This window comes from Neomonachus schauinslandi, chromosome X, assembly GCF_002201575.2.
Source record: "Neomonachus schauinslandi chromosome X, ASM220157v2, whole genome shotgun sequence".
NCBI lineage: Eukaryota > Metazoa > Chordata > Mammalia > Carnivora > Phocidae > Neomonachus > Neomonachus schauinslandi.
The window spans coordinates 29,827,265-29,892,308 of record NC_058419.1 but is presented as its reverse complement, the minus strand read 5'-3'; the positions used below and the strand labels follow the sequence as shown (position 1 = coordinate 29,892,308).

At 44.8% G+C, this 65,044-nt stretch overlaps 2 protein-coding genes and 1 pseudogene across 2 annotated transcripts; 1 reads left to right on the top strand and 2 right to left on the bottom strand.

Moving 5' to 3' along the window:
• The first annotated feature begins 9,545 nt into the window (after nt 1–9,545).
• AKAP14 (A-kinase anchoring protein 14) lies at nt 9,546–26,053 on the top strand. The gene is made up of 6 exons (XM_021685346.1): nt 9,546–9,556; nt 9,713–9,879; nt 9,976–10,067; nt 22,843–23,022; nt 25,284–25,336; nt 25,969–26,053. Exons 1-6 carry the CDS (start codon nt 9,546–9,548, stop codon nt 26,051–26,053), a joined length of 588 nt encoding a protein of 195 aa, XP_021541021.1.
• An 81-nt stretch (nt 26,054–26,134) lies between these two features.
• LOC110576904 (NFKB activating protein) lies at nt 26,135–49,366 on the bottom strand. The gene is made up of 9 exons (XM_044911574.1): nt 48,854–49,366; nt 46,319–46,399; nt 38,957–39,027; nt 38,624–38,767; nt 36,314–36,377; nt 34,382–34,491; nt 34,214–34,289; nt 33,084–33,233; nt 26,135–29,139 (listed from the first exon to the last, which is right to left on the bottom strand). The coding sequence occupies exons 1-9, from the start codon at nt 49,237–49,239 to the stop codon at nt 28,965–28,967; spliced, it is 1,257 nt and encodes a 418-aa protein (XP_044767509.1). The 5' UTR covers nt 49,240–49,366; the 3' UTR covers nt 26,135–28,964.
• A 13,675-nt stretch (nt 49,367–63,041) lies between these two features.
• The window catches only part of LOC110579941, a 22,584-nt pseudogene continuing 20,581 nt past the window's right edge, over nt 63,042–65,044 (bottom strand).

Below are 65,044 nucleotides of genomic sequence, written 5' to 3'. Positions count from 1 at the left end.
CGCGAAGGTTGGGTAGGGTTTAGGAGCTCAACCCCCGAGGGGGGGACCCCGCACGCAGAGAAAACGGCCCGGCTGGGGCCACAGCCTAGCAGGGCTGTGCAGGAGAGCCCTACGAGCAGGGGTGCAGAACTAGAGCAAGGGGGGAGGCGGGAAGGAGCGGGGAAGCGTGACTGGAGAGGCCGGCGGGGCCCAGAACCCGAAGGGCCTGGGCCATCTCCGTCGGGGCGCTGGACTCCCTCCTGGGGCCGCTGCGAGCCTCCGCAGGGCAGGAAGCGGGAGTTCGACGGCGACGGGCATACCCCTGCCCGGCGGCTCTGCGGAGGACCGACCCAAGCGGGGTCTCCCAGCCAGGGCGACGCTCGCAAAGTTTAGCAGGTTTTCATGCGGTGCTACTGCCACCTAGTGGGTAGAGGCCCGCAATGCTTCTCAACGTCCTCTGATGCCCAGGACCGTTTGTTTCGCCAAGAGCTGAGGTGTGATGCGGAGACTCAAGAGTGCCGGGAGGAGCAGCGCCTCAGGCGGCCCCGCCACCTGTCGGCGGTGCGACCTTAGGCAAGTCGCTGCACTGCTCTGAGCCCCAGGTCCCCCGTCTCTCCAGTGAGGCTAGTGTGCGCCCTGCACGCGGCCCTGGGTAGCGGAGGAAGCCATGTGCGGGAGTCGGCTTGTAACTACAGCCCTGTGCATGTGGGAGGGATCGTTGCTGGCACCGTAAGCACCCCCTGAGTAGCCGTCCAGTCCGCTCCTCGGGCCCCAAAGGGCACTTGGCCAAGTGCGATGTCGGGGGGCCGTCAGGCCCAGCGCCTGACCGAGTGCAGCGGCCGGGGGTTCCCTCTTGGGGAACCTCTTGGTCACAACGGAGGTATTCCCAGAGCACCGCCATCCAAGACGACAGAAAAGACGCAGCTCAGTGGTGGCTCTGAAGGCATTTTCCGAGAGCGGAGAGCAGAATTCGGCTTAATGCCACTGTGAGAGCCCGGGCCCGCCCTGCCCCGCCCGGCAGCTTCAACTCGCTCCCCTCTACGGCACTGAAGCCGGCCGTCCTCAACAGGAAGCTTCTGGATGAGGGCAGGGGTGCGGCCTGAGAGCTGGGCATCACTTGCTTTGCTTTGCTTTTTTTAAGATTTTTTATTTATTTGACAGAGAGAGAGAGCACAAGCAGGGGGAGCGGGAGAGGGAGAAGCAGGCTTCCCGCGGAGCAGGGAGCCCGATGCGGGGCTCGATCCCAGGACCCTGGGATCATGACCTGAGCCGAAGGCAGACGCTTAACGACTGAGCCACCCAGGCGCCCCCATCACTTGCTTTTCAAGATTTCCTCTCACCCTGATACTTTCGTGACCTGAGAACACAAATTATCCTACTGTACTTCTGTGAGACATGAGACACATGGAAGAGGTACAGAGTTTTTTCCTCCAGGTATGTCCATGCGGACTTTAGATACCCAGAGCCTGGCATTGTGTGCTTGTGCGTGTGTGTGCTTGTGTAACGCTCCTCTCCTCCCCCCTAACTCAGCCACCCACCCTGCCCAAAGAGTGCATCTCTGAGGTTTGCATACACTGGAGCATTCTTTCAGGGCATGCTCTTCCCTTGCCTTTTTTTTTTTTTTTTTAATTTTATTTCTTTATTTGAGAGAGAGGGAGAATGGGAGAGAGCATGAGCAGGGCAGAGGGAGAAGCAGACTCCCCGCTGAGCAGGGAGCCCGATGTGGGGCTCGATCCCAGGACCCCGGGATCATGACCTGAGTGAAGGCAGATGCTTCACCGACTCAGCCACCCAGGCGCCCCTTCCTTTGCTTTTGAGACAAAGCTGAAACACGCCCTACAGCATACTGAGCCGGGGTTCACAATGTTCTTACAGCCTTTACATTTTGGTGCATTGTCGATAAAAGACAGGACAAGGAAATTCCTGTAAAGGATAAATCCAATGCCATGTTTGCGTACTCTTTCACTGTTGAGGGTTTCTCCGGCGGATTTGTGTGCCCTCTGTGTCTGATGCTGTTGCTGTAATATGCATCGCCACCCCGGAAGGCTCTTGTGCAATGAAGAGCCAAATCACTGCTTGTGGGATTCCCACAAATCTTGACTCAGGATTAGCGACCTAATTGTTCTTTTCAGGGCATCACATGAGAAAATGGCCTAGCAGGTCTTGTGTAAGCCCACAGAACTGTCGCTTTATTAGTTGGAACACATTTTTAAAAAGACTTTATCATTTATGTGTCAGAGAGAGAGAGAGCACAAGCAGGGGGAGCGGCAGGCAGAGGGAGAAGCAGGCTTCCCGCGGAGCAGAGAGCCCGATGCGGGGCTCGATTCCAGGACCCTGGGACCATGACCTGAGCCGAAGGCAGACACTTAACGACTGAGCCACCCAGGCGCCCCATTGGAACACATTTTGTGTCCTCTGTTGTCTTGTTTCTTGGCAGATGTTCCTCAGTTCCAGAAACCGTGAAGAAACCAATTATTACCTGTGGGCCAGAGAGTGGTCAGGTAATAAAGTTTACAAACAAATATGCAATTTCAGTGAAGACCCCCAAAGAATTGTAATTCCAAAGACAAGAGAAAAAGGGGAAGACAGTGGAAACACTGAGCATTAGGGCCCCAAGAAAACAAAAATCTCTCCCGTGTATCTTAGAGTTTCTTTGGTACACTTTGCCCGCCCCCTGCCTGTGTACCACCTCCGCGTGGCTCCGGAATGTCTCTTTCACTGCACAGAGATTTTTCCTTCTGGGCCTAATACCCTTGGTTTCTGGAGACCAGAAAACAGGGTGGCCCCCAGAAGCCCCCTCTCCTCTCTTACCTGTAAGAGACCCGACTTGGGGGTGGGGTGGCTCAGGTCTCCGCGAGCAACCCTGGCGTTTGGGCCCGGGGCCTGGAAGAGCGGCCCACCCTGCTTATGCCTGGCGCCCAGAAGCAGGGCCGCCCTGGCAGAAGTGCGGCTTCCCGGGAGCAGCTCCGCCCCAGGGCTTTGGTTCCGAGCGAGGCACTGTTCGACCAGGCACTCGTGCCGGACCTGGGTGCTCAGGGACGGCTGGAACGTTCTCAGAGGTCTTCGGGACAGCACGACTCTCGGGGACCCGCCCACCTGGGGTGGACCAGCATAGCACTCGCGGTCCCTGGCCTTTAGTGCTGGAGGCTGGGCCGCAGCCTGGGAAAGGCCCGGGCTCCCACCTCCTCGTGCCCCTTCCTGGGACAGTCTGGCGGCCTCGTAGACCGGGCCTACAGCCCTCCTGGCTTAGATCCTGCCCAAACCCAACACGCCTTGCTGGTTCTCTTTCCATGTGGGCGTGCCGTAGCTTGCCAACTAGACTCAGCGCACCGAGCGAGGCTGGGGGCCAGGTCCTGCCTCCACCCTCACTCGCCCACAGTGCCCGCCACCCGTGCCTGTCGCGGGGCCGTAAAAGCCCCGTGCCGGCGGCCTGGTTCACCTGAGCGGACGCTGTGGGCCCGTGGCCTGGGCTCCGTGGCGGAGTGCTGACCGCCTTGCCAGGCACGGGTAGGGAGGGGGGCGGGGTAAGAAGAGAAACCAGGTGGGCAGGAGCGCGGGAGGGCGCAGAGATTGGGAGGCAGTGAAATTGCCTGTCCCGCCCGCCCTGCGCGCCGGTCTCGGCGGAAGTGGACGCAAAGCACGTTGCGGGCGGCGAAGGCCCCTCGGCATGGTCTGGAAGGGCCCGGGGCCCGCTGCGGCCGCACGTCTTTGCGCCCGGGCTCCCCGTGCTCTCAGGTGAACAGAGGCGCATCACTGGACCACAGGCCGGTGTCCGAGCCGGGACCGCGGGCCCGGGGGGCTCCGAGGAGGCCGGACGCCCTGTGTGAGGAGAGGCTCACGGTGGGGGGGGGGGGACCAAGGGGGGGACTTGAGCTTGGGGCTTCCTGGCCTGCTGCATCTACTTCTTCCTGGGGAACGAGGGGCTGCGCTGGGCTCCTCCTCCACCCTCCCACCTGCGCCTCTCTTCTCCCCTCCGCCCCCGGGCCGCACTCCCCTGCTTCGGGGAGAGCAAAAGCATCCGAGTAGGGCGCAGTTTGGAAGAATCCGTCCTCAGCACTGCCTGTGTTCAAAGGGCGCTCAATCGGGAGAGCCCAGGGCCAGAATCTGTGGCTTGGGGAAGAGGCTTGGCTGGGGGCTGGGGGCTGGGGGCTGGGAGGTACGGATGGGAGGGGGTCAAGTTCTGGCCGCGGAGTTTAAGCTCCTGATTCAAAGAGGCGCCTTCTCGCCTGGCTTCCCCCATGAACGCATCTTGCCTACAAGGAGTTTCTTGTCACTTGCCTGCACGTCCTTCTCCTCTGGGCCATTAAGAATCCCAGTGCTCGCCTGTGAAACCCTTTGTCTGGGGTCAGAGGCTGAGTAAGCCACACTGCTCCCGTCCAGCCCCAGCCCCAGCCCCCATGTCACGGCGCCAGCAGGCTCGGTGCGCAGGCCGTGGGTGGCGCCTTCCCAGCAGCGAGCTCAGCATTTCGTCCTGGATCAGGAGGACGCTTAGCAAATCACTCTCCTTTCTTCACTGGGATCGGGAGACTGATTGTCGTAGGATGAGAAGCCAAGCACTTTGTACACAAAGCACGGTGGTCAAAAGCAGGGGTTGTGAGACGGAGGGATTTCACAGATTAATCAAGTTAATAAAATAAAACTGGGTCTTAACCCAGGGCCAACAACTTTTTAAAAAAGATTTTATTTACTTATTTGACAGAGAAAGAGAGAGCACAAGCTGGGGGAGCTGCAGAGGCAGAGGGAGAGCAGGGAGCCTGACAACGACCACGCAGGGCTCGATCCCAGGGCCCCAGGATTATACCCTGAGCCCGAGGCAGACGCTTAACCGACTGAACCACCCAGGCGCCCCAGGGCCCACAACTTTTGATTTCACCATTTAGAAGAACACTTTATACTACTACTACTACTAGAAAAATGATCTGACCATTGTAAAGACAGCTGTGATGCTGTTCTCAGTCTTCACACGAATCGTCTGATCCGATCCTCCTACGAACCCCTATTCCACAGGCACTGTGATCCCCACTGTGTAGACAAGGAAACTAAGAAATGTGAAGTACACTGTTCCTAGGCCTAGGCTGATAACCATTACGTTGGAAGCTCATCCTTGATTCACAAAAGACATCTCTGAAAACAGTCAAGCCACAAGGGAGGTCCGAACCTCACAATGTGGGCCTGGAGAAGTAAGACGTTCCATCGTGAGGCCAGTGGCCTTGGGTTTAACACCCTTGGTGCCTCAGTGGGTTCCCCTGTACCGCAAGTACTGCGGGCCTCCAGGCTGCCGGGAGGAGGGGAGCTCACACACGCAGCCCTGCACACAGTGGCCAGCACGGAGAAGGGATTCCTGTGGCCTGCCATGCGTGCTCCTCCTGGCACAGCCCTGCGGCGCCCCCCTTCCCCCCGCCCCCCGGCTGGGAAGAAGCCACCAACACCACAGGGTGGAGGTCACACCGTTGCTGGAACTGACTGACAGAAGCCGGCGGACACTCAGGGCTTTGCTTCCCATTGGTGGGAATGGGTGTTGCCCTGGAAGCACGTGTAAACATTCTGTCTGGCGGCATGGGGCGGGGCGGCCGCGAGTCTGAGGCCTCCCTGGTTCCCTAGCCCATACTGTTCCAAACAAGGATCCGCTCACTCAGGTGCCCGGGGTGGGGGTGCGGGTGGGGGTGGGGGGGTGTTTGTGAAGGGGGGGCGCCGCAAAGAGGCCTCGCGCAGTCGTCCCCCCCCCCCTCTTGACCACACCCCCGGCCCTTCCCACCCGCGCCGCGCATCTGGCCTCTCTCTTTAGGAAGGGGAGCCAAAGCACTAGGACAGGCCAGTCGGAGGGACGCTTACGAAGGATTTGTGCCCATGCACGAGCGAGGGCGCAATGTGAGCTGCTTGCCGAGCCCCGCTCCCCTTTCCTTCTCCTGCCGGAATACAGGGCTCCCAGGGAAGGTCTTAAGGAGGTCCTTCCACGGATGAGACCCCTGCCTCTTCTGCCTGGTTTTTTGTTTTGTTTTTATTTATTTATTCATTTGAGATACAGAGAGAGAGAGAGCATGAGCAGGAGGGGAGACAGAGGGAGAGGGAGAAGCAGGTTCCCCACCGAGCCAGGAGCCCGAGGTGGGGCTCGATCCCAGGACCCTGGGATCATGACCTGAGCCGAAGGCAGATGCCCAACCATCTGAGCCACCCAGGCGCCCCTGTCTTGTTTTTTTAAAGATTTTATTTATTCATTTGACAGAGAGAGACACAGCGAGAGAGGGAACACAAGCAGGGGGAGTGGGAGAGGGAGAAGCAGGCTCCCTGTGGAGCAGAGAGCCTGATGTGGGACTCGATTCCAGGACCCTGGAATCATGACCTGAGCCGAAGGCAGTTGCTTAACCGACTGAGCCACCCAGGCGCCCTTCTGCCTGGTTTTGGAGGTCGCAGATTTGGCTTCTATTCAATTCATCAAGAGCTAATTTGCTGAAACCCAAGTCACTGAGTGACCAAGTCACCACGTGGGCCATTCTTTAAAGAATCAAGTTGCGGTATGGTTAACTCACCAAAGCCTACTAAATTTACCGATTTCCCAAAAAACTCTGTTGTTGTCTTTAACTACAGAGTTGATAGCAAATCGTTGTGGCCAAATTGGCCCGATTCTTAGGCTGGGGACAGCCAGTTCTCTAGGGTTAAGGGCCTTCGGATTCCCTCATGGGCTACCCCTCAGGTTCTCCTCACTCTCTGGGACGGGCAGCCTGGGAAGATTCTGTCCTCCCCCCCCCCCCCCGGTAGATGGCCTCGTCCACCCCCGGGAAGCAGCAACAGGGAACTGAAGCAGATGCAAACCGAGCCTAAAATGCTAATATGAAGACCCAAATGAACACGAGTCAGCATTACCGAATGCTTAAAAGGCTGTTCAGTCCATCCGTGGGCAGCCTCCAGCACACCCTGGAACCAACAATGACAAAGGGAACCAAAGGGTGACTCTTCTTTTTTTTTTAAGATTTTATTTATTTATTTGACAGAGGGAGACACAGCGAGAGCAGGAACACAAGCAGGGGGAGTGGGAGAGGGAGAAGCAGGCTTCCCGCCGAGCAGGGAGCCCGATGTGGGGCTCGATCCCAGGACCCTGGGATCATGACCTGAGCCAATGGCAGACACTTAACGACTGAGCCACCCAGGCGCCCAGGGTGACTCTTCTTGAAGGAGGCTCACAGAAAGCAAGTGAGCACATTCTGGACTTCAGATGGGAATGTGAGAACAGGGCCCCACAACCCTTTGTGAGTTCTGGAGGGAGGAGAGTGGGGTAGTTGAGTGCACCCGCTGTGGAGCCAGTCTGGCCATGAACTTGGCTTCCTCCTTTCACATGGTAACAAGAGTCTCTCTGAGGGGCGCCTGGGTGGCTCAGTCATTGAGTGTCTGCCTTCCGCTGGGGTCGTGATCCCAGGGTCCTGGGATGGAGCCCCGCATGGGGCTCCCTGCTTGGCAGGAAGCCTGCTTCTCCCTCTCCCACTCCCCCTGCTTGGGTTCCTTCTCTCGCTGTGTCTCTCTCTGCCAAATAAATAAATAAAATCTTTTAAAAAAACAAAAACAAGAGTCTCTCTGTGACCCAGGGTCTCAGCAGTAAACCTGGCATACTAAGAGCAGGGTAGGTAGAGAAGGGTTAAGCAAAGGGAGTGTTTACGGAGGTGTGGGCAGACAGGAGGGCAACAAGGGCAAGTGTGGCTCCCCCGGGGCTAGAACAGTGGGGCCACAGGGCTAAGGGGAGAGCATAACTGCCTTTACGGGGCTGAGAAGTGAGACCCTTGCCCTGGGACAAGCGGGGCCGCTCCAGCCACAGGGGACCCTGCAGGGGGACCACTCCCCAGGGAACATATCACTTGCCCTCATTCTCCTTCCTCAGCCTTGTCTCCGCATTGTGTGGAACCTCCTGGAAGCCAGAGGGCATGGGAGAGCCCACTGATGCAGTCCAGTCAGGTCAGCCTTCCAAAGGAGAGAGCAGGGGAGACGGGGAGGAGTGGATCTGAAAGGGCAAACGGAAGGTGTCTGGTGCACGATCTCATGGGGCAGGGGTGAGTTAAAGGAAACAAGGCACATTAAACACCCCAAAATTGGGAGTTGCTATTTATAGAAAAACAACAAGCTCCCTTTGGAGAGAGATACCCACTTTGATACAGCACCCCCCACGTAAGGATTGCCCGCAGGGATGCGTAACTGTGCCAGAAGTAAGTGATTTCTCATAAGTGAAGAGACTTAAGTAGTAGCCGGGAAAGAGAATCCAAGACTCAAGAGGAAAAGACGGAAAATGTGCAGAGTCCTAGCGCTGGGATGAATCCCGTTCACAGCCTGAATAACTATTAAGTTTCACAGTCTCAATAGATGTTAAAAACATTTGGAAAATTTCAGCGATCATTTATGATAAACCTCTTACTAAAACAGGAGCAAACAGTTTCCTGATGTGATAAATCTCTCACCATAAACCAGCATCACACTTTACGATGGAACAGCAGAAAGCACACCCACTGAAGTCAGACACAAAAGGATGCACATTATCTTCACTTTCACTGAACATTTCTCCAGAAGTGTTAACCAAAGCGGATACTATGGAACTATATATTTTAGGAAAAAAGATGGTAAGAAAATGATAGTTTCTGGCAGATGATATAATTTGTACACCTGGAGAATCCAAGAGAAAAACTGAAAATCCACCCCCTTCTATGCTGTATTGCCTCTGATGATTTTTAATTCACTTTATCTTTTTTTAAGATTTATTTATTTATTTTAGAGAGAGCACGAGCAGGGAGAGGGACAGAGGAAGAAGGAGAGAATCTCAAGCAGACTCCCCACTGAGCACAGAGCTCAACACAGGGCTTGATCCCACAACCCTGAGATCATGACCTGAGCCAAAATCAAGAGTCCGATGTTTAACTGACTGAGCTACAGGCGCCCCAGGGCACATAGTTCTTTAAAGTGAATTAAAATTGGGGTGCCTGGGTGGCTCAGTCAGTTAAGCATCCGACTCTTGCTTTTGGCTCAGATCGTGATCTAGGGTCGTGGGATGGAGCCCTGCGTCGGGCTCCATGCTCAGTGGGGAGTCTGCTCTTTCTCTCTTCCTCTGCCACTCCCCCTGCTCCTGCGTGCGTTCTCTCTTTGTCTCTCAAATAAAATAAATAAAATCTTTTTTTTTAAAGATTTTATTTATTTATTTGAGAGAGAGAGAATGAGAGATAGAGAGCATGAGAAGGAGGAAGGTCAGAGGGAGAAGCAGACTCCCTGCTGAGCAGGGAGCCCGATGCGGGACTCGATGCGGGACTCGATCCCAGGACTCCAGGATCATGACCTGAGCCGAAGGCAGTCGCTTAACCAACTGAGCCACCCAGGCGCCCAATAAATAAAATCTTTAAAAAAAAAAGAGAGCCATGTGCCTTCAGTTGCCTAAGCAGGGATTGAGGTCCTATTCAAGACTCAACTAGAAATCAATATTGTTAGAACTCCAAAGAAGTTAGGACTCATTCTACTACATCTTGATTAAACTGTTCATGGTTATAAGAATCTGAAAATCCTTGGTTTTCAGGAAAAATAGATCTCTGAAGCTAGGCACAATGGATAAAGCGTAACGCCTCACTCCTATCCCCACCCTTAAGCCCCTGTTGCCCCCTGGAGGCAACAACCATTTCCTATGTCTTGTTATCCTTCAAGCGGTGGTCTGAACTTAGATGAGTGTGTAGCCACATGCGCAAGAGATAACTTCTTGAGTTTCTTTTTCCAGGCAAAAGAAAATGGATGGGACCGAAGATTTCAAAATCCAGAAGCTGGATGTGGATCCAAGTCCTACAAGGCAGGAGACAGACACAGAAGAAGACAATGGCGATCTGAATGAACTAGCATTAGCGGTAGTGAAGAGTGCCGTCAGTGCTGCTGTTAAGACTGTGGCAGGTAGTAATCCTGCTTGCAGGTGTGAAGGACTAGCCCATTAAACAATGCCACACTACCAGGCAACTAACAAATTCTCACCTTTTTTTTTTTTTGCAGAAGAAGAAAAGCCCATCAAAAATATCAAATGGGTCACACACGGTGAATTCACCGCAGAAAGGGGCCATAAGCAAATTGAGGAGTTCATTCTGGTAAGTTAGTTGACCACTCCAGATTGGTGTACAAGGGCGAGGAACAATGAAAAGTTTAAAACCCGGAAACCCTAGGTGATTTCAAAGGTGACTAAGTAAACATTGTCCCCATCTGGGTTCCAAATTCACCATGGTATGGTTCGACGGTGAAAGGCACAATCGTATTTCCCGGTTTGTATCATCCTAACCTTACATCTCCCTCGGAAAATCTGATACTCCCAGTTAAGCCATTTTCCCATGCTGGTGCTCTAAGTGGGGGCCTAGTGGCCAAAGGAGGGAGCTACTGTTCCAAAACGGGAATTCTCCATCACCAACTTTAGAAATCTCATATGAACAGAGGGGATGCCGATGGATCTTTCTGATTTGGTTTTGGAACATAATGTCCACACATTATGATGTGCATGCCTGTGAATTCCTCTCCCTTTTCTGCCTGTGCCTGGCTCTGACCCATTTGTGTGACTTATCCTGGCAGCTTTGGAGAGAAGGTCCTGGGTTGCTTTGCATAACTGGCGAGGTGGATTAAGAAATGGCCTGAAATCCCCACTCACTGTATTTCCTCAGAAGAGAGATGAGTTGAAAAAAAAGGGGGGGGGGGCGCCTGGGTGGCTCAGTCGATTGAGCGTCTGCCTTCGGCTCAGGTCATGATCCTGGAGTCCTGGGATGATTGAGCGTCTGCCTTCGGCTCAGGTCATGATCCTGGAGTCCTGGGATCGAGCCCTGCATCGGGCTCCCTGCTCAGCGGGGAGCCTGCTTCTTCCTCTCCCTCTGCTGCTCCCCCTGCTTGTACTCTCTCTCTCTTTCTCAAATAAAGACAATCTTTAAAAAAAAAAAAAAGAAGAAGAGAGATGAGTTGAAACAGGTGGAGGCAAACTCCCCACCCCTCGGAGAAGCTTCCTGCTGTCTCTGTTTCTCTGGCCAGCCCATCACAGTCTACAGCCCCAAGGGCAGTTTCCTAGGCCCTAGGAAGGCCCCATCGGGTGGCAGTGAGGTGGCTCCACACCCTCTCATACCCCAGCAGGCACATTTCAATTACAAGGGGTCTCTAGAGCACAATGATGATGAATGGCACAAAGTACTACTTACTCTTGGACCTTCTTGCTCTGGAGAACGTCTCCTTTGGAGTTGGGCAAAAGCCTCTGCCTACTGCACCCAGGGTCTGTGAATCAGACTGGAATGGGACACAGAACAAGCAGAAAAATTTCCCCCAACAATGCCACCAGTTATTCTGAATAAAAGGCAAGAGTCAGTCCTGACAAGGGGCTGCAGAGCTTGAAGTGATCTGAGTCCCCTCCTCCCTCCCAACTTATCGCTCAGGGTCATCACCTTCTACCTTCTCCCCTTTCACCGTCCTTGCCGCAGCCACACCTGTCTCCTTCCCATTCAACTGCCAGGCATGCTCCCGCCTCAGGGCCTTGGCACATGCAGGGCTGTCTGCCTGGAACCCTCTCCCCTGCAGTCTGTTCCGATCTGTTCTCATGGGTCGGGCCTTACCTCTCTTGAGATCTTTGTTAACGTGCCGCCTGTTCACTCACTCTGAGAATGACCTGAAGACTAGTAGAAGAGCTCTTCCACAGCTAAAGATATAAAGAAAAAGCCATATTAAGAAGGGGAGCCGGGACCGAGACAAAGTTGGGAACTAAACCCCTGCATGGCGACCCACACATGGGAGCGCAATCACAGGCACGCAGGTACTCCCTGAGAAGCGGGAGGTTCAAGCCCCACCTCTGGGCACCACCCACCTTGGAGACTGCGCCAGGAAGATGAAACCCACCCCCCAACATGTGGCCTTGAAAATCAGCAGCGTTTCATCCCAGGAGCTTGGAAAATCAGGGGAGGGCCAGAGTGTTACAGGGAACCAAGACTCTGCTCTTAAAGGGCCCACACCCTATCACACTCTCTCGGAGCCCAAGCCCAGAGGTAGTAGTTTGAAAGGTGCCTGGACTATATGTGACGGGGATTGATCAGCTACTTTTAGGGTTTTGTGCCAAAGGCGCAGGGATCTGTAGGAACTTTCTCTGGGAACAAAGGTCCTGGTGGATACCAGTTCTGATATTCTCCATCCACCTTGCTAGGACTACCGACCCTGCCCTGGCAGGTGGCCCGCTAAAGCAGCTCCTGGCCCTGCCAGGCAGCCTCATTTGGGACCTGCATCTCCCCAAAGCAATTACCACCCTGCCACAGCTCGTGGGCAGCCTTGGCCAAGACCAGTGTCCCTCCAAAGCAACTCATGCCCCGGGGGTGGGAGGGCCCAGTTCCACCTACCAGCACTCCCACAATAGTCACTATGAGGCATTGCAGCTGGGGGGAGGGGGGCAAGGGCCAGCCCCACTCACCAGCGCCCCCCACAGCAGTCACAGCTGAGCCACAACAGGTTAGTGCACACAGCCCACACGTGGGACACCCCTGGAGTGCCTGGTTCTGGTGATGAGGGGTGATTATACTACTGGGCCCCCCGAACACCTTCTACATAAGGCCACCATTTTCAAGACCAGGAGACGGAGCTGATGTACCTAATACATAGAAACAAACACATAGAGTCAGACCAGATGAGGAGACGGAGGAATAAGAACAAGACAAAACCACAGAAAAAGAACTAAAAATGTGGATAAGCAATTTATCTGATAAAGAGTTCAAAGTAATGGTCATAAAGGTGCTCACAAGAGGACAAGAGTTGGGAGAAGAATGGATGAACTCAGTGAGAACTTCAATAAAGAGACAGAAAATATTTTTACTTTTATTTTTTGAGAGAGAGCTCAAGTGGGGGTAGGGCAGAGGGAGAGGGAAAGAGAATCCCAAGCAGGCTCCCTGCCTAGTGCGGAGCCCCATGCGCGGCTCAGTCTCATGACCCTGAGATCATGACCTGAGCAGAAATCAAGAGTCAGACGCTTAACCAACTGAGCCACCCAGGTGCCCAAGAAAAAGGAATTCTTAAGAAATGAGAGTAGGATAAGGTACCACTGGAACAACATCAAGCATACCAACATTTGCATTATAGGGGTCCCAGAAAGAAAAGAGAGAGAAAGGGGTAGAAAACCTATCTGAAGACATAATAGCTAAAAACTTCCCTAACCTGGGGGAAAAAACAGACACCTGGGTCCAGGGAGCACAGAGAGCCCCAAATAAGAGGAACCCAAGGAGGTCCATGCCAAGACACATAATAACGAAAATGCCAAAAATTAAAGATAAAGAGAGAATCTTAAAAGCGGCAAGAGAATACAAATAGTTACGTATACGAGAACCCCCATAAGGCGATCAGCTGATTTTTCAGCAGAGTTTGCAGGCCAAAAGGAAGTAGCACGACACACTCTGAGTACTGAAAAGAAAAACCTACAACCAAGAATACTCTGTCCAGCAAGGTTATCAATCAGAACTGAAGGAGAGATAGAGTTCTCAAAAAAAAGTTAAAGGAGTTCATCACCACTAAACCAGCATTACAAAAAATGTTAAAGGGACTTGTTTAAGTAGAAAAGGCCATAATTAGAAGACAATTACGAAAGAAAAAATTTCACTGGTAAAAGCAAACATATAGTAAAGGCAATAGATCAATCACTTATAAAGCTAGTATGAAGGTTAAAAGGCAAAAGTAGTAAAATCAATTATAGCTATGACAATTACTTACGAGATACACAAAATAAAAAGATGTAAAATATGATGTCAACTACATAAAATAGGAGGGAATGAAAATGTAGCACTTTTACAATGTGTTCCAAATTAAGTGACCATCAGCTTAAAATACACTGCAATATATACATAGTGCATTACAGATGAACCTCCTGGTAACCACAATCCCAAAACCTATAACGGATACACAAAAGACACAGGAATCCAAACATAACATTAAAGAAAGTCATCAAATCACAAGGGAAGAAAGAACAGAGAAGAACTACAAAAACAACCAGAAAACAATTAACAAACTAATCATAAGTACATGTCTAGCAGTAATTACTTTAAATGTAAATAGACTACATGCTCCAATCATAAGACACAGGCTGACTGAATGGATAAAAAACCAAAACCCATCTATATGCTGTCTACAAGAGACTCACATCAATCCTCGAGATACATACAGACTGAAAGTGAAGGGATGGGAAAAGATATTCCAAGCAAATGAGAGAAAAAAAAAGGAAAACCTGGGTAGCAATACTCATACCAGACAAAATAGACTTAAAAAAAAAAAAAAAAAACACCTGTAACCAGAGACAAAGGGCATTATATAATGATAAAGGGGTCAACCCAACAAGAAGATATAAGACTTGTATATTTACATCTATGCACCCAACATAGGAGCACCTAAATATATAAAGAAAATATTGACAAATATAAAGGAAGAAATTGACAGTAGTACAGTAATAGTAGGGAACTTTAACACCCCACTTACTATCAATAGATCATCCAGACAGAAAACCAATAAGGAAAGTGACTTTGAATGACACATTAGACCAGATGGACTTAACATATATCCAGAACATTCCATCCCAAAACAGCAGAATACACATTCTTTTCAAGTACACATGGAACATTCTCCAGGACAGATCACATGTTAGGCTAGAAAACAAGTCTCAATAAACTTAAGAAGACTGAAGTCGTATCAAGCATCTTTTCTTAGCACAATGGTATGAAAATAGAAACCAATTACAAGAAGAAAACTGGAAAAAAACTATAAACACCTGGAGGCTAAACATGATACTAAGCAATCAGTGGCTGAACAAAGAAGTCAAAAAGGAAATAAAAAAATACCTTGAGACAAATGAAAATGGAAACACAGTACAAAATCTATGCGATGCTGCAAAAGAAGTTTTAGAGGGAAGTGTTTTTTTTTGTTGTTGTTGTTTTTTTAAGATTTTATTTATTTATTTGAGAGAGAGAGAATGAGAGAGAGAGAGCACACGAGAGGGGGGAGGGTCAGAGGGAGAAGCAGACTCCCCACTGAGCAGGGAGCCCGATGCGGGACTCGATCCCGGGACTCCAGGATCATGACCTGAGCCGAAGGCAGTCGCTTAACCAACTGAGTCACCCAGGCGCCCCAGAGGGAAGTGTTTTTTTTAAAGATTTATTTATTTAGGGGCGCCTGGGTGGCTCAATCAATTAAGCGTCTGCCTTCGGCTCAGGTCATGATCCCAGAGTCCCAGGATGGAGCCCGGCATCGGGCTCCCTGCTCACCTGGGAGTCGGCTTCCCCCTCTCCCTCTGTCCCTCCCCGCCACTCGTGCGCGCTCTCTCTCTCTCAAATAAATAAATAAAATCGTAAAAAAAAAGAGATTTATTTATTTGAGGGGGGAGGGGCAGAGGGAGGAGAAAGAAACTTAAGCAGACTCCACGCTAAGGAAAGTTTATAGCACTACAGGCCCAACTCAAGAAATCTGAAAATCTCAAATAAACAATTTAATCTTATGCCTAAAGGAAGTAGAAAAAGAACAAAGCCCAAAATTAGTAGAAGGAAGGAAATAATAAGTATCAGGAGAAGATAAATGAAATAGAAACTTAAAACATTAGAAAAGATCAATGAAGCTAAGAGCTGGTTCCTTGAAAAGATAAAATTGAAAAACCTTTAGCAAGACTCGAAGAAAAAAAAGAGAGAGGACTCAAATGAAGAAAATCAGGAATGAAAGAAGTTATAACTGACACCACAGAAATACAAATGATTATAAGAGACTAGGCTAGTCTGAAAAATTATTTGTTGTAAACAAATTAAACAACCTAGAAGAAATAGATAAATTCCTAGAAACAATCTTCCAAGACTGGAATCAAGAAGGAATGGAAAATCTGAACAGACAAAATGCTAATAATGAAATTGAATCAGTACTCAAAAAAACTCCCAACAAAGGAAGTCCGCGACCAGATGGCTTCACAAGTGAATTTCACTAAACATTTATTTTTTTTAAAGATTTTATTTATTTATTTGAGAGAGAGAGAGCATAAGAGAGAGAGAGCATGAGGGGGGAGGCAGAGGGAGAGGGAGAAGCAGACTCCCCGTGGAGCAGGGAGCCTGATGCGGGGCTCAATCCCAGAACCCTGGGACCATGACCTGAGCTAAAGGCAGATAAACTTAACTGACTGAGCCACCCGGTGCCCATCACCAAACATTTAAAAAGGAGTTGATACTTATCCTTCTCCAACTATTCCAGAAAATTAAAGAGGAAAGGATGCTTCCCAATCACTCAATGAGACCAACATTACCCTGATACCAAAACCAGACAGACACTACACAAAAAGAAAATTCCAGGTCAATATCCCTGAAGAACACAGATGCAAACATCCTCAATGATATATTAACAAACCGAATTCAACAATACATTAAAAGTATCATATATCACGATCAAGTGGGATTTATTCCAGGGATGCAAGGATGATTTAATATACACAAATTACTCAATGTGATACACCATGTTAACAAAATAAAGGATAAAAATAATATGATCATCTCAATAAATGCAGAAAAAGCATCTGACACAACTCAACATTCAAATACGATAAAAACTCTCAACAAAGTGGGCATAGAGGAAACATACCTCAACATAAGAGAGGCCAGATATGACAAACCCAGAGCTAAGATCATGCTCAAGAGTGAAAGGCTGAAAGCTTTCTCTCTAAGATCAGGAACAAGACTAGAATGCTCACTCTTGCCACTTTTATTCAACATATAGTACAAGGCCTAGCTGTAGCAATGAAACAAGAAAAAGAAATAAAAGGCATCCAAATTGGTAAAGAAGAAGTAAAACTGTCACTATTTGCAGATGTCATGATATTATATATAGAAAACCCTAAAGACTCCACCAAAAAACTATTAGAACTAAAAAATGAATTCAATGAAGTTGCAGGATACAAAATTAACATACGGAAATCTGTTGTTGCGTTTCTATACACTATTAACTATCAGAAAGAGAAACTGAAAAAACAACCCCGTATACAATTGCATCAAAAAGAATAAAATACCTAGGAATAAATTTAACCAAGAAGTTGAAAGATGTGTATTCTGAAAACTATAAGACAGTGACGAAAGAAACTGAAGACGACAAATAAATGGAAAGATATATCATGTTCATGGAATGGAAGAATTAATATTGTTGAAATGCCCATACTACCCAAAGCAATCTATAGAATTCAATACAATCCCAATAAAAATACCAATGGCAATTTTACATTTTAGAACAAATAATCCCAAAATTTATATGGAATGACGTAAGACCTCAATTAATCAATGCAATCTTAAGAAAGAAGAGTAAAGCAGGAAGTATCATGCTCCCAGATTTCAAACTATACTACAAAGCTATAGTAATCAAAACATTATGGTACTGGCACAAACACAGACCTACACATCAAAGGAACAGAACAGAGTCCAGAAATAAACCCACACTTATATGGTCAATTAATCTATGCCAAAGGAGGCAAGAGTATACAATGGGGAAAAGACAGTCTCTTCAATAAGAGGTGTTAAGGAAACTGGACAGCTACATGCAAAATAATGAAATTGGAGGAGTGCCTGGGTGGCTCAGTTAGTTGAATGTCCGACTCTTGGTTTCAGCTCAGGTCATGATCTCAGGGTAGTGAGATGGAGCCCTACATTAGGCTCTGCGCTTAGAGTGCAGTCTGCTTGAGATTCTCTCCCTCTGCCCCTCCCCCCGCTCGCACGCTCTCTCTCTCAAATAAACACTTAAAAAAAAAATGAAAACAGACCACTTTCTAACCACACACACAAAAATAAACTCAAAATGGATTAAAGACCTAAATGTAAGACGTGAAACCATAAAACTCCTAAAAGAAAGCAGAGGAAGTAACACCTGGAAATCAGCCTTAGCAATATTTTTCTCAGGCAAGGAAAACAAAAACAAAAATAAACAATTACAACTACATCAAACTAAAAAAACCTTTGCACAGCAAAGGAAACCATCAATAAAATGAAAAAGTAACCTACTAAATGTGAGAAGATATTTTGCTAATGATATGTCTGATAAACGGTTAATATCCAAAATATATAAAGAACTCATACAACTCAACACCCCCCACAAAAAAAAAATTCATTTACGGGCAGATGGCCTGAATAGAAAATTTTTCCAAAGAAGACATACAGATGGACAAGAAACACATGAAAAGATGCTCAACATCATTAATCATCAGGGAAATGCAAATCACAACCACAATGAGATATCACCTCACACCAGTCAGAATGGCTAATATCAAAAAGACAAGAAATAACAATTGTTGGTGAAGATGTGAAGAAAAGGAAAGCCTCATGCACTGTTGGGTGGGAGTGTAAATTCGTGCAGCCATTATGGAAAAGAGTATAGAGGTTCCTCAAAAAATTTTAAATAGAAATACTATATGATCCAGCAATTCCACTTCTGCGTATTTTTCTGAAAACAAAAACACTAACTTGAAAAGATATATGCACCCCATGTTCATTGCAGCATTATTTGCTATAAGCCAAGATTGGAAGCAACTTAAGCATCCATCAATAGATGAATGGATAACAAAGATGTGATATATATAAAATAGAATATTATTCAGCCATAAAAAAGAATGAAATCTTGCCATTTGTGACAACATGGATGGACCCAGAGGGTATTATGCTAAGAAGTGAAGTTAAAGAAAGACAAATAACATATGATTTCACTTACATGTGGAATCTAAAAAACCAAACAAATGAACTAACAAATCAAAACAGAAACAGACTCAAATACAGAGAACAAACTGGTGTTACCAGAGGGGAGAGGGGTATGATTTGGGTGGAACAAGTGAAGGGGATTAAGAGTTATGAGCTTCCAGTTATAAAATGAACTAGTCACAGGGTGCTCAGCTGGCTCAGTTGGTGGAGTGTGTGACTCTTGATCTCGGGGCTGTGAGTTTGAGCCCCACGTTGGGCACAGAGATTACTCAAAATACAATCTTTAAAAATAAATAAAATAAAATAAAATAGTCACACAGATGAAAAGCACAGCAAATAGTATTAATATTGTAATAATTTTGTATGGTGATGGACCTATTGTGATCATTTCATAATGTGCATAAATATTGAATCACTATGTTGTATACCTGAAACTAATATACTACTGTATGTCAACTGCAGCTCAATTAAAAAAAAAATTCTACCTGCTCACTGAGGCCTTTCCTCGCCACCTCATCTAAAATTGCAACCCATTCTCCTCCTCTGATTTACTTTTTCCCTTAGTATTCAGTTCTACCTAAGATACTAGATTTTATTTACTTACCCTTTGCCTTTCTTCCAAATAGTCAATGATCAAATAGTCAATGAGGGCAGAGGTTTTATTCAATTCTCTGTCCCCCCGCCCCTAGAAAGCTCAGGTACATGGAGATGCTCTAAAATATGTGTTGATTACACGGACAGATTTATTCTCACCATACCATTATTTTTCACAGATGAACTGTGTAGGACTGTTATGAGGATAAGATGATTAGAAAGTAGAAAGTAACTGAAACGTTAAAAGCTCTGTAAAGCTACTGACATAAAATCACCTTGTTCCCAGCCCTGCTAATGCAGTGAGCCCTAGAAGTAAAGTCTGCCATCTAAGTGTCAGACATTTCTGATGGAGAGCTTTCTTGATCAAGCTTACTGCAGATTTCCCAGAGTCCACTCTACACCAGGGGATGCCAAATTAGTAGTTACCACTTACTGAGCATTACTATGTGTCAAGTACTGCTGAGCACTTCACATGCATGATCTCACCTAACCCCCACAATGAACCTGCATGTAGGTACATCAGTGTACCGATTTTACAGATGAGAAACCGAGGTTCAGAGAGGTTGGACTATTTGTCCAAAGTCTTTCTTTTTTTTTTTTTTTTTAAAGACTGTATTTATTTATTTATTTATTTTAGGAAGAGAAAGCGTGCATGAGTGGGGAGAGGGGCAAAAGGAGAGAGAGAGGCAGAGAATCTCAAGCAGACTCTGCCCTGAGTGTGGAGCCCATTGTGGGGCTCTATCCCATGACCCTGAGATCATGACCTGAGCTGAAACTGAGTCAGACACTTAACCGACTGAGCCACCTAGGCACCCCTGTCCTAAGTCTTTCTGATTAAGCAGCAAAATGAAGTTTTGATCACAGGTCTGATATACTTTGGCCACCATAATAGGAAAGGTTCTTTTTTTTCCTTTAAAGATTTTATTTATTTATTTGGGCGAGAGAGAGAGCGAGTGAGCATGAGTGGGGAGGAGAGGCAGAGGGAGAAGCAGACTCCCCACTGAGCAGGGAGCCCGATGCAGGGCTCAGGGCTCGATCCCGGGACTCTGGGATCATGACCAGAACCGAAGGCAGACGCTTAACCAACTGAGCCACCCAGGTGCCCCTGAAAAGTTCTTTTTGATGACAAAAATAATGCAGAGTTTTACTATCAGTGAAAAATGCAAATTCAAAAGATTTTAAGGTATTACAATGTGAATGAGAATGATTAAACCTGATGTCCAAAGGCTCGTGTGTTTTGGGGAGGGAAGAGGTACACTTACACACGGCCAATGGGCACAATTTGTTTATTCTCTTAAGGAACACAACCTGGCAACATGAATATACAAATAAGTTCTTTCTAAGAGAAAAGCTGGAGAATCCCCAACACCTAACACCCAGTTAAAATTTTTTTTTTTTAAAGATTTTATTTATTTATTTGACAGAGAGAGACACAGCGATAGAGGGAACACAAGCAGGGGAAGTGGGAGATGGAGAAGCAGGCTTCCCGTGGAGCAGGGAGCCCGATGCAGGGCTCGATCCCAGGACCCTGGGACCATGACCTGAGCCAAAGGTAGATGCTTAACGACTGAGCCACCCAGGCAGCCCTAAAATTATTTTTATGATAAAATAAGACATTATATAAAAAAAGGAATATCCCCAGTAAGCCAAAGGACACAAAGTAGAAAAGGAAAGCTCTCCTTCCACCCCCACAATACCCGGTTCTACTCCCTTAAGGGTCACTTACCATTGATAACAGTTTTGTGCATATACTTCCAGGTGCCTGTTGATTTTGAGTGTCCAATAATATGTAATTGGCTAAGCCATCCATGGTGGAGTAGCACAATGAGATATTGTTTCCTGGAAGCGAGTATATGAAGCAATGTTATGTAAAAATTACAAAACACAAGGATAACACATACTCACTGGAGCTACGTAGGAGTCGGCTGCCTGAACAGTGATAAAAATGGGGAAACTGGCTTGATGGAGATGGCTGAATTTAATGTGTCTAAGGCTGCCTTAGTTCACAAAAGAAAGAAAAAAAAAAAAAACTCTAGGACACCAAATTGAGAGGAAGAGAATCTTAGAACAGAGACATCTGGTCGGGGGGAGAGAGCACTGAGCAGGCTGCTTGGGAGCCCTGGGTCCCAGTCCCCACTGTTGCGTTGTACTGTCCCTTCCCATGGCTAGGCCCCAATATTCTCATCTGCAAAGGGAGGGACTTCCCTAAATGATGTCTAGGGCCCTTTCCGATGGTACAAAGTCTTTGATTGTCTGACAGATTCAACATGAAGGCTGAAGAAATATATTCATACAGAAAGGTTGGAAAGAAAGCCACGCTCCAATGGGCCGCAAAGGGTTAAGTAGCAGGCTCCTTCATAAAAGGAATGATAATCTGTGTAAAATACAATTCTGATCCCAGGGAATCTAGAGTCTGGTGCTCCTGTCTGGCTGACTGAAACAATCAATTGGGTATAAGTTTGAAATAAAGTAAGCTGGGGCTCCTGGGTGGCTCAGATGGTTAGGCGTCTGCCTTTGGCTTGGGTCGTGATCCCAGGGTCCTGGGATCGAGCCCCGCATCAGGCTCCCAGCTCGGCGGGGAGTCTGTTTCTCCCTCTGCCTCTCTCCTCTGCTTGTGCTCTCTCTCTCTGTCTGTTTCTCTCAAATGAATAAATAAAATCTTTAAAAAAGAAAGAAAGAAAGCAAGCTGAGGCAGAAGGCCAACCTACTTTTAAAATTTTTTTTAGAGGGCCTGAAATCTTTTAGCCATCTCCCTCCAACTGTTCCTCCTCACATCACTGAAACTGTTAGACTATCCCACTTCCTTCCTTCTGTGGACCTTCAACTAAATTCAGGATTTTTTTTTGATGTGGAAGCTTCCTGTGCCCCAATAGGCAACCCAAGGGGGTTCAGTTGAATTGAACTTGAATACCTACAGCGTTCAAGGCACTGGACTGAGAATCGGGGCTGCACTGTGACTTCTGTGGGCCCTAGGCACTAGTGAGATTCATGGTTTGGAGAGAAAAATTTCTCCAAGGGGGTAAAATAGAGGTCTCAGGGATCTGGATGATCCCAGTGCCTGACTCATTCCTTTTCTAAACTTCTCATGTACCACCGATGGCTGCATTGAAGTGAGGCTGATTTTCAAAAACAGCTTGTGAAATCAGCCTCATTACTTTCATCAGTGACATCTACAGGCCTCCCAAGAGGAGTGAGCAGAACACATGTTCCAATCCCTTTCTAGTTACTCTCCAACTAACCAAACTTGCCTCCCAAGTAAGGGTCTGGCGGGAGGTCAGTGTGTATGCGTGCGTGTGGTGTATTTGTGCGCCTACACATCTGACCGTGCGCCTCTGGGTTCCAAAGCCCGCTCTCCAGGGAGGTTGCACTATTCACTCATTTCATGTCGGCTCTACCTTTTCTCTCCTCCACTTGTGGAGACGGATTGGGAGTTGACTCTAGTTTGCATCCCAGTCAAAAATGTTAGAAACGGATGCCCGAAGCTGGGCTGTAACCCCTACCGCCGTGTTGTTGCCTTTACCTAGAGGACTTGAAAAAAAGTTCGCTTTTCTGTGTGTTCTTTCTCTTTTATATGAAACAGACTTGGGAGTATCAAAACCGCTGGGTGTACTACATAGAGTTTATAGAGAGGGAAGACTTGGTTCACAGCTACCACTATAACTACTGTGTGCGCTGGAGCATCCCGACTGCTAAGAAACCCATGCCCCAAGTCACCGCCTCTGCCTACTTCACCATCAAGATCATCAAAAACAAACCTCTAGTAAGCTCTTCCTTTCCTGCCCCGTTCGCTTAGATGAGACTTCGATGAAAATGGAGACTTCTCCTGTCAAGGTCATTGGTGACCCCTTCTTTGTAAAACTTAAGTCCTATTTCTGTCCTCATCTTGCTTGGGCACTCTACAGCACTTGCCAGAGCTGCTCACTCCCTGCTTCATGAAATGTTCCATTTGGCTGCTAGAACCACACACTAGCTGGGTTTTCCTTCCTGCCTCACTGACCATTCCTTCTCAGTCTCTACTGGCCTCGAACCTGTCCTCTATACTCCTCTCCTTGGTGATCTTATCGTCTCCTGACTTTAAATGCCACCTCTAGCTTATGCTTCCCAAATCTGCATCTCCAGCCCAGATCTCTGCCACTTGGATGTTTAATAAACATCTCACTTCTTGTATCCAAAACTGAACTTCCAATTTTCCCTTCCCAACCTGACCTGCCCGCAGACCTCTCATCTCCATTCATGGCCCAAATCCTTGGCATCATCCTTGACTCACATCCCTCACCCAACACATTAGCAATCCTATTGGCCCTATCTTCAAAAATAGGTCCTGAATCCCAACAATTTCTTACCACTCCACTTCTACCACCTTGGTACAAGACACCATCCTCTCTTACCAAGATTATTTCAATAGCCTCCTAACTGGTTGCTCTGCTTCCACCCTTGCCCTCATTGTGTATCTTTTCAAAATAGCAGCCGCCAGCCAGAGTGAGCCTGATAAAATGAACTTACGTCACTCCGCTCTGTTTAAAATGTTCCGACGTGTTTCTCTAACTTCAAAGTGCATGCACATTAATTGCAGATCTTGTTGAAAGGAAGATTCTGATTCAGGTCTGGGGTGGGGCCTGAGATTCTGCATCGCTAAGAAGCTCCCAGGTGGTGCTCCCAGGTGTGTGCCTGCCCACAGAGTACACTTTTGAGTAGTGAGGGCCTGGTAGGCCCTTGCGTGACCTGGTCTCTTGCTATCTCTGCTTTCCTCCTCCTCCTCCTCCTCCCTCCCTCCCTCTCCTCCAGCTGTGATCTTGCGACTCTTTAATAATCCAGGTAGAGTCCCACCTCAGGGCCTCTGCACCTGCTGTTCCCTCTGACTGGAACAGTCTCCCCTAGGTATGTGCACATCCTGCTCTCACCTCCGTCACACTTTTATCCCTTCCTCCATGCTTTTGCTTTTTCTCCCTAACACTTTATTACCTTCTGATAGTCCATGTAACTTATTATCTTGTTATTGTCTGTTCCCCCTACCAGAACATAAGCTCCACAAAGGCAGGAATTTTTGTTTTGCTGTAAAATGAGGCCTGGCAAGTAATAGGCACTCAATAAATACTTGAAGGAATGACTGTGTGTAGCCAACCAGGTAGACCAGGAATATGAGGTATGTTGATAGCTGGTGTGAAAGGAATCCAAATAACATCCACAAATCCAGGGTTTGGGTCATCAGAGGAGCAGGTCTGGTCCCAAGCATAGTGCCTGGAATATAGCAGACATACACACGTTATTTTCCCCCTTGCTGCCCATTCTGTCACAGAAGTTACCTGAGGCTTGGTCTGCCTCCAGAGCTTCACAGAGGACTACACGGTGAGCCAACTCTGTCTTATATTTATCCTATCCTACTACAAACTTATGTATTTGAACCTGGAATCATGTAAAAAGGTAAAGTACATGGAGCTCTCATTCCTCCTGGTCATCTATCCTGCCATCAGCTGTCTTGCTAACTGGCAAGGTTGGAGATTGGAAAGTAAGGCTGCTGGAGGTAAGCAAGACCATGACCAGAGACTGTACATTGAGGGCTTAGGAGAAGGGCTCTTGCTCTGAATTCCACATATAATTTTGGAAGGGAGCATGGGTGGAGACCCCTGAGACAATATTACAACCTCCACTTTTATGCTGCTTTAAAAATGTTTTCAAACCGTGTTTATCTATATTATTTCATTCTTATCCTACTCCTAAGAGGTAAATACTGTCCATCGAGTAGAGTGGAACATAAAAAGAAGGTAAATGACTATTCATGAGGAGCACAAGCCTTTCCTGACTTGTTTCCAATTTTGCAGAGATTCTTCAGGTATTTGTTGCCAAAAAGATCTTTTGGGGAACAGAGATTTGAAGTGACAAAGAACTACCACCTATAGACATTCCAATAAGGAGGATGAATTCTAGAAACTTAAGAGTATACATATGGACAAGTGTAGGGATGGAAGGAATTACGAGTTGGTATGATTGGTATAAGCTAACAGTTATCCTTTTCTCTCTTAGGATATGCCCATTGAGGTCTTTTATATCTTTGAGGGCCTTTCGTTAGTTCACAGGTAATGAACATTTGGAGACTTTGTGTGTGTGTGTGTGTGTGATCTCTATGCCCAACATGGGGCTAGAACTCATGGCCCTGAGATCAAGAGTCACATGCTCTACTGACCGAGCCAGCGAGATGCCCCTGGAGACTTATTTTTAAAAGGGTGGTGGGCAAAGGTCATCACACCCCAGGAACCTAGCGGGCCCATAGCCACAGATAACTCATGTAATGGTCACTTTCCTTCTTTGGCCCACCCACCCCATTAGGATGGGCTGAAAGGATTCTGCCATTGTTCTAGAAAAAAATTTTCATGTCTCATTTTTCAGTAATTAGAAACTTGAGGATTAACTGCTAAAGGATGGTGGGGGCAAAGTGGGTCATGTCTATTGTTTCTATGGGAAACTTCAGTCACATGGAATTAAGTCCTATATAATAATCTTTTATTTGTACAGCAGCTCTTTTAGAGAATCTTTACATATAAACTCATTAATCCTTTTACTGATTGGGCCTATAGAATAGAGACAACCTTTGCTCCCCACCCTCAAAAGACTTCTTACTCACTAGGAATGTAACAGAATAAACAGGGAATCCCTGGCTCAGTGTTTTATGTTAAGAAGTTTTCATATGTTTGTTTTTCTTCCTCTGCAGACCAGGAATGACTCGCTTTCAAGAAAAATGGCTGAGGGATATTATCGAGGCCAAAAATACTTTAATGGAGTCAATTTCCTTCTAATTCAGTTGTGTCTAATTCTTACAGAATGTTTTAGGATTGGACTTCTAATCAGAATGTATTAAAAATACGATACTGCACATCAAACCACAGAAAATTTATTGAATAATAAACTTGTGGTGAACAATCCAGCTGTATTTTTTTTTTTTTTGCATTCATTCATTTTCCATTTGGCAATTTCCATCACATTAGCAGAGTAACCAGTAAGTTGTTTTCCATTTCTAAGTGGTTTTTCCCATCACTGTCTACATCACTTGAGTCTTACAGGTACAGAAGCCAAGTTTAGAGATTTCCTAAAATTCACCTGTCAGACTGAGAATGATACTTGGCTGCTTGTTCCCCCATCTGAGCCTAATTCTCTAGTAGACACACCTCTTTAATGGGCATAACTGGGGAAAAGAAAAATGGCAAGAGTTCTACAGCTCATAATATAACCAGTCTAAAGATTTCCCTCCTCACAGGCCCCTTCACTTACTTTGAGTTAAGCCTCACTGTTAACTAATACTACACTCCGATACTCTGAAACTGGGCACGCTGCGTACCACACAGCATCACAACCGTGATGGCAGCAGGGTGGCTTCAAAACAGAGGAGGCAATTGCCACGCTTACTTATTTCTGGTCTTTCCATCCTCACACCAGATCATCACTTGTTCCTACCATCCCTGTGAGGCTGTCTTGTCTGACTGCAAAGGTTTAAAACACCAAAGACAAGATTACATTATGGGTGATTACGTACAGGTATATCAGAATACATATTTATGCAGACAAGCACTGGAAGGGAACACAGAATACGAAAGACAATTGATGTGCTAAGACTGTGGTTAATTTTTCTTTCTTCTTTTAACTGTTACATTTGTGCAACAAACATAAAAGAAGGGAAAATCTTATCAGAACAACAGGCAAGGAAGTGGAAAACTAGGTAAGTCTTACTGAAGAACAAACCATGAATTTCAAATACAACAGCCCTCCTATTGGACTTACCGCTCAGATGACTCAACAGTTTGAAGCAGTAACTCTCATGAGCTCAAAATACTTTTAGCCCTTTTATTCTACCCTCCTCTTTCCCAAAAAACATGCTACTGAAGCTGTTCTTTGGCAGATCTTTCCTGAACAAACCCTGATGAAAGAAATGACAAAGTTCTGAAATACCTTAATATGTTTTCTTTCATTTACTATCTACTCTGTGGAGGACACAGGCGAATCCAATAAAAACCCACAATAATCCTCTATCACAGAGTCGTTGCATTTAAACTGCTCTGCCTACTGAAAATAAGAGTGCAAACTCATTCAGCCTCTAGGAATCAATAACAAAAAATAATGTTCTTAGAGAACAGAATTCTTAAATAGGGACTATAAATTTAGGTTTTATTACACAGGGAAGTAGATGGATTACAACTCATAAATTTGGAACCTAGCTTCCTTTTACCTTTAGGAAACAAGATATTGATCAGGTTAGGCGGCAATGATGATAAACAGAAATCACTTCATCTTCAGGAGTCATAAATGTTGCTACACGCCAAATGGTTTAGTTCCTTAGTTGTGGGTTAAAGGTAGACACTTTCCTAGAACATATGTTAAATAGTAAAACTTTTTATCTATACTTTGAAATATGACTGCCTTATTTTAAAACTTTGGGAAAAAAACACTTTAATCTATTACAAGAAGAGAGAGCATTTTATGACCACAGAGTTAGAACTTCCCCATCCCCCAGGTAATTTAGATTTATTCTAGACACATAATAACACAGCTCAAAACAACCTTAACAAAAACAGCCCAAACTTCTACTGTCCCCTTTTCTTTCACTCTTGTGACCTAACAACTCAAACTGAACAAAATAATGGGAAGAAAAAAGATCACGAACTGCTAGTCCCAGAATTTTCCATTTCTCTCAAACTTAAAAGTCAATAGTAGCCATAAAAAGGTGATAAAGTGAGGAGTTCATACAAAGTTAAACTGAATGACAGATATAAAAAATAAAATGAAACGTTTAACAATGTTTAAAATGAAATATGCTTATTACATAAAGGACAGACTTAAAATACGTTTAATATCATTTTAACTTCATCCTTATAAAACAACTAAATTAAAACCAATGCTTCAATATATTTTTCCCTATTAAACTCCTAACCATAGTTGACTCCCATTCATTTCCAGTATTCAAATAACGATCTAAGCATAGCTTAGATGGAAATAATCTACTTACATTGGCAGAACAGTACACTTCCCAGTATTTTATATTTGAAGAACCATTTTTAAGTAACCTTTTAAGAACTTAAAACACTAACGTTCACATTTTCAACTCAATAAGTCTGTGGGTTAGTTTGGTTTTTGGCTTGTTTGCTGGATGTGTGGTAGACATAGGGACTAAAACCAAAATACATTATTTCCAGGGCAGACTATATATTATACAAGTCGATTTTCAAATTCCAGATTTGCTTTTTTCAGCAATGCCTTCACCTTGTTAACAAAAGTGGCCTCCTGTATGTTTCTATCAAGTCCATTTAAAACACATTCAACATAGAGGAATGATGATTTCCCACAAGTTCAGTTGGGGTGGGAGTGGGGGACAGGCATCACGTAGAGCTAACAGTAGCACTGTCCCATGGTGTGAGAATTAAGTTTCGCATCTTACTGACACTTTCTCTCAATGCCACCTCCCCAAGTACAGTATGATTTCATTCGTAATTTGGATTTTTAAACCAGAAAGTTATTATGGTCAATCCAAAAATAACCCAAAGAACTTGCTAAAATTGTATCAATAAGCAGCTTTTTATTGAAGGACTGAAAGAATTAAATAGAAGGCACAGTAGCACTGTAAAGCTTTTTCAGATCATAGTAATCTTTTTGTATGTATATGTGGAACCCAGACTTTCTTTTTTTGTTAAAAATGTCTGCTGAACAATCAGAAAATCCTTATTTGTCATCTTTCCCTTTAGTTTTTCTGTATACCATCTCTCGAAAACTGGCCAGAATCTTGTTTTCTCTCTTTCGCCTCTCTTCTTGGTTAAAGGACGCCAGGGCTCTCTTCTCATCAGCACTATAGATCTGGTTCTCTTTCCGCAGTCGCACGGCCTCCATTCGGCGATGCCTGGAGATAATTTTATTTTTTGCTTAATTTCTCAGTAATTTTTCTCATAGTACTTCCTCACTAATCCTTCTTAATACAGACTGTTCTATTTAAAAAACTCACAAATAGAAATTGTTTTGGTAATGGGTTGGATTTTCAAAAGATCATTTATCTGCCAATGTATCCTTTGATTCATTTTCAGTACTCAAATAATGATCTGATGTTCTGTCAACATCATGAATGTTATTAATTTCAATTACTAAGGGCATAAGTGTAGTTCTGTTGTTTCTACTAAAACAACCAGAAACTAGCAAATTATTAATCTTCCTATGTGATATGTGGAATTTGCCTTTGGGGAATTGACAGTAGGACAGAAGAAAGGTTTAAGTTGTCATCAGTCAGGCAGAACTTCCTCATGGTTCTAACTTACCATACAACCAAAAGGACCAGGTCTAATACTATAATAGAATTTGATGAGTTTTGTGAGTGGATTTAACTTCCTTAGAATCCAGTAGCAGCTCCAAGAAGAGATTTATCACAAGGGCTAATTCAGGAAAGTATAGGGGGCAGAGAGAAACTATTACATTATCTTCAAAAGGTCTGCTAACTTAGAGGGAAAACTCCATGAAACTCTTTTACGCTTATGTAACCCAATCCTACAAAGTCAGTTCGATATATAAGGCTTGACCTATGCCTAGAAAAAGAGAGAAAACTGAGTAAGGAAAAGAGGGAGAATCATTTAAGATTAGTGTGAAAGTGGGGGAGCAGCAGGATGGAAAGACAAGGAGATGACAATGTATTTAAGGTTGCTCAAGGCACAGTGAATAGAGTTTACTTGGAACACATAAGTGCTATGTGAACAATGTTGTAAAACATCTATGTAACGTCTCCTAGTACATGGGAAAGATTTTTCTCTTGGGTATCTAGGAATGGAGCTGCTGGGACATAAAGCTTACGAATGCTCAACTTTCCAAGATGATGTCAGACTGTTTTCCAATCATTGTACCAATTTATATCACCACTAGCAGTATTTAAGCGATCCTGTAGATCTACATCTTCTCCAATGCTTGGTACTGTTAGAACTCTGAACTTCTATCAAATAGATGTAAAATGGTATTTCAGCATGTTCTTGATTTCCATTTCCAATGATAATGAACATCTTTTTATGTATGGGTAGGCCATATATTTTTCTTCTAACAAATGCTTGCTTGTGTCATTTTCCCATTTTTTGTTCGGATTGTATGTATTCTTCAAATATTCTCAATACTATCAGTTGTAAGATCTTATCCCAGCTTAAAATTTCTCTTTTTACTTATTTTAAGATGTCTTTTGATGAACAAAAGTTGTTTCTTTTAACTTAGGCAAATTATCACTATTTTATGATTAATACATTTTTTGGAGTCTTAAGAAACACTTTACTACCCCGAGATCTGTTAGATATCTACTTATATTTTACACTAAGAGTGTTGAAAGTTGTTTTTGAGGGCGCCTGGGTGGCTCAGGTGTTAAATGCCTGCCTTCGGCTCAGGGCATGATCTTAGGGTCCTGGGATCGAGCCCCACATTGGGCTCCCTGCTCGGCAGGAACCCTGCTTCTCTCTCTCCCACTCCCCCTGCTTGTGTTCCCTCTCTCATTGTGTCTCCCTCTGTCAAATAAAAAAATAAAATCTTTTTAAAAAAAAAGTTGTTTTTGACATTTAAGTCCTTATTCTTGCTGCACTGATTTTTTCTTAATTAAAAAAGATTTTTTTTAAGTAGGCTCCACACTCAGCGTGGGGCTTGAACTCACAACCCTGAGATCTAGAGTTGCATGCTCTAGTGAGCCAGCCAGGCACCCCTAGTTGCACTGATTTTTAAATATGGTGATGCAGGGCTCTACTTTCATCTTTTTCCAAATGGATAACCATTTTTCTCCTGCTCCATTCACTGAATAGGTCCTTCTTTCCCCAATGATCTGACATGTAATCTCTTTTACCTAACTAAGTTTATGCATGTATGGCTCTGCCCCCGAGCTTCATATTTTATCCCACTGAACAATTCATTTGTTCTCCTGTACTTTCTAAAGTTCTGTAAGCTTCATAATAAGTCCTCATATTTGGTAGGGCAAATCTCATCTTCCTGTTCTTCTTCAAAGGTGACTGGGCTATTCTTGGCCCTCTAGTCTAACATAAATTTTAGAACCATCTTATTGGGGCACCTGGGTGGTTCAGTCGGTTACGCATCTGCCTTCGGCTCAGGTCATGCTCCCAGGGTCCTGGGATCAGGCCCTGTGCAGGCTCCCTGCTCAACGGAAAGCCTGCTTCTCTTACTCTCTTTGCTGCTCCTGCTGCTTGTGCTATCTCTGTCTCTGTCAAATAAATAAATAAAATCTTAAAAAACGAGAACCATCTTATTAAGTTTCACATAAAACTCTGCTGTGAGTTTGACTGGAACTACACTGAATATACAGATCAATTTGGGGAGAACTGACAACTTTATATATTGCCTTCCTATGTGAACATGGTATCTCTCCATTTAAGCCTTCTTTAATGTCTTTTTTAAAAGATTCACTTATTTGAGAGAGAGAGAGAGGGTGAGTGGGGGGAAGGGCAGAGGGAGAGGGAAAGAATCTCAGGCGGACTTCCCACTGAGTGTGGAGCCCAATGCAGGGCTCAATCTCACAACCCTGAGATCATGACCTGACCTGAAACCAAGAGTCAGATGCTTAACCGACTGAACCACCCAGGGACCCCTTTAATGTCTCTTAATGTTTTCTAGTTTTCCCTGTAGAGATCTTGGACATTTTTTGTTAAGATTTATTCCTAAATCCTTCATATTCTCTGGTACTATTATAAATGTTTTCTTTTTATGTAATTACATTCCTGTTTCCTGATATATAGAAATGCAATTGACTTTCATGTATTAACCTCATATCCAACCATTTATTAAACCCTTCTATTATTCAGAATCATCTGAAGATTCCTTAGGATTTTCTATGTAAAAAAAAAAAATCACATCATTCACAAAAAATGAGTTATATCCTCCTTTCCAATGTTTATGACTCTCATTTCTTTTTGTATTATTGTGCTGGTCCTCTGAATTCTAAGATTCTGGAGGTGATTCAGGGGTTTTGCAAATATCTGCCTCCAGCTTTATTTTAAAATATGTACCTACTTTAAAAAATTTATAAAGTTTTAAAAAATCCAAAATTCAGTTTGATCTTGGTACTGATGCCCTATTAGTTCACTCTCCTCATTCTTCCTGGTACTTTGCTTTTTCTTCCACTATTTTATTTTAAGATTTTATTTTTATTTATTTGACAGAGAGAGACAGAGCGAGACAGGGAACACAAGCAGGGGGAGTGGGAGAGGGAGAAGCAGGCCTCCCGCAGAGCAGGGAGCCCGATGTGGGGCTCGATCCCAGGACCCTGGGATCATGACCCGAGCCGAAGGCAGACGCTTAACGACTGAGCCACCCAGGCGCCCCATCTTCCACAATTTTATATTCATTTCCCCATGCTATCATAATCCTTTTCTGCTCTTAATTCTCAGAGTCCACAGATTAGAGAGTCCACATTCTCTGACTCTATAGTTGGAGCAAACTCAGAAAACAGGAAACACTGTCTCATGAAAATGATTTCCTACTACTAGAATGCCACATTCCTCATGGGGCAGTGATAAATAACTGAATTAACTATATCCTCCAGAAGACAAACTATTGGTACCAAAATACAAACTAGGAAAGGACATTGGAAAGACTGATTCTTTCAAGTTGGAAAGATAGCTGATTTTGAGGCTGAGTTGCACACATACTTGGAATTTTAGACAACCATGTTTATCCCAATAAAAGCAATATTAAACCAAAATTTATACTCTACTTTTCATTAGGAATGATCACTTAATGAAAATCAATTACCAAAATATAACGCTGGTATTGAGAAAGGAAAATATCTAATCATGGAAACTGACCTCGATGCCAATAACTTACCTGCTACCACTCATTACATAACCCGAGCATTCAAATGATGCAATTTCTTCACTTGTCAAGCCAATTTCACCTCTTCTTGGGATACGTTTCCCTGCTTTTACATATTCAGCCATAGCTGCACCCTCACCAGGTAACAGCGCGTGACCATAGCTACAAAGGAATTCAGAATTCAGAAAAAGTTCATTATAAAAAGCTCATCATTACAAAAAGCTCATCATCTGAAGAGAGCACAAAAAGATTTTCTCTCAGAAAACAGCACAAATAACAGTTGCTGAGTGGCAGCATGCTCGGAAGCCTGATGTGAATTACTTTAATTAGTGAACATTGCACTCTGACCTATATAACTAACCCAGGAATACAGAGATGCTTTGGAAGAACAAAAGAACTGATGTTAGTGAGTCTAGATTCATGGTTTACAATTATGGATCATTTATCCCTACAGGCAGTGCCTATATGGCTTCTGCCTCCGGTGAATTCGTTTTTCCTTTTTCCCTTTCAAAAAAAAAAGAGAAATAATATATCTCAAATTAACATAATTTTTAGACTTATAACCGGTAATGCTATACAGTAACAATTACCTATTAACTTTCATTCGAGAGAACTTTAAAAACTATCATCCCTTCAGTCAATTCACTGACAGCATCTTGAATACCTACTAAACTCAAAGCTTATAATACAAAAATAATCTGTTCTTATGTAATTTATATACTGATGGGGACATAACTGCAATACAATGTAGAACATATAAAACATTGCACAAAAGAAAGAGAAAATACTGTGAGGACTAGAGGATTAAAGAGGGGTAGGAATCCCATCTACTCGTGGAGGGAAGGTCCTGGGAATCAGCACATGACCCCTCCTTTTGAAAAGAGCTTTGAAAGATAGTAAGGATTTTAACAGGAAGAAATTGGGAGTAATGAAGAAACAAGGGCAGGAAAAAGAAGTGAAGGCATGTTGGTGAAAGACATAAGGTGAACAAGGCATGATATAGTAAAGTGCACAGTAAATACAGGGAAGTTTTAGTTCAGCTCACTTGGAACCTGGCATGTAAATAAGGACATAGAGGGAGATATAGTTGGAAAGGCAAGTTAGGGTTGTACCTTAGATATTTAAAATACACTGTTACTTACTTCAAAGGTTTATCATCCTGAGAGGCAAGTGTTTTTGGAGCCTCTGGGCCAATTAAATCTGAGGGTTCTTCAGGCTCTGCAGGAAAGATGTTCAGAAACAGATTCACATTTTGACCAATCATTTAATTTTTTATCTGTTCTGAGTCAAAGTCTACCAGAAGAACCTACTTGATCGATCTTTCCAGGGATTCTCCAGAAACTCTTCCTGGGAATCTTTAGAGCTTGAATCACTGGAATCTTTTCTACTCTTCTTAGACTTCTTTTTCTTGTATTTCTTCCTGTAATTATAATTTCATACAAATACACTTAATAGCCCCACATTAAAGGGAATCTCATTTTTTAAGGCAATGAAAGACTGATGAAAATGATTTAAGTTCTCAGCTGATTAAAATTTTTAGAGAATTTTAATTAGAAGATCTTTTAACTTATTTAACCAAATCATGTTTCACTATAAAAAAGATCCCTCAAGGGGACAATGAAATACAGTTCTCATGTTGCAAAAAGATAATAAAGCAGTTAAAAAAACAGCTCTTGGGGAACCTGGGTGGCTCAGTTAGTTAAGCGTCTGCCTTCGGCTCATGTCATGATCCTAGGGTCCTGGGATCGAGCCCCACATTGGGCTCCCTGCTCAGCAGAGAGCCTGCTTCTCTCTCTCCCTCTGCCTGCCTCTCTGCCTACTTGTGCTCTATCTATCAAATAAATAAAATCTTTAAAAAAAATAAAAATAAAAAACAGCTCTTACCAATTTGAGCATCAATAATTTGAAGTGTAATGGATTAAAATACATCAAATATGTTTGAATCCTTGGGTTCATAATGATACTAAAAAAAGTCCAACTCATTATTCTGAAAACTCATAAAACAAAAAAAGTTAAAAAAAGTAACCTGCCTTTCCTGTACAAACTGTACTTCAGAGTAAACAAACAGTTGATGAGGGTAGGTTTCTCTTATAGAATTATCCTACCTAATAAATGAAGAAAGCAAGCCAGAAAAAAAAAAGAAAGCCAGAATGAGACTATCACCACTTTGCAATCCCTAATGAAACAATGGATCTAGGGAATGACCATCCATGGCTATTAATATGACAAAAGGAGACAACCAGACATTATCTACCTCCTGACGAAGTACACAGCACCACCTATGAAGTATGTGTGCCAAAGACTCAAATCTGTACCTCATCAAGTCTCTGGACCTTACTATCAATATATAAGAAATAGAGAAGACAAAGAACATGTTAAAAGCACACCATAAAAATACAGTTAGTGGCGTCTGGCTGGCTCAAACAGTGGAGCATGTGACTCTTGATCTTGGGGTCCTGAGTTCGAGCCCCACATTAGGTGTAGAGATTACTTAAAAATAAAATCTTTAAAAATAAAGAAATAAAAAAATTAAATATAATCAGCAAAATCTATACTGTAGGAAACTCTACAGGTAAATGATTTGGTTTCTTTAACAAAAATATTGCAAGAACAAAAAGGGAAGGGGAACCAACTAATTTAAAGAGATACAAGGGACATATCAACCAATCACAATTTATGGGCATTATTTGGATCCAGATTTAAATAAACTACATAAAAACCTGCTGAGAATTGAGGAATTATTGCTAAATATATTAGGCATGATAACACTATTGTGGTTATGATTTTTATAAAGGAATGCCTAGGGGCGCCTGGGTGGCTCAGGAGGTTAAGCGTCTGCCTTCAGCTCAGGTCATGATCTCAGGGTCCTGGGATCAAGCCCCACATCGGGCTCCTTGCTCAGTGTGGAGTCAGCTTCTCCCTCTGCCTCTGCCCTTCCCCTGCTTGTGCTCTGTCTCTGTCAAAGAAATAAATAAAACCTTAAAAAAAATAAAAATAAAAAAATAAAGGAATGCCTATCTTTTAGAGAAACATGCTGGTTTATGGACAAAATGATATCTGGGATTGGTTTTGAAATAATGGGGGGGCAGTGAAGACTGTCCAAGAGTTAAAGTTATTAAGCTGGGTGATGGTTACATGGGGGATCACTACACTATTTATCATTATTTACTTAATTACTCTATTTTATGTAATTTTATATATATTTTAACTTTTCCAAGATAAAAATTGGAAAGAAAACTGACGATCTATGTTTCTTCTTCTTTTCCTTTTTCTTGGCTTTCTTTGCTCTTCTTTTTGTATCTTCATCTGCAAATTAAAGCACATTTTAATTAAAAACAAAAATTAAACTCTAAAACCCCAGTAATTTTGAGTAAATATCCTATTGCCCTATTTGTTGTTACAGAGAAATTAATTAATTCAAACATTTATTGCTCATCAGGATATGTGCTAGGCTCCAGGGACACAGAAATTAAAGTTATACTAAGTCTTCAGTGATGCAGAGTATTATTATTAATTTTATTGGGTGAGATAATAGGAATAAGTAGGAAAATGTCCTTGTTTTTTAGAGATGTATACAGAAATCTTTACGGTGGCAGTATGATATTTCTAATTTACTTTGAATATCTCAGCAAAAAAAAAATGATACTTAAAGCAACCGTCAAGGGACACCTGGGTGGCTCAGGGTCCTGGGATCGAGTCCCACATGGGGCTCCCTGCTTGGCGGGGAGTCTGCTCCTCCCTCTGCCTGCTCCTCCCCCTGCTTGTGTGTGCTCTCTCTCTCGCTCTTGCTCTCTCTCTAGCAAATAAAATCTTTAAAGCAACTGTCAAAGTACTAAAAATTATTAAAATCTAAATGATATATATAGTATTATACTATTCTCCTTACTTCCTAATGTTTGAGTATTTTTCACGACGAAAAAAGAAAAAAACCCTATGTGTTTGGGGCCAGGGACATGCTTTCTAGGAGCTCAGTCTAATGGAGGAGACAGAGGTAAAGAGATAAACAGAATTTGGAGTGATACAGGGAAGCATGGGCTGCTCTGGGCATATAGGAAAGTCTCATTATCAGGCTGGTTTGGGGAGGGTGGTTAAGGAATGGTGACTCTTAAGCTAGTTCTTTTTTAAGATTTATTTATTTATTTATTTATTTATTTATTTATTGGAGGGAGAGAGAGCAAGCAAGCACGAGTGAGGGGGGGGGTGGGGAAGGGCAGAGGGAGAGGGAGAATCAGACTCCTGGCTGAGCAGGGAGCCCAACTGGGGCTTGATCCCAGGACCCCGGGATCATAACCTGAGCCAAAGGCAGACGCTTAACTGACTGAGCCACCCAGGTGCCCCAAGCTAGTTCTTTTTAAAAATCAGTTTTATTACAAAAGTACTGCATGCCCGTTGTTGAAGTGAGTAAGCCAAGCCACATGCAGGGAGAGATTGGCATTGTAGGCAGATGGACTCTCTGTATCAAGTAACAGAAGCAAGAGAAAGAACATGGAATGCTAAGGAGACAGACAGTAGTTCTTTGGTTACAGAGGATGCTGCAAGAGTGACAGGGCATGTGTGATTAGAGAGGGATCAATCAGGGTCTGAACTTTACCCTGAAGGCTACAGAGAGCTTCTGAAGGATTTTTAAGTAGGGGACAGATGTGCTCACATTTGTGCTCTAAGAAAGTTCACTCGGGCGCCTGGGTGGCTCAGTCGGTTAAGCGTCTGACTCTTCATTTCAACTCAGGTCATGATCTCATGGGTTGTGGGATCAGCCCTGTTTCAGGCTCCATGCTCAGTGGGGAGTCAACTTGAGATTCTCTCCATCTGTCCCTCCCCCCACTTGCACACCTGCACACTATCTCTCTAAAAAAAAAAGGTAGTTCACTCTTCCGCAGTGAGGAAGAAAAGTAACAACAGGAGCCAGGAAACCCAGGTGACATCAGAGGAAAAGACACCTTTATGTAATGTGTCCCTAGAGGTGGCACCCTCTGTCAATCATCAGCCAGGAGAAGGCACAAAAAGGTGGCTTTCGGTGAGGCACCACCCCACGGGGGGTGTCTTCCCTAATCAGCTGTCAGCCTGAAGAGGAGGGGGGGGTCCTTTGTGGTGTGCCTTTTCGAAATGGCGCAGAGGTGCCCACTGAGTGGGAGAATGACACGAGAGAGCTGCTCCCCAGGGCTGATGCAGCCCTGTATGGCTCGCTTTGCTGCCACACGTCTCCCGGCCGGACCCCACCTCGGTTCGCTGCCACGTGCCTTGTACGGCTAGACACCACCCATCTGGGGTCACACCGCTCAGGTCTGAATCTCAGCTGTGTGAGCCTGAGTGCGGTATCACAAGCTGCTCTGCGCCCCAATCCCCCAGCTCTATGATGTAGTCTGGAGTTACGACGTGTGGATTAAACAGCACTGACGAACACCGAGCACTCAGCGCGGTGCCTGGCACAAAGTCAGCGAGTGCTCAACGACTCTTGACTACCGTTCTTGTGGTTTAACCTTCCCCTGAAATCAATTTTACGAAGTAAAATGAGTTCTGAAGCCAGACTTGCAGAGTGATGCTGGCCTTCTTACCGCTGGAGTCTGAGTCACAGTCAGAGTCACTGTCGCTGTCATCAGAATACTTCTTGTGTTTTCTTTTAGAGGATTTTTTCTTTCTCTTTTTCTTGGACCTTTCTTTCGAACGACTAGACTTCCTCTTCTTCTTCTTCTTCTCTTCTACATAAAATACAAATATCAAATTAACTTCTAACAAGTATTACGATCATCAATTTTATTGTATTTGAAATACTGAAAAAGAACAGATGACAGGCAACCTGAGTACAAGCAAAGTCTATCGTTCGACTATTTATAAACATTTTTTTCAACTTCTCAATACAGCAGCTCTGTAGTATTTTAAAAAAATACCTTCTGAAGTAGAAGCTGAAGTGGTGCTTTTCTTTGGCTCATCATCCTCTACTGGTGTGTGTTCATCAGAGCTGAATTTAAAGAAGATGGTTGTAAGAATCAGAAAAGTGATGAAATGTGAATCATGGAGTATAAAAATATAGAATCAAAAAATTTCAGTAATGACACCAATTAACTGTCCAAGAACAATTAAAAGCAAACACTGGAATGACTTTGTAAAGGTATAGTTCGAGGGTCTACCACCTTCAAAATAATGTAATAATCATTTACATTTGCATAATGCTTTAGAATTTACAAAACACTATTCAAACTAAAAGCAATGGGTAAATTTTCAGAAGAAGCCACAGGGCAAATGTACAGAACCATAAGGAAAGATGGAAAAAACAAGAGGGGCGCCTGGGTGGCTCAGATGGCTGAGCGTCTGCCTTCGGCTTGAGTCGTGGTCCTGGGGTGCTGGGATCGAGCCCCGCGTCGGGCTCCTGGCTCAGCAGGGAGTCTGCTTCTCCCTCTCCCTCTGCCTCTCCCCCTGCTCATGCTCTCTGTCTCTCTGATCTCTGTGTCTCAAATGAATAAAAAAATCTTTTTAAAAAAAAAAGAAAAAACAAGAGATAAGAAGACCAAAGGAAGACCTCACTTTATTTTATGTGTATAAAGGGCATATGGTAGAGCAGCAACTGTTCTGTCCCCAGAGCAAGAAGAACCTAACACACTACCATATAAAGAGATTTCTTTCTATTATAGATAATTCTGAAAATGAGTACTATTAAAATTCTATAATAGTTTAGAAGAGGATGGGGTGGCTGGGTGGCTCAGTCAGTTGAACGGCTGACTCTTGGTTTTGGCTCAGGTCATGATCTCAGAGTCCTGGGATCGAGCCCTACATCCAGCTCCACGCTCAGCGGGGAGTCTGCTCCCTCTCCCTCTGCCCCTCCCACTTGCTCTCTCTCTTAAAATAAATAAATCTTTGGGGTGCCTGGGTGGCTCAGTCGGTTGGGCATCTGCCTTTGGCTCAGGTCATGATCCTGGGGTCTTGGGATCGAGCCCCGCACTGGGCTCTCACTCTGCGGGGACCCTGCTTCTCTCTCTCTCCCATGAATAAATAAATAAAATCTTTAAAGAATATATTAAAAAATAAATCTTTAAAAAATAGTTTAGAAGAGGAATTTTCATATCATATAATCTTTTAATCTGAAGACAACATCTGGAGTAATTTAGGTATTGCCTAGAAAATTATTTGTAGTGTTCCTTCCAGCTCATTCTTTCAGTTCAGATTCTCTGATCATTTTCAAAGGTATCTATAAGAACAAGTTTCAAATAATAATTCTATCACCCTGTCACAAAACACAAGTATATCTGTCAAGCACATTGTTTCAACTCAAAGTAGACTTAGAGAGGGAAGAAGAACCTTATGCACGGCACCAAAGGAAAAAAAAAGAAAAAAAAGAATTAGGCCTTCAGATACTATTTAATACAAGAAAACTAACTAGGAGTACCTGGCTGCCTCAGTTGGTGGAGCATGAGACTCCTGATCTTGGGGTTGTAAGTCTGAGCCCCATGTTGGGTATAAAGATTACTTAAAAATAAAATATAAAAAGAAAATAAACGAAACTGTATTGGTATATTCATTTTTTTAAAAAAAATCCCTTTGGGAACAGAATAAAGAGCCCAAAATAAACCTATGCATATACAGGAAACCAAGCTATGACAAAGGAGTAAAGAAAAAAAGAGGAGTAAAGAATATACCCAGGCGCCCCCTGTTACATTTGTTTTTAATGGGAAATCTAAAAACCAGGGCACCTGGGTGGCTCAGTTAGTTAAGCATCTGCCTTCGGCTCAGGTCGTGATCCCGGGGTGCTGGGATTGAGCCCCACATCGGGCTCCTTGCTCAGCAGGGAGCTGCTTCTCCCTCTCCCTCTGCCTGTAGTTCCCCCTCCTTGTGCTCTCTTTCTCGTTATCTCTATCTCTCTGTCAAATAAATAAAGTCTTTAAAAAAAAAAACAAAAACAAAGGTAATGGGGCACATGGATGCCTCAGTCAGTTAAGCATCCGACTCTTGATTTTGGCTCAGGTCATGATCTCAGAGTCGTGAGACGGAGTCCGCTTCGAGCTCCGCGCTGAATGTGAAGCCTACTTAAGATTCTCTCTCTTCCTCTGCAGCCCCCCACCTCCCCTTGCGCACCATGCTCTCTCTCTCTCTCAAAAAAAAGGCAGAGGATCTGAATAGACATTTTCCAAAGACATATAAATGGGTAACCACTATATGAAAAAATGTTCAATATCACTAATCATCAGGGAAATGTAAATCAAAATAAAGAAGAGATAATAACTCACCTGTTAGAATGGCCATTCTTGAAAAGACAAGAAATAACAAGTGTTGGTGAAGATGCGGAGGAAAGGGAACCCTTGCACACTGTAGGTGGGAATGTAAATTGGTATAGCCACTATGGAAAACTGTATGGAGGTTCCTTAAAAATGAAAAATATAACTACTGGGGCACCTGGGTGGCTCAGTCGATTGAGCGGCTGCCTTCAGCTCAGGTCATGATCCCAGAGTCCTGGGATCGAGCCCCACATTGGGCTCCCTGCTCAACGGAGAGCCTGCTTCTCCCTCTCCCTCTGCCTGCCTCTCTGCTTGCTTGTACTCTCTCTCTCTCTCTGTCAAATAAATAAAATCTTTAAAAAATATATATAACTACCATATGATCCAGCAATTCCACCTCTGGGTATTTACCCAAAGAAAACAAAAACACTAACTTGAAGATGTATGCACTCCCATGTTCACTGCAACATTATTTACAATAGCCAAGATATGGAAACAACCCAAGTGTCTATGGAGGGATGAAGAGATGAAGAAAATGTAGTATAGGAGAGGGTATCAACATGGTGGAGTAGGAAAATCCTGAGCTCACCTCCTTCCATAGATACACCAAAATCTACAACTACATATAGAACAACTATCTCTGAGAATGAACTTTAGAGTAGCAGAACAGATCATATGTAACTAAGGATATAAAGAAAAAGCCACAATGAGAAGGGTAGGAGGGTCAGAGACACAGTCTAGTCAGGACCCACACCCTCGGCATGGTGACCAACAGCAGAAGGGATATCATAACTGTAGAGTCCCTCACTGAGAAATAAGAGATCTGCGTTCCACATCAGCCTCCATAGCCTGAGGGACCTATACCAGAAAGACAAGCACCCATAATGCCTGGCATTGAAAACAAGTGGGGCCTATGTCCGGGAGAGCCAGAGGGCAGTGGGAAATTGAGACTTCCCTCTTGAAGGACACACCAGTGCAGAGGCATTAGTTTGAAAAGTACCTAGGTTAGAGGTGAAGGAGATCCAAGGAGACTAAGTTTAGGGTGTGTGTGGAGGGGCAGGGATCTGTCTGAACCTTCTCCAGGGAAAGAAGCATTGGCAGGCCCCATTTTCTTTTTACTTCCCTTACATCTAGCTGGTCCGGTGCTGGCGGGTGCCCTTTCTGACACTCTCCATCTACTGTGCTAGCACTACTTGCATAGACTCACCCCACCCAACCTGTCCACCCTGGCCTGGCACTCCTCTCTAGCAGCTCCCTACCCACCATACCTAGCAGGCATCTTTGGCCAGGACCAGCACACCCTCCACCCAAGGGCTCCTGCCCTGGAGGCCCAGTCCTACACACTAGAGTGTCTGCATCAGTCGCATCTGGACTTTGCAGCCAGCTGCACCAAAAGCCTGCCCTACTCAACAGTGCTCATGCAGCTCACAACCAGTCCTTATAGCCAGCTGTGCCAAGGGCCAACCCCACACACCAGCATGCCCACACCAGCTGCAACCAGGCCTGTCAGGCAGAGGGAGAAGCAGTCTCCCTGCTGAGATATGTGACCAAGAAGCAGTCTCCCTGCTGAGATATGTGACCAAGACACATTATAATCAGAGTGTCAAGAGTTAAGAGATAAAGAATCTTAAAAGCAGCAAAAGGAAAACAACTAGTTACATACCAAGGAACCCTAAGTCTATAAGCTAGTTTTACAGCAGAAACTTTATAGGTCAGAAGAGAACAGCATGATATATGCAAAGTGCTAAAACGAAAAAGACTCACAACCAAGATTACTCTACCCAGCAAGGTTATCACTCAGAAGTGAAGGAGAAACAAGGAGTTTCTCAGACAAGCATAAGCTAAAGGAGCTCATCAATACCAAACCAGCCTTACAAGAAATGTTTAGGGGACTTAATTTTAAGTAGAAAAGAAAAATCATAACTACAAGTAAGAAAATTATGAAAGGAGTGGTGCTTGGCTGGCTCAGTTAGTGGAGCATACGACTCTTGCACTTGGGGTTGTGAGTTGGAGCTCCATGTTGGGTGTAGAGATTACTTATAATAAAATCATTTAAAAAAAAGGAAAATTATGAAAGGAAAAACCTCACTGGTAAACGTAAACATATAGTAAAGGTAGTGGATCAACCACCTACGTAGCTAGTATGAAGGTAAAAAGACAAAAAGCAATAAAATCAGTTAGACCCACAATAATTAGTCAATGGAAACATAAAATAATAATATGTAAAATATGATATCAAAAACATAAAACATGGTGGGGGGATGATGTAGTGCTTTTAGAATGTATCTGAACTTAAGTGGGCATTAACTTAAAATGGATTGTTATATACATAAAATGTTATATATGAACCTCATGGTAACCACTGACCAAATACCTATAATAGAAAAACAAAAAATAAAACAAACATAACACTAAGGAAAGTCACCAAATCTCAAGGGAAGAGAGCAAGAGAAGAACTACAAAAACAATCAGAAAGGGATGCCTGGGTGGCTCAGTTGGTTAAGTGTCTGCCTCTGGCTCAGGTCATGATCCCAGCATGGGATCAAGTCCCACATCTGGCTCCTTGCTCAGCAGGGAGACTGCTTCTCCCTCTGCTTACCACTCCCCCTGCTTGTGCACTCTCTCTCTCTCTGACAAATAAATAAAATCTTTAGAAAAAAAATCAACAAAATGGCAACAAGTCCATACCTATTAATACTTTTTTTAATCAATAATTACTTTATGGGCACCTGGGTGGCTCAGTCATTAAGCGTCTGCTTCGGCTCAGGTCATGATCCTGGGGTCCTGGGATCGAGCCCCGCATCGGGATCCCTGCTCGGCGGGAAGCCTGCTTCTCCCTCTCCCACTCCCCCTGCTTGTGTTCCCTCTCTCGCTGTCTCTCTCTCTGTCAAATAAATAAATAAAATCTTTAAAATAAATAAATAACCAACCAACCAACCAACGGGTCAATGAAGAAATCAAAGAGGAAGTCAAAAATTACCCTGAGACAAATGAAAATGGAAGCACAACAGTACAAAATCTATGAAATGCAGCAAAAGAAGTTCTACAAGGGAAGTTTTATACAGGCCCAACTCAAGAACCAAGAAAAATCTCAAATAAACAATCTAATCTTACACCTAAAGGAACTAGAAAAAGAACAAAGCCCAAAGTTAATAGAAGGAAGAAAATAATAAAGATCAGAGCAAAAAATAAATGAAAAAGAGACTAAAAAGACAACAGAAAAGATCAATGAAACGAAGAGTTGGTTCTTTGACAAGATAAAATTGATAAAAACCTTTAGCCAGATTCATCAAGAAAAACAGAGTGCCCATATAAATAAAATCAGAAATGAAAGGGGATAAGTTACACCCAATACTACAGAAATAGAAAAAAATCATAAGAGACTACTAAGAACAATTATGTGCCAACAAATGGAACAACTGAGAAGAAATAGATAAATCATCTAAATCAGGAAGATTACAATACAGACTGATTACTACTAATGAAATTGACTCAGTAATCAAAAAACTCCCAACAAAAGAAACTCCAGAACCAGATGGTTTCACAGGTAAATTCTACCAAATATTTAATGAATTAAGACCTATGCTTCTTAAACAATTCCAAAAAACTGAAGAAAGAACAGACTCACTCTATGAGGCCAGCATTATCCTGATACCAAAACCAAAGACACCACAAATAAAAAAAAAAAGTTACAAGCCAATATCCCTGATGTATGTAGATGCAAAAATCTGCAACAAAGTATTAGCAAACCAAATTTTATACTACATTAAAAAGATCATACACCATACTAAAGTTGAAATTACTCCAGAAATGTAAGGATAATTCAATATGCACAAATCAATGTGGATATACCACATTAACAAAATAAAGGATAAAAATCCTATGATCATCTCAATAGATGCAGAAACAGCATCTGACAAAAACTCAACATCCAAATAAGATACAAACTTTCAACAAAGTGAATATAGAGAAAACACACCTCAACTTAAGAAAGGCCAGATATGACGAACCCATAGCTAACATCACACTTAACAGTAAAAAGCTGAAAGCTTCACCCTAAGATCAGGAACAAGACAAGGATGCCCATTCTCACCACTTTGATTCAACATAATACTGAAGTCCTAGCCACAGACAAGAAAAATAAAAGGCACCCAAATTGGTAAAGAAGAAGTAAAACTGGGGCACCTGGGTGGCTCAGTTGGTTAAGCGACTGCCTTCAGCTCAGGTCATGATCCTGGAGTCCCAGGATGAAGTCCCGGGATCGAGTCCCGCATCTGGCTCCCTGCTCAGCAGGGAGTCTCCTTCTCCCTCTGACCCTCCCCCCTCTCATGTGCTCTCTCTCTCATTCTCTCTCAAATAAATAAATAAAATCTTTTAAAAAAAAAAAGAAGTAAAACTGTCACTATTTGCCAATATATATAAGAAAACCCTACTCTACCATCCATGTTGTTTGTCAATTGTACCTCAAAAAAAAAATCCCTTTGTAAGGCTAACACCTGACACTCAATCTGCTATTAGGCTGAGGAAAAAACATTTCAAAATAATATAAATATATTTGTCTTAATACTGAACCCTTCTATGAATAGGAAATTAGCACCCCTATGAATTACAATTTAAGAAGAACAATGAAGGGGCACCTGGGTGGCTCAGTCGGTTAAGCGGCTGCCTTCGGGTCAGGTCATGATCCCAGGGTCCTGGGATCGAGCCCTGAGTCGGGCTCCCTGCTCAGCAGGGAGCCTGCTTCTCCCTCTCCCTGCCGCTCTGCCTACTTGTGCTCTCCACCTCTCTGTCAAATAAATAAATAAAATCTTTAAAAATAAATTAAAAAAAGAACACTTAATATGTTAAAATCCACTAGCAACATGTTTTAATTGTTAGATATGTTCAATGTTTTTAAATTCTAAGGGGTAGAATAGCATAAATCACCAAAAAGAAGAAAAAACATGAGCTGTACTTAAAAGTTCTTCATTTAACAAAAATTTTGACAAGTCTCTGGATTTAAACAAATGTTACATTTTTTAAAAGTATTTTTTAATCACTTACTCTGGTTCTGGATTCTTTGGAGAAAGTCCCCATACTTCAGGAGCTCCCAATTCTCCAATCCTCTCTCTCTCACTTAATCTCCTAGAAGATATAGGCATATAAATTATAATTCCATGGCTAAATTGTCTCCTAAATACATAATCAATTCAAAGGAGTCCATTTAAGTCCTATTTTCCTATTTTAAAAGTTAAATTAATAAATTAAGTATACTCATTATAATTTGATGTTCTTGATAGTACTATCAAATGGTACAGCCTACAGACAGCCTGAGGCCAGACCAGAAATACAGCCTCAAAGGCTATCAAGTCCATCTCTTCTGCCTCTTGCGTGACATAGCTCCTAACTGCTCATTTCGTCTTCTACAATATGTGACAAAAACAGTTTTATATTTGGAAATAACTTCTTTGTTTACACACATTTATGAGAGTAAAGAGCAGTCTCTACTTTTGATTTAGTCAAACCCGTTTTCAGAAACTTAGGAATTAATAAAGAAAATTAAAATGAAGCATTAGAAAATAAAGAGAGCTCTGAAAATGAAAGAAAAGTTTTATTTGATAAAAACTGTCCTCAACGAGATACAGGGTTTTTTTCTCCGTTTTCCCTTTAGTTTCTTTTTGGAAAAGGACTATATTCTCTATCTACTCTTGCAGGACGCGAAAAACTTATGTTTGTGATTTTTTTCTTTTAATTTTGCTCACAAACAAAATACAAAAAAACGAAGACTCAATTCCTCAAAGTTTAGCTGCTAGTGATTCCATTTGTTAAAAAAACACACAGACACCAAACCCTTACAAAATAAGCTGGTTTGATTGCTTTAATATACTGTTTTTTACTTCTTTATTCAGGAGAAAAGGTATTATAATCATGCAGAATTAGACTCAGGTTTCCCACTTGAAGAAGTGCCTAAAAGGGTTATACTTATAACCCAACTTGTAATATATATGCAGGGGGAAGTATGACAGGCTATAAGAACAGTCAAGTTCTCATCCCTGCTGCCCCCAGCTTCATCTGTACTCTTAAGATAAACTATTCATCTTCTAAATGTACAAATGCAAATTTCATCCAAGAAGTTCTGACATCTTTTGATGAGGATTGTCCAGTAGGAAGTTGGCTGCTTTTTGACTAACACAGCCAGGAGGTAACTCTGAAAAATTTAATTTGGAGAGGTAGGTCTCCAACCTAACTCCGTACTGTTTTTATGGTTTCTGCTTCCATTCAGGAAACCCTAGTAGCTAACACTCAAGGACTATTAATTCTGTTCCAGGAACTAAATCATCACAACTCTAAAAGCCTTGGCGCCAATTTTATCCCCTTTTAAATGGTTAGAAATAGAGCTCAGAGAAGTTCAGAAACTTGCTCAAGGTCACACAACTATGAGGCTGCAAAGCATGGCTTCAAATTCAGGCATTCCGATTCTGGAGGCTTTCCTCTTCATTGCTATCCTTTATTACTTCCCATTCTTGGAAGAAAAAGATTTATGGAGACATCTCCCAGCTTTGGAATCTTAACCTGCCCCTCAATGCCTGTGATACTCTTAAATTTTTTTAACACAGCGCACATGTAGGGGCGCCTGGGTGGCTCAGTCGGTTAAGCGTCTGCCTTGGGCTGGGGTCACGATCCCAGGGGTCATGATCCCACATCGGGTTCCCTGCTCAGCCGGGAGCCTGCTTCTCCCTCTCCCTGCCGCTCCCCCTGCTTGTGCTCTGTCAAATAAATAAATAAAATCTTAAAAAAACACACCACAGAGGACATGTAAAGCACCTAGTACAGTGCCCGACAGACTTTAACACTCAATAAGCATTAGCTTTTAAGACTTACAGGACAATAATTATAACCCTTTTCCTTGCTCCTTCTTAAACTATCCACTTTCCCACTCCAACACTCACTCATGAGAGGGCACCTGATCTCACCCCTGACCTCGTTTTTCACGGTCAAATTGAGACCATTTAACTAGACCTTTTTCAACGTAGCTTAATCAACAGTTTAGCAGGTCACTTTTCCCACATTCAATCATCTGGGCTCAGAGGGTTTTTTCCCCCTCGGATTTAAACTCTTCCTCTCCAGCCTTCCCGACATTTCCACCGTACACATCCTGTCACCTCAAACCTGACTGGTCATTCAGCAAGCCGCGGTGGTACGCCTACCAAGTGCTAGGCACTGCTAATCTTGTGATCAGTAAAACAGGTGTCTTCTTTGCCACGAGCTCAATCGAGTGCGAAATGAAAGCACGCTTCCAAATAATAAAGACACGACCAAGCGAATACTGTAATTCGGGGAGGTCTGGGGCTCCCGACAGAACCGCTCCAAGCCAGGAGGCAGAAGTAGTAGCGGGGACACCGGAGCGCGGTACGAAGGGGCCCGAGAATGAGTGAAAACCCAAGGGAAGAAAGGGGCGGAAAAAGGCGTTGTGGGGGGCGGGGGTTGGGGTGGGACCGAAGGGATAGAAAGGGGCGCTCGGCAGAGAGCGAAAAGCGAAAAGTCAGACTCCCAAGTCGGGTGGGCTCCCGCGAGAGAAGGTGTGCCCGTCTCACTCACTTCTGCCGCAGGCTCTCCTCCCTCTCCTTGTCCAGAAGGCTAGGCCACGGCTTGTCGCTCCCGTAGGGGCGCGAGTAGCCGCCATAATACGCGGTCGAGGAGGCTGAAGCGAAGGGGTTGCCCCGCGGCGCAGAGGGCCGCTCCCGGGAGCGTGACCGCGAGCGGGATCGGTAGGACTGGTTTCGGGACCCCTGACTGAAGCCGCCCGGCTGATGGCTGAGACCATTCCGAGAGCAAGAATGCGAGCGAGAGCTCGAGCGCGAGCGACGGCCCCGCGGGGAGCGGGCGGATTTGCTGGGCTTAGGGCTTCTCGACGAACTGCGACGCTTCCCCCCGGAGCCCGAGGCCTCCCCATCAGGGCTGCGCGAACCCGACACCGGAGCCATCGCGGCCGCTGGGTCCCCTCAGCGGCTAGAGAAGGGGGCGCTCTCGCGAGCCTCGGAAGATCTCAGTTGGTTCGGCTCCCAAACCCGCCGTAGCGCCACCGCCCGAACCTGAGGGAACCTTGGAAACAGTTCCGGGTACGTCGGCAAATCCCTTCCCCCGACCTAGGCGGTCCTGCCCACGGGACGGGGATGTGTGTATCGGTATAAAGAAGTCCGTGGGGCAACCGGATCCACTCATCCTTCCGGTCCCGAGTGAGGATCCTCAAATCTAAACTGAACTAGAGGGCTTGTCCTTTCTTTAGCATCGAGTTGAAATACCTGAGGAGAAGGGCGATAGGTAACAGACATTTCACTGAGCGGCCGTGTGAATAACAAAGCCAATGTAACTTTACATAAATATATATGTTTGTGTGTATGTGGCTGTGTGTAAGAGTACACCCACACCCCCCCACAATTTTTTTTCCTTTTTTTTTTTTTAAAGATTTTTATTTATTGGGGCGCCTGGGTGGCCCAGTTGGTTAAGCGACTGCCTTCGGCTCAGGTCATGATCCTGGAGTCCCGGGATCGAGTCCCGCGTCGGGCTCCTTGCTCAGCAGGGAGTCTGCTTCTCCCTCTGACCCTCCCCTCTCATGCTCTCTCTATCCCATTCTCTCTCTCAAATAAATAAATAAAATCTTAAAAAAAAAGATGTTTATTTATTTGAGAGCGCGCGCGCGAGCACGAGCGGGGGGTGGGGGCAGAGGGAGAGGGAGAAACAGGCCCTCCGCTGAGCAAGGAGCCCGAGGCGGGGCTCGAACCCAGGACTCTGGGATCATGCCCTGAGCCGGAGGCAGTCGCTTAACCGAGCCACCCAGGCGCCCCCACAATTTCTTCTTTCTAATCCCAAACAAAATAAGGAGGGTTTATCGAAATTGGTGGTGAGCTATGATGGTCTAAGCCCCATTTTGCCCAGTTAGCTTAGAGGGCACAAATTTTTGTTAATAATTTGAGCCTGATACACTACAGTTAAGTTCACAGCCCAGAGAAAATTGCTTATTTATTCTCCAGAAATTCATCTCCACTAATATGCAGCAGCAAAAGGAATTTGTAACCCCCTTCTTGTCCAGCCCTTTAAACTAGTCCCCTCATATGCTAACTCAGCAATACATGGTTAATGGTTATCTATTCTATTCTATTCATTTTATACCGTTTTTAAATGAAAGAACATTCAAACACTAATTCTACAGACTTTAATTTTTGAAGGTACAGTGAGTTTGCCATGGAAATTCAGAATCCAGTCTACTAGTAGCTAGATGGCTTTTTGAGCCTTTCCTCCTAAGAAGTAACTTATCAGACCATGAAAACTCATGCCATCGATTATTGGAAACCTCCCTTTTTAGAACTTAAGGGAAAGATGCTAACAGAATGTAAATGGAAAAAGTGGACTGCACTATTGGATATCTTCTATGTAAAAACAGTTGATCATGGGATGAGGGCCAAGGACTGAATTGAGTAGGAGAAATTATATGATTTGGGATGCGGATTTGGAGAGGTTTCTAATAAGAAAGTTCTGGATGGGGGCGCCTGGGTGGCTGAATCAGTTAAGCCTCTGCCTTCGGCTCAGATCATGATCCCAGGAGCCTGCTTCTCCCTCTCCATTTGCCACTATCTCCACTTGTGCTCTCTCTCTCTCTGTCAAATAAATAAAATCTTAAAAAAAAGAAAAGAAAGTTTTGGATGGAAAACCTACACCTAACTTTTGCGACGCCAGGCTGTACACTTTCACATCTACTGCCTATAAAAGCCAACTTTGCAACAGCACTTGGTCTACCTGCCCAATGTCTGGTAGGCATGCACTTTAGTTCCAATGATAAAACCCATACCCCAGCACCTCTGGTTGGCACGATAATAAAAAATAATTTTAAAAAGTTAAAAAAAAGTTTAGTATAAAGTGTGAAGCCCTCTGGTGCTGGGCTTTTGCTCCTTGGGAGTTTTTTGACTACGGATTCAATTTGATTATTAGTAATCGACCTGTTCAGATTTTCTATTTATTCTTGATTCAGTCTTGGAAGATTGTATGTTTCTAGGAATTTATCCATTTCTTCCAGATTGTGCAATTTGTTGGTATATAATTTTTGTAGCACACTCTTACGATCCTTTGTGTTCCTGTGGTGTCACTGGTAACTTCTCTTTCATTTCTGATTTGATTCACCTGAGTCCCCTCTCTTTTTTTTCTTGATGAGTCTGGCTAAAGGTTTATCAATTTTATCTTTTCAAAGAACCAGCTCTTAATTTCACTACCTTTCTTATTGCTTTTTAAGTCTCTATTTCATTTATTTCTGCTCTGATCTTTATTATTTCCTTCCTTCTACTCACTTTGGGCTTTGTTCTTCTAGTTCCTTTAGGTATAAGGTTAGATTGTTTATTTGAGGTTTTTCTTGTTTCTTGAGGTAGGCTTGCATTACTATAAACTTCCCTCTTAGAACTGCTCTTGCTGTGTTCCAAAGATATTTATTTATTTATTTACTTACTTATTTATTTTGACAGAGAGTGCAAACAGGGGGAGTGGCAGGCAGAGGCAAGGGGAGAAGCAGACTCCCCACCGAGCAGGGAGCCCGATGCAGGGTTCAATCCAAGACCCTGGGACCATGACCGGAGCCAAAGACAGACGCTTAACCGACTGAGCCACCCTGGTGCCCCTTTATTTATTTTTTTTCCCAAAGATTTTTAATGTTATATTTTCATTTTAATTTGTCTCAAAGCATTTTTTATTTCCTTTGACAATGCTTTTGTCCTAAAGAACGTTCCTACAGATTCCTGCCCCTTTAGCACATACCCTAAAATTAGTCAATAAATCTTCATGTAAGGCCCAGGTGCTTTTCAAACTATTGCCTCTGTGCTGGGTCTGAGTTTACGCACAGGCCCTTTAGTAGTGGAGCCTCGGTTTTCTATAGCCCTCTGACTCCCCTAGAGTTATGCCCCTCTGATTTTCAAAGCCAGACATTATATGGGATCATCTTCCTGGTGTAGGTCTCCAGGGCAGAAGGTGCCTGATGTATGTATTTCATACATAACAAATGTTATGATGAACTGAGAATGAACATACGACTTATGTTTTTTATTTCTTTCCATCTTTTCTATTGAAGAGAAATATAGAAAACATGCACTAGTACATTTTTCACTCAAATTCAAAGAATTTATTGATGTGAATTGAATATTTAATTCACTGAATTTCATTACAGCCACTTGTCAGTTGTGTGATCTTGGGCATGGTATTTAACTTCTGTCTGTGCTAGTTTCCCCGTCTGCAGAAAAGGTTCAGGGTAATTGGTGCATGTTGCTTAGCTCGGTACTGCTTCACAGTAAGCCCTCAGAAAATTGTGGCTCTTATTACTGCCTATTCATGTTACATGTGAACCACCACCTAGCTGTGTTGGGGGAAACAAAAAATGTAGAAGACGCAATCTTGTGCAAAGGACCCTGAAATGCCAAAGGAGTATTAAGAGTTATTCAAAATATCATTTGTCGGGGTGCCTGGGTGGCTCAGTCGGTTAAGCTGAGCGACCAAGTCTTGGTTTCAGCTCAGGTGATGTTCTCAGGGTCTTGGGATCAAGCTGCACATCAGGCTCTGCACTCAGTGGGGAGTCTGCTTGGAATTCTCTCTCGCTCTCCCTCCGTCCCTCCCCCCCACTTGCACGCTCTCTTTCTCTGTCTCTAAAATAAATAAATGAATCTTAATATATATATGTATATATATATATAATTTGTCTGTTGCCCAGGGGTTAAGGTCTTCTCCTAGTTCTCAGGGGAAGGAATGTGAGAAGGAGCAGGGTGAGGCTAATGGACCTCGATCTCTGGCCTTGAATTTGGTTGCTACTCTTGGACAGCTACCTCGTGACTGTGAGCTCTCTTTCCTCATCTTTTCACACCCCCATCTCAACCAGGATGGTGGTCAGCTTTCTTGTTTCTTGCTTGGAATGAATGGACTGAACTCTCTTTTCAGCTAAAGGTTATGTGGAGTTTTGAAACTATAGTATGCATTCATCTAACAGGACGTCAGGTTTGGCTGTGGAGACCCCTGAAATCTAAGTCTCTATGTTAAATACATAGCAGAAGAGCCAATTTAGCACCTTGACATTTTTTTTTTTTTAATTTATTTTAGAGAGAGAGTGTGCGTGTGAGCGAGCACGAGCTGGGGGAGGGGCAGATGGAGAGGGAGAGGCGAGAATCTCAAGCAGACTCCACACCAAGTGCGGAGCCCAGTGCCGGGCTGGATCTCACCACCCTGAGATCATGACCTGAGCTGAAACCAAGAGTCGGATGTTTAGGGACACTTAACTAACTGAGCCACCCAGGCTCCCTGCCTTGAAATATTTTTGTCTGACTTCCTGTTTGAAGTTTTGGTGTAGTGGGTGGGCCTACAGAATTCACTGGATATTCTTGGAAATTTTTTCTGCTTAAAATGAAGAAATAGGACCCTTTTGGATGTTTTTTGGGGTGTTGGGGTTAGGTACCTTGGCCAGGGTCAATCCCATTGTGAGATCCCCTTCTCCCTGTTTTGACTTTCCCTCCTTCTTTATGACTATGTCAATCCTCATGAAATTCCTTAAGGTGACCATTTGAGTTAAAAGGAGGGTAGGCAAGTCAGAAAAAGAAAAGACAGCTCTGTTGCTTGACCTTGTGGTGGGGGCTATGGAACGAGATGTAAGGAACTCGTTTGCATTTGAATTCTGAGTTCTGTTTTTCCTTTCTCTTATTTGCCCAGCTGGTCAGAGCCATCTCCTCGTGCCCCACCAGCTACCTCCCAGAGGAAATGCCGAACTGCCAGGCCCATTCACTCCCCAGCTCCCTAATCCTGACCCATAGCTCTGGGCCCAGCTGTTGACATGGATTTCTTCCTCCCCTAGGTCTCCACAGTCTCCTTTTCCACTTCCTATTTAAAAACATCCTTTGGGGGTGCCTGGGTGGCTCAGTCGTTAGGCGTCTGCCTTCGGGTCAAGTCATGATCTCAGGGTCTTGGGATCGAGCCCCACATTGGGCTCCCTGCTCGGCGGGGGGCCTGCTTCTCCCTCTCCCACTCCCCCTGCTTGTGTTCCCTCTCTCGCTGTGCCTCTCTCTGTCAAATAAATAAATAAAATCTTTTAAAAAAAATAAAATAAAAACATCCTTTGTTTCATCTTTTGTCTCCCTTGTTCAAGGGGGAAGTGGACAGAGACTTTTCCTTTCCTCCATCTTTTTTCCCCTAAACCAAGTTTCTTGGTCCTGGAATAAGAGAGTGTTGTGCTCCAAATCTGCAATTCACATAGCACCTCTAATTTTGTCTGGGTACTGTGCTGAGGATGGGTCTAGGCATCTTGATCTCAAGGTCATGAATTCAAGCCCCACACTGGGCATAGAGCCTATTTAAAAAAAAAAAGGATGGGTTTAGGCATAACAATTATGTACCCATGCCTGAATGCCAGCACTTCAATCTCTTGTGTCCATTGATATTAAAAGCAAGAGTGTGTATAGGAGGCCCTTTTTGTATTTCTAGAGTCTAAAATATTGGTATGCAAATGTTGGGAATTCAAACCTTCACCTTAAGATCTACCCTTTGTGTGTGTGTGGTAGGGACGGAGATGGAACACAGCTCATTGCATTTGAAAATCATATTCACACCACTGCACCCAGGGTCCTTTTCCCATAGCTCCATGATGATATCTGAGAAGGAGGGAGTGTGACATTGATCAAAATAAACCATAAATGATCCATTTCAAAGTGAAAATCAATTGCTTCATGACAGTTTTCAAGCTATCAACTTACTTTCCTAAAAAAGTTAATTCAACGCACATGCAGAGCTGGCTTTTGCTCACAGGTTGTGCCACGAGTTGGCAAACTCTGCTTTTTTTTTTTTTTTTTTGAAGATTTTATTTATTTATTTGAGAGAGAGTGAGAGAGCACAAGCAGGGGGAGTGGCAGGCAGAGGGAGAGGGAGAAGCAGGCTCCCCACTGAGCAGGGAGCCCGATGCGGGTCTCGATCCCCGGATCCTGGGATCATGACCTGAGTGGAAGGCAGATGCTTAATCAACTGAGCCACCCAGGCGCCCCCAAACTCGACTTTGAAAGGAGATTGGGAGAAATGAGGGTGGCTGTAAGGGAAGCACACTTGGCCTTTTGTGAAAAGGGTACAAACAGCATCACTCTCACCAGGCCTGAAAATGTAAACACCAGGAGACTGAATGCCTGCAGGGGAGGTTGCTTACTTTTCCTAGAGGTAAAATGACTCGGTGATGAGGCTTTGGGGGGAGCTTTGAGTCTTCAGCCCTTTGAAGAACAGAGTTCTAGGCAGGATGGAGGTGGTAAGCTCTGAGGCAGTGGACCTGAGCTGGTGTGTGCTGTGCATAGCTGGATGATCCAGGTCTCAGGGGAGGGCACGGCCACCAAGAGGCTGATCTTCTCCAGGATGAACTCTGCAGGATTTCTTGGGCTGACAACTCCAGTCCTCTGGGACTATGTCCCAAATCTGTGAAATGAAGGGAGTGCACTGGATGACCGTGAAAGCCCCTTGCAATGCAGACACTACTGAGGTTTCTTCCTTTAAAGTGGATCCAGAAGAGGGGCACCTGGGTGGCTCAGTCAGTTAAGTGTCTGCCTTCCGCTCAGGTCATGATCCCAGGGTCCTGGGATCAAGCCCTGTATCGGGCTCCCTGCTCAGTGGGGAGCCTGCTTCTCCCTCTCCCTTTGCCTCTCCCCCTGCTTGAGCTCGCTCTCTCTCAAATAAATAAAGAAAATCTTAAAAAAAAATAAAGTGGGTACAGAAGAGAAAGGTACTTGGCTTGGAAGAACCACGTGACACAATGGGACCGGTTCTCTGTGGATGGCAGCCTTTTACTGCAGGACCAATGAACATTTGTCTCACTTGCCAAATTAAGAAATCTCGTGTGAGAGTTCCACAAAGGGAAATGAGAATATGCTTGCTAAGAAAGATGATCTCGGTGAGGCAAGGATTGGCTCTCATTGGAACATGTTACTGCTTTGGCTCAATGGGAGGAGGGAGTGTAAGGAAAGTCTTAAATGAATCCCCAAATAAAAGTAATGGCACGCAGCATTCCTAGGACAAGGGATGTGTTACCACAGCAACTGACTCCCGAGGTGTCCACTCAAGGTTTTGAGAACCGCAGGCCCCATCCTGGGCTACAGCAAGTCATATGAGACCAAGTTCGCCTTACCTACCAGGAAAGGCAGTGAAGGACTCTATTTTCGCTCCATTTTTCCACGTCCAGGATTCCAACCTTCCCTAGAGATGTCACGTCGGCACCAAATGACTGCATGTTAGGTGAGTCCATGCGTACGGGTGCACAGAGTGAGCCCAATGATAAACACAGCACCCCACGGTCAGAACTCTGGCAAAGGCACTCTCTCTCTCTCCCCCGAAAAAATAAATAAAATAAAATCTTAAAAAAAAAAAAGAGAGAACTCTGGCAAATGGGGGCACCTGGGTGGCTCAGTCGGTTAAGCGTCTGACTCTTGATTTTGGCTCAGGTCATGATCTCAGGGTCGTGGGATTGAGCCCCAGTCAGGCTCCACGCTCAACAGAGAGTCTAGTCTGCTGGAGATGCTCTCTCTCTCCCTCTCCCTCTGCCCTTCCTCCCACTCTCTCTCTCTCTCAAATAAATAAATCTTAAAAAATAAAAACCTCTGGCAAATGTATTTCTGTTCTTTTGAAGACAACTCAGAACAAACTCCATTTCCCTACTTTGTATACAATTGTAGTAACTCCTCTCTGTATTAAAAAACTTACTTTTCACATTTATCTCAAGAGAGACTTTGTTTGATGCAAACAACTTTAGAAAGCAAGATCCAGAACTTCTAGACTACTGTAAAGTGCTGAAATGACTGCACTCCTCCTGAGATCATGTTTATAACTTTTCAGCCAAAACTAACATCACAGAGAACGGGAAAGGTACTGGTTACTCTTCTAGGCAGTCTGAGCATGAAGCAAGAAATGTTGTTAACGTGTCAGATTAGGTCCGAGTGTGAAGTGCAGGATTTGAGCTGAGGACCGTCGGGCCTTCAGTCTCAGCATGGCAAGGCCACATGTTTGACTAAAATTGTTATTTTCAGAATCACCTGATGAGGATGGCAGTGGGCTTGCACAGGTGCTTTCCTGAAAGTTCCTCTCCCTCTGGGGCCTCGGGGTAGCATTAACCTCCTCTGTGCAGAAGGCCCACGTGACAAGCACCTGCTTTGCTGACGTTTGACACCCACACGTGTGAAGGGAAAAGCGAAAGGAGTGGACAACACAGCACAAAGCACACGCTTTCCCCAAAAGAACCAGAGCCTCTCTTTCCACGGGGAGCATATGCGCTCCGTGAAACTGGTCTTTCATTAACCCCTGACAGGAAATCCTGAGGTAGTGACAGCCCCGTCACCTGGCAGCCACTTTATAGCAGGACTTTGGTGTTCACGATTAGCCACTTTTTTTTTTAAGATTTTATTTATTAATTTGACACACAGAGAGAGGTAGTGAGAGAGCACAAGCTGCCACTTTTAACTGAAAACTCCCTTAAAGAAGCCTTGCCTTGCTCCAGACTGCTCAAGGTGAAGTTTGTACTGAGAAGAATGCTTTTTAAAAAGTGGGCCTGGGGGTACTTGGGTGGCTCAGCCAGCGGAGCGTCCTGCTCTCGGTTTCAGCTCAGGTCATCATCTCAGGGTCCTGGGATCTAGCCCCACGTTGGGCTCCACGCTCAGCTCAGAGTCTGCTTGTCCCTCTCCCTCTGCTCCTCCCTCCATGTGCATGAGCGCCCTCTAGAATAAATAAAATCTTTAAATTAAGAAAAAAAAGTGGGCCTGGCCTTCTTCACCTCCACTGGCAGTTTCACACGAAGAAGACAGCATGAGCTAGGACTCATCCTGCCCCATCCTGCATAGGTGTGGTCCCAAAGGGTGAGGAGAAGAGAAAAAGTATAGGTCAGTGTGCACATACCTTGGGTGCTTGGAAAACTTCTGTGATGTGCACTAGCCTACTGATGGGGACTCAGGGATGTCACTTCATGAAAGGAGGCCTCTTTGCCATTCTGTTTGAATGGTATGCACCTAGAAATTCCCATCCAGGGGTGCCTGAGTGGCTCAGTCGGTTAAGCGTCTGCCTTTGGCTCAGGTCACAATCTTAGGGTCCTGGGATCGAGGCCTGCATCAGGCTCCCTCTCCCTTGGCCCCTCCCTCCCCCAACTCATGCTCTCACTCTCTCTCTCTCAAATAAATAAATAAAATTAAAAAAAGAGAAATTCCCATCCAGGGGCGCCTGGGTGGTTCAGTCATTAAGCGTCTGCCTTCAGCTCAGGTCATGATCCCAGGGTCCTGGGATTGAGCCCTGCATGGGGCTCCCTGCTCAGCAGGAAGCCTGCTTCTCCCTCTCCCACTCCTCCTGCTTGTGTTCCCTCTCTCGCTGTGTCCTCTCTCTGTCAAATAAATGAATAAAATCTTTAAAAAAGAAAAGAAAAGAAAAGAAATTCCCATCCAGGGGTGCCTAGGTGGTTCAGTGGGTTAAGCATCTGACTTCAGCTCAGGTCATGGGGAGCCTGCTTCTCCCTCTCTCTTGGCCCCTCCGCACCTCGTGCTCTCTTTCTCTGTCTCTCTCTCAAATAAATAAATAAAATCTTAAAAAAAAGAAATTCCTATGCATACACTATTAAACCCATTTGATACACAGAAACAAACATGCTGAGAATCTACCTCTTTACTGAAACATACAAAAATGTGCCCTACTCAAAAACGGGGGCTCCTGGGTGGCTCTGTTGGTTAAGCATCTGACTCTTGGTTTTGGCTCAGGTCATGATCTCGGGGTCAGGAGATGGAGCCCCCTGTCAGGCTCCACGCCCAGTGTGGAGCCTGCCTGAGATTCTCTCTCTCCCTCTCCCAATGCCCCTCCAGCTTGTGCATGCTCATTCTCTCTAATATAAATAAATAAATCTTTAAAACAACAACAGGGCACTGACTTTGTTCATGTGTTCACTCATTTTTTTTAAAAGATTTTAATTATTTATTTGACAGAGAGAGCACAAGTAGGCAGAGCAGGCAGGCAGAGGCAGAGGGAAAAACAGACTTCCCGCGGAGCAGGGAGCCCAATGTGGGGCTCGATCCCACATGACCTGAGCCGAAGGCAGATGCTTAATGACTGAGCCACCCAGTCGTCCCTTTCTATTTGCTCATTTAACAGGTATCTGAAGTGCTCTTGATGCTGTGCTATGCACAATTAGAATCTGGCAGAAAAATACATTGGAGAAACTGTCATGGAGACCATAACTCAGTAAAGAGGGACTACAAAATGGCTGCGGCTACTGGGGGCCCATTCCATGCCAAATGAGGCCAGGCCAAAGGGAGGCAAGAGCAGAGGAGGAACAGACAGTGTAGGCTGCCCAGGCGACGGTGGCTCCAGAAAAACCCATTTCCAACTGGGCTCCAGAGCAAGGCTGGCATTATAGAGTCCATCCAAGATTATGCCCACAAGGTGGCCCAAGGTGATGGGGGCCATATTTCTATATATTAATGCCCTCTGACATCTCCTCCACTTGACCCTCCTATCCTTAAACCAAACCTTCAATCAGAGGGGGAAAAGAGACTGTTTTAGTATATCGAGCAATTAATTTCATAATAAAAAAAAACCCCTGGGGTGCCTGGCTGGCTCAGTCAGAGGAACATGTGACTCTTGGAGTCAGGCATCATGAGTTTGAGCCCCATGTTGGGTGTAGAGATTACTAAAAGAAATAAATAATAAACTTAAAAAAAAAAAAACCATAGGGGCACCCGGGTGGCTCAGTCGGTTAAGCGTCTGCCTTCAGCTCAGGTCATGATCCCAGGGTCCTGGGATCGAGTCCTGCATCAGACTCTCTGCTCAGTGGGGAGCCTGCCTCTCCCCCTGCTTGTGCTCTCTCTCTCTCAAATAAATAAAATCTTTTTAAAAAACAACAAAAAACAGGGGCACCTGGGTGGCTCAAGTTAAGCGTCTGCCTTTGGCTCAGGTCATGACCCTAGGGTCCTGGGATCAAGTCCCACATCAGGCTCTCTGCTCAGCAAGGAACCTGCTTTTCCCTCTCCTTCTGCCCGCTGCCCCCCTGCTTGTGTTCTCTCTTTCTCTGTCAAATACATGAATGAAATCTTTAAAAAACAAAAAAAGAAAACAACCCCACAACATACAACTCGTTATGCCATTGAGATATTAAACGCCAGTGGGAGAAGCTATTTTTTTAATAGTAAAATATTTTAGGAAAGTTACCACTGCAGCCCCTTCCCTTCGGTTTACCCTTAGTGAGCGTCTACTATGTGCTAAGCTTTGGACTAGACTTCCTGCTTTGTCTCTCTCCTCCCACCTTTAATATTCTTTAATGGTTTTGCCAGCTCTTGGATGTGGGTCTAGCTGATGAACTGCACCCACTAGCTGTTGCTGCTGCTAAGCCTGGTAACAAGATGAAGAAATGTCGGTATCTTGACCGCAGAGCATCAGTGTCCAGCTGCCTCTGTCCCCGACTCTCTAGGGACAGTGTTGCCCCGGTTGTGGGGGAAACTGAACATGGTAAAATTCCTGGAGTCTAAAGTAAATATTCAATAGGAGCAGGTTGGATTTTTAAACGGGTTTCCCTCAAAGATGTCTAAGGGGTTATTCATCCTCTGAAACCTCTTTAGAGTTAAAAAAGATGATCTGACAAGGAAGGCCTGGGTTTTGTGGCTTTTTAACTAAAACATAAGAGTTGCTGGTGCCCTGAATACTGCCTTGATATTTTAGCCTGTAGAGTTAAGGAAAATTCAGACAAACTGGGTCTAAAGTCACCAAAACTCAATACTACCAGATCTGCATCCCATTTCCATGACTGCACTCACAATACATACCATGGAACAAAGCTAACTAACTCATCCTGGATTTTGGTTTTCACCAATACCCTCAATATAACTTATGATTTTCTCTGGTCTCAAATGGTAATCTTTTGACCTACAAATTAGATATCACTGCCTGAACAAATGAAAAAGTATTTCAAATTAACACAGGTAAGAATCTGGCTTAAATTAAAAGCCTCTCCATTGACACCAAATTCCATAAAACCCATCTCTTCAAAATAGTACCATCAAAAAAACATATCCTTAGAGGTTAGAAATTCCTTGAGAATATTCACTCAGAAATTTCAATTTGTGCCATATCTGCAAGGTATATGTTTGCATGCAGTTCTTCTCTAACCTTTTCACCCTTCTTAGCTCAGTGAAACTTCTTTCAAAATTGTTCTTATTTCCCAGGTTTTAGCACCAAAAGAAAACTGTTCTCATTTGCTTCAATTTTTAGACAAATGTCCGGTTTCCTCCAGCCCTCCACTATAATGTGAGTATTCTAAGCAATGTTTTCAGGCTGACACATGAAAGTATTTCAGAAAATTAAAAGGTAGGGCTGCCACTGTCTACAGTGCTTTACCCAGGCTAAAACAGCAGGAGAACCAGGCACTTGGACTTTAAAAGTTCTCTCCCTGTGGGGCACCTGGGTGGCTCATTCAGTTAGAGTCTGACTATTGGTTGAATCTTGGTTTCCGCTCAGGTCATGATCTCAGGGTTGTGAGATGGAGCCCCACATTGGGCTCCAAACTCAGCAGGGAGTCTGCTTGAGATTCTCTCTCACTCTCCTCCTCCCCCTGTTCACATGTTCTCTCAAATAAAGCCTTTATGGGGGCGCCTGGGTGGCTCAGTCGTTAAGCGTCTGCCTCCGGCTCAGGTCATGATCCCAGGGTCCTGGGATCAGCCCCGCATCGGGCTTCCTGCTCAGCAGGGAGTCTGCTTCTCCCTCTGACCCTCCCCCCTCTCATGTGCTCTCTCTCTCTCATTCTCTCTCTCAAATAAATAAATAAAATCTTTAAAAAAAAAAGAAGGAGTTGAACTTTATTTATATTTAATTTTGTACAGGAAACAGGACAAGCAGTTTGATTCACTTTTATTTTTTTTCTTTAAGAAAGCAAAATCCTTCTGGTAACAGGCAATTTCCATAAAGTGGGGTTTACTTGTCCCATTTTCCACTCACCAAAGCCCTAAAATTCAAAACTTATTTCCCAAACATGGAAAAGGCAACCAAAACAACAACTTGAGAATGTCTAGAACAAAAGCGTGTTAACTCCTGAAGCAGGTTTTAGAATGGCTACTCAGCCAAATTGCTTTTTTCAGGTTTACTGACTTTCATCACATCCATGGGTATGGCAACCTCCTTTCTGAGGGAAGAAAATTGCAAATATTTAGTATCTGGAGTTGTGGATGAAATGAGATATACGATGTACATTTCATGTCTGTTTTTGAATTTATATTTTCCCCCAATTCCCCAGGACACATTTCTTTAATACCCAAGTCCGGGCTTGCTTTAGGGACAATCTTCCTTTGTGTACAAAACTTAAGTGTACCTTGAAAAACTCAGAATTCAAGATTAACAATTTTAACGTAGTATTTAAAAGTCAAGACTAATGCACAAAAAATTCCGGGACGACCAAATTATCAAAACGTTAAATAAAGGCAAGATCCACCCCGGACTCTCCATCCTGGTATCACTCCTAATCCTGATCACAATCCTGATCCAATAGAACGTTATTTACAAAAACCCGGTCCGAGTTTCCTGACGATTCGTTTATGCACTGCATGAAAATATTTACTTTGATGCCCATCAGGCATCGCCCCCACCTTGGACGGAGCTCGAGCCCCCCTAGGCAGCTTTGGCTCTGGAGGGGAGGGAGAGAGACCTGGGAGAGAGCCCAAGGCGTCCCGGCCAGCTGGCAGCGCCCGAGCCCGAGGGTCCTAGAGATCGGGGCGCCCCCAGAGCAAGGCACTCACCGCGCGAACACGTCGGGGTATTGAGAGCGTTGGAAAACGCTCTCCAGCTCCTTCAGCTGCAACGGGATGAACGTGCTGCGGTGGAGGTATTGCTGCCTGTCCTGGGGCTCCTCCCCGCCGCCGCCGCCCTTCTGGTTCTCGGCGTCCACGGGGCCGCCAGCTCCCGCGCCACCGTGGCTTTCTTCTCCTCCCGCCGCGGCTCCCTGCTCAAGTCCGGCCCAGAGCTCCTTCTCGACGTCTCCTCCCGTTTCGGAGACCACGGCAGGCTTCGTATCTGGAAAAGAAAAGAGAGAGCAGGGCGTTGCAGCCCAGGGTGCGTGGGACGGCGACCTGAGAGCAGCGACGTCGGCCGCGCCGCTGCAGCGTCCCGTCCACTCGCCTCCCTCGGGGAGAGGCCATTTCCTAGACTTCGCCAAACCCGCGCCCTGGTTCGGGCACTCACCCGACGGTTCTCCTCGAAGCTCAACGACTCCCAGGCTGTGGTAAGCGGGGCCTTCTTGGCTGCTCTCGGGCGGAGGCTCCATGTCCACAGCGCCTCCACAGACTGCGCGGCGGCTCGCGGCGACTTCCCGGTCCGGTCCTGTTTCTGTGCGGGGCCCGGATTACGGCGCGTCGACCCTCCGCTTCAACGTCGGTACGTTCCGACTTGGATGCCGTCGACCCTCATTACTTCAACAGCCGGGCGTGTGGTGGGCGGGACTTGCCGGGGCGAGCACGCGGCCGGGGCGTGGCCACGAAGTAGGCGGAGCGTTTGCCGGAAGGGTGCTGCCGGTAGGGGGCGCGCGCGGGCGCGCCGGTGGGGGTGGTGTTTCTAACTCGCCGCTTAGCCGACTCCTCCCGACTCCCGCGGGGCACCGCCTTGGGGAGGGGGCTTTGGTGGGTGGTGGCAGCCCGCCGGGGGCGGGGAAGGGGTGGGGAATGAAACTTCCCACCACTCCCCCGAGCCCTGGGAGACGAGTTGGGAGAACGTCTCACCGCCTGCCCTCGCTGCACGCGGGTCGGTGCGGGGCTGTCGCCCTAAGCCCCTCCAGGGCGAGAGCCGCAGAGATGGGGCTGGAGAAGGCGCGGGGCCCCTGGCAGCCCCGGCACCGGAGCGACGGTATCCCCCTCGCCGTGTGGGCTCTGAGCACGACTCTCCCCTCCGGCAAGTCGGTAACTAATGGATGGGACTCTGGTTGGGTTCCGTTCGCACCCAGAGTCCACGAGCCGGGCTAGTGATCCTGACGAAACGATTAGCTTGGGGGCTGCTTGCTCTGGGTTTTTGCCAGAACGCGCTGAAAGCGGAGCCCATCACGCTCCCCGGGGCGCTCGGGAGCGGAGGCTTGAGGATGGGTTTGCAGAGCACTGTAGGTGCTCGGATGCACGCTCTAAGAAACCCAAACCCCTCTCTTGCGAAAGGAACAAATACTCCAGATTTGTAATAAGGAATTCACATCAAGAGTACAAGTGTAGAACCCCGCTCACTGTTTTGTGCATCCAAGAATGCTTACGCTGCACGTGCTGGACGCGACTGTAGGGCTTATCAACCTCTGCATGCTGAGCTCCGCTACCGCGCCTCCCACCGCAGGTCCTTGGCAAAAGCGCACGTGTTTCTGTGCTGGGTGGGTGCTGGGGACTTGGGTTAGTTCCCACTTTTTTATTCTCCTCCCCCTCCTCCTTTTCGTCTTCCTCCATCTCCCTTTGTCTAGAACTATCTTCCAGAGCTCTTGCTCTCCACTGATAAATATCAAATAAAAAAGAGCCAGGGCATATTGAGGGCTCTGTTTCTCCCTTAAAGAGATGTTTTGCTTAGTGTTGAATACCGCTAAATGACAGCCCCCGCGCGCCCAGCTACTTCCCTCTGGCTATAGTTGGAAAAAAGCATATATGTATATACCCAGTGCCCAATAACTTGCTGAACCTGGTGCGAAGGAAAGCTAACTTACACCCTGGTGAAAGATCAGCAGTCACGTAATGATCCATGTCAGAAAGACGGCAGCATCCTAGTCCCTCAGGAAAC

Coding starts and splice junctions, on each gene's coding strand:
- AKAP14 (XM_021685346.1), top strand. Junction 9,880..9,975: donor TGCTGTTAAGACTGTGGCAG/GTAGTAATCCTG, acceptor TTTTTTTTGCAG/AAGAAGAAAAGCCCATCAAA. Junction 23,023..25,283: donor TCATCAAAAACAAACCTCTA/GTAAGCTCTTCC, acceptor TTTCTCTCTTAG/GATATGCCCATTGAGGTCTT.
- LOC110576904 (XM_044911574.1), bottom strand. CDS start 49,239: ATGGCTCCGGTGTCGGGTTCGCGCAGCCCTGATGGGGAGGCCTCGGGC. Junction 39,028..46,318: donor CCAAAGAATCCAGAACCAGA/GTAAGTGATTAA, acceptor CTTTAAATTCAG/CTCTGATGAACACACACCAG. Junction 34,492..36,313: donor AAGAAGAAGAAACATAGATC/GTCAGTTTTCTT, acceptor TTATAATTACAG/GAAGAAATACAAGAAAAAGA.